General features: G+C 39.1%; 2 protein-coding genes across 6 annotated transcripts; one reads left to right on the top strand and one right to left on the bottom strand.

Moving 5' to 3' along the window:
- Positions 1-26,534: 26,534 nt before the first annotated feature.
- On the bottom strand, positions 26,535-54,055 carry FBXO15 (F-box protein 15). Of its 5 annotated transcripts, none has more exons than XM_053945113.1 (10): positions 53,805-54,055; positions 49,188-49,301; positions 47,182-47,286; positions 43,374-43,616; positions 42,905-43,114; positions 40,968-41,097; positions 38,574-38,656; positions 37,298-37,443; positions 31,665-31,789; positions 26,535-28,522 (listed from the first exon to the last, which is right to left on the bottom strand). In XM_053945113.1, exons 1-10 carry the CDS (start codon positions 53,870-53,872, stop codon positions 28,253-28,255), a joined length of 1,494 nt encoding a protein of 497 aa, XP_053801088.1. In that variant the 5' UTR covers positions 53,873-54,055; the 3' UTR covers positions 26,535-28,252. The 5 variants fall into 5 exon arrangements, with proteins under 5 accessions (XP_053801088.1, XP_053801109.1, XP_053801118.1 ...); XM_053945134.1 differs by lacking the exon at positions 53,805-54,055 and adding an exon at positions 52,811-53,005 and having other exon boundaries at positions 49,188-49,304; XM_053945143.1 differs by lacking the exon at positions 53,805-54,055 and adding an exon at positions 52,811-53,005.
- A 79-nt stretch (positions 54,056-54,134) lies between these two features.
- On the top strand, positions 54,135-64,006 carry TIMM21 (translocase of inner mitochondrial membrane 21). Its single transcript, XM_053945166.1, has 6 exons — positions 54,135-54,702; positions 55,858-55,920; positions 56,020-56,117; positions 57,413-57,486; positions 58,877-58,982; positions 59,075-64,006. Exons 1-6 carry the CDS (start codon positions 54,420-54,422, stop codon positions 59,165-59,167), a joined length of 717 nt encoding a protein of 238 aa, XP_053801141.1. The 5' UTR covers positions 54,135-54,419; the 3' UTR covers positions 59,168-64,006.
- The last annotated feature ends 8,083 nt before the right edge of the window (positions 64,007-72,089 follow it).

The following is a 72,089-nucleotide window of genomic DNA, read 5'->3' as shown; positions in this document are numbered from 1 at the left end:
CAGAGACCCTCAAAAGATCCCTACTGTGATGCAATTAAGCTTTGAGAAGTGCTCTAAATATGCAAAAAAAAATTGCAAGAATGTTTAGCACATATGCCTGAGTTTGGGGAAATATAATAAGTATGTATGAGTTACATAGATTTATGTATAACTTATATAGATTTCAACTATCTGTTAGGTAGGTCGGTTAGGGGCAGATACTCCCCTCACACCCAGTGCTGAAAATGAAAGTAATGCTGCCCTCTAATACTGAGATTACAGTGTTAAGAGTCTTATTCCCAACTTTCAGTGACAGTATGAAGAGTATGTTTTGACTCTCCTTTTTCAGAAGACTTTAATTGCCAGTTATGCATAGTGTCATTCCCAGCAGCACAGAGTTGTGGGTTCATGATAAACCAAAAGCCCTACAAACAGAAGTATCAATAGATATAGTCTGGTATTCCAACACTTTGACAAAAAAACTCCTGCAACTTGACATAATAATACCTGTATTACATATTTGAACAAAGCTGCCACAGCATGAGCCTGCTGTGAAAAGCAAAGAGCAATAACACAAGAGTCACCCAAAAAACAAGCAAAAAAAAAAAAAACAAACAAAAAAAGCTCTCTCTCAAGAGACCTAATACTGCTATAGTTAACAGAGGATTCTCACTGAAAAGGATCAGTAGAAATATGCAATTTAGGAAATTAATCCTCCATAAGGTTTCAGGTGGGGTTTTGGTTTCTCATATATCTTGTGAAGAAATAAGGCCTTGATTATGTGAGTTTATAATCACACACTAAGTAAATTATAAGGTACAAATTAAGCTTTACTGCTTAATAGATTAGAGATTTCCAATACAAAGGCCCAGGTCACTGCCGTCTTAAATCCAAAGCCAATGGGAAAAAAAAAAAAAAAAAAAAAAAAAAAAAATCAATTACAGTAACAGCTACCTTTCCTCCCAGTCTCTCAGAGAACCAGAGTCTACTAGCTAATTCACAGTATAAATACCCCCAGTGCTACACCCAGTTGCACCTGGCCTGCATTCCCAATTAAGGTTTGCCCCATCCTGTAGAGGCAGCAGCTGACCCACTGTGTTCATTACACACGCCCTGCCAGTTTTGAGATGAGTGCTACAGAAGAGACAAACACCATTGTGCTGATCCTTGCACTGAGGCCAAGGAGACTGGAATGGATACAGGGCCTAATGCAATTGCAAAATCATCAACAGCTTATCCACTGCATTAAACTCATGTAAACAGCCAGTGTACTAAAAGCTGTTTTAACTTTCCTCAAATTCTTTGTACAATTGATCCACAATCATCTGAGTGCTCACTGAAGCTTAGCATCCTACTTTTTTTCCATTGATTGCAAATGGCCTGTTTGGTTCTCTAATATGTGTTACAGGGAACATCGTGCTCAGTAGAAATGGCTGTTTGTTGGCAGTGTCTAGCTATCCTAGAAACTGTAATACAATCACACAGGCTATGCTGGTTCTGCATTTTCTTCCAAACCCTGGGGGAATATATAAATGAAGAGTTTAAACTGAGCCCATGCCAGGCATCTATGAGATAGCAGGAGAGCTTGAAAACCGATATGAAACAAGAACGATGAACTTCCTACAATTAAATCTCAAACTTGGAAACAATTGTTAAATCAGCTAGAAAACCTGATAAAGAAGCCATGAATGTAAAGGCCAAAGAGACAACTTCTCCTCCCAACAGTGGTAAGGCCAGAGGCAGAGAAGGGTCATTGTGGAGAAATATATGTCTGCCATCACCACCAATGCCTGTGCTTCATTTACTAGTTTCAAATACTTTTCAAATATTTTAGCAAAATCCTTTTTTCCTTAGAAGGCAAGAAAAATATTAGGTGCAAGTTAGTAATTCACCTCCTGATGAGGTGAATTATGCAGGTAAAAGCCAAAAAGTCCTTTGAATTAATTGCAATTTAATTGCAATTAATTTGCAAAGAAAAAAACAGGTCTGTATGATTTTGTTAGTGGTGATCAGGAGAAGAAACAAGGTAAATATCAGATCTGTCTGAATTAAAGTATTTTTTGAAACATTTAAACTATGTCCAAAAGAGAAATATAGAGTTAAAAAAAAAAACCCTCTGTAAACTACAGTAACAGTTTCAACACACATTTTAATACCCTTTCCAATGATATTACTTCCCGTAAATCAGTAAACAAGTAAGCAGCTGTGTAGCCTTCAGAGTAAGGTTTTTATTTGTTTTAAACAAAAAAAGATTCAGTAACCATCAATTCCTCTCAGATAAGAGGTTTCTTTATAGATAAGCCTTCAAAGATTCAAAGCAAAGAGTAGCCAGAATTCACAGCAACCGATGTTGTTCTTGGAAATATTTGAACTCAAATTACTTGAGGTAAAATTCGCATGTTACTTCAAATAAATAAACATAGCACCCTAGAATGACACTAATAACAAGAAAATTAAAAAAGCATGGTCTAAAAATTGGATTTAGACGGGTTTGGGGTAGTTAGAAAGTGCATTGTTACCTTGTATCTTCCCTACCAACTGCAGTGATCTGCAGAATAATGAATTCAAGTGAAAAATGTTCCATTTATCTTTTGACTAGTAAATGCACAGTTTTCTTGAGCTCATGCAAAAACATTTTCAAAGAAAATCCCAATAAAGTGGAACATACGTTAGTTGTTCTTATTTCTAGCAGAACAGCAACCTAAAATTCTGAGTTTAAATAAGCTTTAAAAACACAATGCTTTAAAACAATCTACCCATACTTCTCATGCTTCCTTCCTCCATCTCTCACAGCTTGTTTTGTAAGGTTAAGAAAACCCTACACTCAGAGAAGACAGAAAACTTGTAAATTTTTGCTAACCTGTAAGTGAGGCTATTTACAACTGCTTTCAAAAGATGCTAAGTGCCTGCCTTCTTCAAGGAAGATTTCTATTTCATTGTTTACTCCTAATGATACATGGGGCCCGCATCTGGCACTATAAAGATGCCACACTGCATCCACAACACCTTCCTGGAACCACTGAGCATAAAGATTTAGGTTCTCAGCCAGCCCTTCAGTGAAGAACATGCATGTAACTTCAGAAAATGAGCAGTGCATTAACCCTTTAACAAATAGCCTGTGTGCTTAGACATGGTGGGTACATGTTGCAAAATCAGATACCAGTTTACTATTATCATTTAAAAGTAGTAAACTCTTTTTATATATATGCATATAAGCATCCTTGCAGTGCAAAGAAAAAAAAATCACTGCAGTAGTGATATATTTATAGTACTTACTATTTAGAGTACACAATTTTGGAAGATTTCAATTCCAAAGAAATTCAGATTCCTGTTCACTTTCCTAAATTAAAGTATTTTTGCAATTCTTTTTTCCTCCAGAAACAGCATTAAATTCACTAACTCAACACAGTGTTCATTGTCTTGAAACTGCAGACATTGGGTACATTTGTATTTCAACCTTGCTCTACTTGCATATGGCACACAATTATGTACTACAATGAGAACGACAGAACACAAGCACAATATTCTACTGTGTGCAAACACTGAATAATACATTGTTTCACTGTTCATCCACTGTAATGATGCTTTTGAGGATGTTTATTCCTGTCTCTTTTCATCCATTCAGTGGTGTATGTATTGGTATCAGAGGACTTACAGGGGAGGCTTTAAATATCAGAGGAAATCAGGTCAGTGTCTTTCTCCTCAGAGCAGCCCTGAAATCAGAGGTGTTGAGAAGTATTGCTTGAGAGACTCAAAAAGAAATCTGCAACAGAAGGCACAGTGACAGTAGATCCTCCACAGACAGCTCCCTGACAACAAAACGAGCTATTAAATGAATAGAAACCAAATTCAGCTTTAGAAGTCCTACAGTGAAAATGGTTAGCAGGAGGGAGAATATTCTGTCAAATAATCATTGCAGGCTTGCTCTACCCTTCTGCTCTCCCTAAAAGCTCACTCTTTTAGCCACTGTCAAGGGAGAAAAATAGAAGAAAAAAAGACTTCTCAAAGACAGCCTGCTGAAAAAGACTTGGACTATAGTCAAACAATTCATTCCATGACCACAACCCTAATGTCTAAGCGCACATTATCTCATTTTCATTTTCTTATTACCAGAAATTATTACTTTTGGAATAAATGCTCTGCAGGAATACAAATTCTGCCTTTGGCTGATGCATTCTAAGGCATAGACTTGTGCCTTAAATATAATGACACAGCTTTATTAAAATGGTAACTTAGCTCAAAGAGTTCATTACAATTTAACAGGTATTATACTAAAAGTTGCATAAACAAGCAACTAGTACAGGGTACATTACTGCATGATAAAATATTGTGATGTATAAACATGATACTACTAATAAGATCAGGAAGTCTAGATATCAAAAAAATGGGTTTTGCCTTAAGCTGTTTAATAAAATAAAAAACCCATGCTACACTCTTTAGCTCAAGTCTACATAAGCTAATGGAAAAAAACCCCAAACAAACCAAACAGGAAAGGAATAAAATCAAGCAGCAGCAATGCAGTTTATGAAGGTCTGAGAGAAATGAGAAAGTATTTACAGGCTTTAAGTATTATAGGCTCTAAAATAAAAATTTGTGGGCTCTATGATCAGACTCAGACCAAAATCCAGCCCAAAGCAAGGTCTTGCAGGCAAGTCCTGCACTTCCACATTTATTGGTAAGAACAGCTGAGAGTCTCACCTAAAACTTTTTAAGTGGCAATTCTGTAATCCTTTTCCACCTCAGAAGGCAGTTTTGCCACTCTGTTAAAGAAACTTCAGAGCTATCTATGTGTCTGCTTACATACCCCTTTCACTCCAATGGTTCTCCTGCATTTGAGCAGCACTGGAGGACTCCAAACTCAGTAGAAATGCTGCCACCACAGTGACTACTTTACAAGGGCTGCAGGAGGTAACAATTTAGGATATGCAAGGCCATCAATTGATGTTTTACATTTAGCTCTAGTAGGCCGTTGTAGCTACATGCTGAGTCACAGCAGTTACTTTCCAAGCAAATACTTTCTTAATATTCCTACACTTTCAAAAGTAATAGTCTCTTTTTTTAATAATCTCGTAAAAGAAAAAGTGGCTTCTTCTTTCAAAAACTACTTCCAGCTGTGAGGATGTGCCATGAACTATAATTCACTAGGGTAGCCATAGCACATAAACCAGCCCATATATATTCTTTCCATTCTTATTTAAAAATTTATTACCAGTTTCTCTGTAGGTACCTTCCAACTTACTACCTGCTCTCCTGTTTCCCATAACTAAACCAAATTCACAAGACAGATATTTTGTGCTATGGAAAAAACCTCACCTTGCATGTAAGTAGAAAGAGAGCCTTCTCTTTGCAGCCCTGTAAGGGCCCATTGCAGTGGGCAATGATTTTTCTAATTCCTTTTAACTTATCTAAAGTGTAATATTCAATTCCAATGATAAAAATCTTAGTAGATATAGACCAAGTGTTGGTCCAAAAAATCCCACATCCTGGAAACTGTTATTTTGACCTTAATTTTTCAATCCAATCTTGAAAATTTTAGAAATATCTCCCCAAAGCATTCCACAACTGACCTCTCATGAAAGCCTGTGAGAAATTTGCATGTTGTGACTTTGGAATTAACAATGGATATAAATAGTACATTTCCATCACCTCTACATCTGCAGCATCCTGGCATGCCCAACTTGTTACTCAGAATGCCTTCACTTTTAATTAATTTTACTCTGTCACAAAGCAAGCCAAGACAACAGAAACTCAACTGGTCAAGTTCACAGAAGAAAAATATATGCACTTCTAAATAGCCACCATATTGATGGGCATGTAGAATATTTCTGTGTTTTAGAAATTTCAAATGAACTCCTATAACATAGGCTTCCACCTAATACAGAAAATAACAGAATATAGATGTTTAATGGAAATAAACCAGGGAATTTTGTCAGAGAGAGATCTTAAAAGTTCTGTCATGTCCTAATGATGAAAACTGGGGATCTTCTCCTCTCGTTAGCCATTCAGGTGCTGGGGGTGGGGCTTCCTCCAGCCATTGGAGGTGCAATTTAAAGAAGGCTCTAGGGAGCAGACAAACGGGAGCAGGCAAATAGGGGTGTGGCACAGCAGTTTGCATGGGCAGGGCAAGCAGGCAGGGTGGCAGTTATCCTCCTGCTACTGGGGTATTTATTTTGTGTTAGGGCTTTTTGTTTGTTTGTTTCTTTGTTTGTTTCTTTTTAGGTTTCTTTTTTTAACAGCAAAGGTCACCAAACAATCAAAAGCTATACCTAGTAAAAGTACCAATCCAAACAGAATCCCCCAAGAAGGACACATCTGTCCAGACCCCATCCTGTAAGGAGTGTTTGAGCCCGTCAGTAATACCATGGGATGGTACAAGGGATGCCTGCCTGTGGTGCAAACAGGTGAATGATCTCCTCTGTGTGGTGGCTGAGCTTAAGGAGGAAGTAGAAAGATGAAGGGGTATTAGGGAAAGTTAAAGGCAAATAGACTGGTGAAGTTTCACCCTTCCAATTCCTGAGAGAAGCCTATCAGGAGCCAGAGGACTCCCATACCTCCTACCATCAGGCAGAAGGAGGAGACCGAGTAGCTGTTGGGGAGGGGGATGCAACTAGGCTCTCCAGAAACCAGCCTAGGGGTGATAAGCCAGAGTCAGGGCCAGTTGAAGTGCATGTACACTAATGCACGCAGCATGGGTAACAAAGAAGAGGAGATGGAGGCCATGATACAGCAAGAAACTATGACATAATCGTCATCATGAAAACGTTGTGGGATGACTCACATAACTGGAATGTGGAAATGGATGGCTACAAGCTCTTCAGAAGAGACAGGAAAGGGAGAAAAGGTGGAGACATTGCTCTTTATATTAAGGAGAGTCTCAATGCCATGGAAATTGAGATTAATGATGATGAAGTCGAGTGCCTATGAGTAAGAATCATGCAGAAGGCCAATAAGGCTGATGTCCTGGTTAAAATCTCCTTTCAGGATCACTAGCCCTTGTTCTTGTAGGTGACTTTAACCTGCCAAATATCTCCTGCAAAGAAGAGACAGTCTAAGAGGTTCTTAGAGTATATGGAAGAGAGCTTCTTGTCACAGCTAGTGAACGGGCCCACCAGGGGAATCACTGTGCCAGACTTGCTGTTTGCAAACAGAGTTGGGCTGGTGGGAAATGTGGTGGTTGGAGGTCATCTGGCCTTCCAGAGGACAGAATTTGACCTATTCAGGAGACTCATTTGGAGAGTACCTTGGGAAGCAGCCCTCAAAAACAAAGGAGTGCAGGAAGGATGGGCATGCTTCAAAACAGAAGTCATTCGGCACAGCAAGAGACTGTCCCTATGTACCGAAAGATGAGCTGATGGGGAAAATGACTGGCCTGAATGGGAAAGGTGCTTCTGAAGAAGCTAAGGAAAAGAAAGAGGATGTATCACCTTTGGAAGGAAGGTCAGGTATATCAGGAAATGCTTAAGGGAGTTGCTAGGGCATGTAGGAAAAAAATTAGAGAGGCAAAAGCCCAGTTAGAACTCAATCTGGCCACTTCTGTGAAGGACAATATAAAAAATATTTTTATAAATACATTAATAGCAAAAGGGCAAGGACAGCCTCCATTCTCTATCAGAGACAGAGGGAAATTTACTAACTGAAGCTGAGGAACTGGCAGAGGTACTTAACACCTTCTTGGCCTCAATTTTCATCAGAAAGACAGGTTGTCCTCCTGGGCCAGTAGATAGTGTAAGGGAGCAGAATAGCCCCCCTATTATCCAGGAGGGAGCAGTCAGAGATCTGCTGAGCCACTTAGATGCTCACAAATCTATGGGACCAGATGGGATTCATCCTAGTGTGATGAGGGAGCTGGCAGATGAGCTTGCAAAGCCTCTCTCCGTCATTTACCAACAGTCCTGGCTCAGCGGGGAGGTCCCAGATGACTGGAAGCTGGCCAGTGCCACGCCCATCTATAAGAAGGGCCAGAAGGAGAATCCAGAAAACTACAGGCCTGTCAGCCTGACTTCAGTGCCCAGCAAGATGATGGAACACATAATCTTGAGTGCTATCACATGGTACCTACAGGATGGCTGGGTGTCATGATCTAGTTATTAAAGTTATTAGAAGAGCCTCTGCCTGAATTAAAGTGCAAAGAAGACCATATGCCAGTGAAAACAGTATGGGTTTTTATTTGATAGTAAATATGAGAGAAAGAGAGAAGAGAGAAAAAGCAAGAGGAAGTAACAGAAAATAAATTGGGGGGACAGAAATAGGGTGACACAGAACAAGGAAAATATCACCACTCCATGGATCCCAACAATATTCTGTTGATCCTCTCCAGCTGGTCTTCTTGGTGGTGAAGGTCCCCCCAGAAAGCATGGAATCCAATGGTTAATATACGCTCAGGCTAGGTAGGAAAATTCAGGCACCTCCCTGGGCAGAGGGAGTTTGCCATTGTCTCTTACAAAGACTCTGGGTTTATTGCATCACACGCAGACCTGTGGTGCAAAGCTTCAGGAAGAACTCTGACGGGAATTTTGGGGGGCCTTTGATGGATCATGACACCCCCTCAGTTGCCTCTCATGTGAATGTTCCATGAAAGTGGCTTTCCCGGGGTTGGGGGTTTCAGAGCTGGGCCAGTTTCTGTAAGGGAGGATGGGTCACTGCCTCTAAACAGAGGTTACACCTGAAACCTCCTCCCCAGATCCATGTTTCATGGAGGAGTCTATGTAAACCTGGCTTCTGTGGGCTGTGGTCTCCCCCACCCCAAACCCAGACAGGAGAGAGTTTTTGTAGCATTTGGCTCTCTTGTGGATGCATTCCTTTCCCTCGGCCTTGTTTGTTTCTCCCCAGGCCTGAGATGATTGATGAATGGATTTCTCTTTATCTAATCTCAGCAGCTTGATTTATGGTCCAAAGTTCTTCAAGGAGGTTTCTGTAGTTGTAGCTTCTTTATACAGTTTTTGCTATAGTGAGCAAAATTTTATATCCATGTTTAAGGCATGAACTATTTCAGTCTCTTACACCAGAGAATCAGACCCAGACAGCATGGGTTTAGGAGGGGCAGGTTGTGCTTGAACCAACCTCATCTCCTTTTATGATCAAGTGATCCTTTGGGTGGATGTGGGAAATGCTGCAGATGTTGTCTACCTGGACTCCAGCAAAGCCTTTGACACTGTCTCCCACAGCATACTCCTGTGAAAGCTGGCAGCCCACAGCTTGGACAGGTTCACTGGGTTAAGAACTGGCTGGATGGCTGGGCCCAGAGAGTGGTGGTGAACAGTGCTGCATCCAGTTGGAGGCCAGTCACCAGTGATGTCCCTCAGGGTCTGTGCTGGGGCCAGTTCTGTTTAATATCTTCATTGATGATCTGGATAAGAGGATTGAATCCACCATCAGTAAATTTGCAGATGACACCAAGATGGGAGCATGTGTTGATCTGTTGGAAGGTAGGAGGGCTCTGGAAAGGGATCTGGAATGGCTGGATGGATGGGCCAACATGAAGTTATCAAGTCCAAGTGCTGAGCCCTGCATTTTGGCTACAATAACCCTCTGCAGTTACAGGCTGGGGACGGTGTGGCTGGACAGTGCCCAGGCAGAAAGGGACCTGGGGGTGCTGATCGACAGCTGGCTGAACGTAAGCCAGCAGTGTGCCCTGGTGGCCAAGAAGGCCAACAGCTCCTGGCCTGGATCAGGAACAGTGTGGCCAGCAGGAGCACAGAGGTCATCCTTCCCCTGTACTCAGCACTGGTGAGGCTGCACCTTGAGTGCTGTGTCCAGTCTGGGCCCCTCAGTTTAGGAAGGACTTTGAGATGCTTCAGCACGTCCTGAGAACAGCAACAAGGCTGGTGAGGGGCTTGGAACACAAGTCCTATGAAGAATGGCTGAGGGAGCTGGGGTTGTTTAGCCTGGAGAAAAGGCAACTCAGAGATTACCTTACCACTCTCCACAACTGCCTGAAAGATGGATGTGGTCAGATGGGGGTTGGTCTCTTCTCCCACGCAACCACTGACAGAGAGGACACAGTGTTGAGCTGTGCCAGGGAAAGTTTAGATTAGACATCAGGAAAAAATTTCTTACTGAAAGAGTGATTGGGCAATGGAATCATCTACCCAGGGAGGTGGTGGAGTCACCATCCCTGGACATATTTAGAACAAGACTGGACATGGCACTCAGTGCCATGGTTTAGTTGATGAAGAGGTGTTAGGTCATAAGTTGAATTTGATCTCAAAGGTCTTTTGCAACCTAGTTCATTCTGTGATTGCCAAGAAAAAGACAAAGCTTGTCATGCTCTCATTATAAAGTATGAGAGATTATAATCAAAGTAACAAATAGTTAAAAGGCAGCTACAGTATATTGTTTTGAGCAAAACTTTATGTAAAACAGGAAGTCTGTAAGAAAGCCTAACTCTACTAATGTTCTCATTTAAAAAAATCAAAGTTCTCTCCACTTTCCTCAGAGTAAAGTTTACTATTTTCCTGAGGATACTTGGTGTTTATTTCCCACCCCAATTTTGTTAATGAACCATATCTAATAAGGCCAAAGTAAGCAATTGTAGCTTCTATATTATCACTGTGACTGGACTGTTGTTTATAGAACCTGATTCAGTAGGAATGTTGCAAATACTATGGCATTGCAGAGCCTGGTTGCAGTACAGCTTTTTTTGTTCAATCCCGGGTAAGTCTTATTTGTGAGATTTCACATCAGCTCTTCTGTAAACTGCAAAATCATCCTTCAAGTGAGATCAAATATGTTGTATTAGCAACCAAGTGAAAAAGCAAGAACATGGAAGCAGCAGCTCTCCCCACAGGAGACACTTTGAAATGTGCTATAACCACAGATTAGAAGAAGTAATAAACACCAAATTAGAAAGGGCAGCAATCTTCTGTTCTATTGCAGTGTTTTAATTGGGAAGGAGCGGAGGGAAGGAGGCAATATTGGGAAACAGGAGTGGTTTCAACACTCAAAGTTTTAATTTAATGTATCAGCACCACTTTAAAACACTTACACACTAATTACTGTATTTTCACTATAAACTAAGTATTATTGAAGGAAAAGGTCATGATGCCTAAATGATGAACCTGCTCAGAAATCAAAACTTCTAGAATTAGCACAGCATTTTTTGAGACTAAAACCCTGGTTTGCACTGGAAGATTTTGAGTCCTAAACTAAAAAAAATTATTATGCTTATCTTGCTCAAGACAAACTTTAAGCATACCTTCACTTCTTGCTCATACTTAGCAAGAACTTTTGTTTTTTCAACATCAAAGCTTCTGTCAGTCTTGGTGGTGTGAGCAAGGGAATACTATCAGAAGTTGAAACAACTGCAAAAAAAGTAGTTCCTACTAAAAACACTAAAGAAACTCCATTTGCATATAAATAAGACAATGCAGGAACACATATCAATATTGAGATCAAAATTCTAATTCTGCAAAGTTCTAATACTGCTGAAACAATAAGATCTGGCAGGAAAGGTCAGAGAGTTAATGAAATAATAGGGCCTCAGAATGGAAATAATAAATAATACACAGTTTTATACATTATTATGCAGCTTTGTACAATAAGGCACTTTGTAGAAGAACTGATCATGACACTACATGAGAAAGTCATAAGCCATCAATCTGGCATCAAAATGAGAGATTATGATTTATTTGGAGAATATTCAGATGTGAGCCACATAAGTGTTCTGGGAAATGTAGTATAAAATATCACCCAGCTGAAGTATTAATGCTGAGTTGAAAGTCATGGAAGTCACTCTGAAAATGTGAGTAATTGCCATAAAGAGGAAGATTGGCACAACCAATCATTGTAACTACTTTTAATATATTTGCATTCTAAAAGGCTCCGCACAAAATACTGGACTAAAATATGTATCTCTTATTGAGCATTTCCACAAGTTCACTCTTTTTCTTCAGCTATTATAACACAGGAATTACAGACAGAAGAAAACATCTGTAAATGCACCACTCCTGCAATTAGGTTCTAAAACCACAAGGTATGAAGAATTACAAAAAACTACGATTATAAGAATCTTAATACAAAGATTTTATTCCCTGCCTGTGCTAAAATACTCATTTTAATTGGAGACAACTGCTGGCAATGCAAATAGAGGGTCACAAATACAAACACTAAGAAAAGATCAGTTGCACTAATGTCATGTACACTGTACTAGACATCAATATCCTTTTTTTTCTCCTCTGTCATGGTTTGACACAGAAGTGAATTTTTTCAAGAAGTTGGGTCAAACCAATCAGTAGTCAAGTTTAAATATTAGCACCTAGAGTGACCACTGAAAGTATGGACACGCCTCTGAGAACACAGGGAGTTAAAAGCAAGAACTCCCAAGAAAACTCTCTCTTTAGTTCCAGTCGTCAGAGAGTGCAGTGCAGACCTCCCTTACCCAGCCACAGGCTGGGTGGGGGAGGGGAAGCCATGCAGCCTAGTCGAAGTAAGCGAGGAGTGAAGTGACTAGAACCGGGCCAACTCCTGCAGACAGAAGAGTAGGAAGAAACAGAGATGCCTCAGTTCCACCCCACCCCCCCCCCCACCAAAGGGAAAGAGACAGAGAGCCTGACGGCACCTAGAAATTTGCCAGCAGAGAAGAAAGAAAAAGGGGGGGAAGATGCCCAGTGTGAAAGTTAAGAGTTCTAGGCAGAGACTTCAGCCATCCGGGGAGTCTGAGACTTTTAACCCTTTTCTAAGAAATGAAGACTTTGTAAAATATTACTCCTCCTTGATTTCAAGTAGAAGAAAAACAGTCCAAAATCTAAGATGATAGAAGAAGAAATTTTTAAGTGAGAAAAGATGATAGAGTAGATTTTAGCTAAACTTTTCTTGTTAACCATAGACTAAACCAAATTCTCCTGCAACAGAGACTGCATTTTTAAAGAGATACAATCGTGAACCAAAGAGACCTGCTTCAGCAACTACCAGCACAAGAACAGAGAGAACAGAAAAAAGCTGAAGAGAGTGTAGTAATGCCCTCTGTCTTCAAAAAAAAGATAATCTCTGTTCTTGTACCCTCAGCCCCAGAGGGAAAATCGGGAGGGGCTGTAGTCCCAAAATGAAAACTAAACTATTGTCTCTTTTAGTCCTTGGCAAAGCATCCTTAAAGAAGCCCTATAAGCAGTCTGTCAATACAGAGTAGTGAGAGCACTGTGACATAGAAAAGAGAGTGTCACACTGGCAGATTTTCTCCAAGCGGTTACCATGTGTAACATGGTAACGAGGTGTCGTGGTTTGACATGGAAGTGAATTTTTTCCAGGAAGTTGGGTCAAACCAATCAGTGGTCAGGTTTGGATATTGGCACCTGGAGTGACCACTGAAAGTATGGACACGCCTCTGAGAACACAGGGGGTTAAAAGCAAGAACTCCCAGGAGAACTCTCTCTTTTGGTTCCAGTCGTCAGAGAGTGCAGACTCCCCCCCTGCCCAGCCTCAGGCTGGGTGGGGGAGGGGAAGCCACGCGGCCTTGTCCAGGTAGGCCGAGGGGCTGAGGGTCTGGAACCCAGCCAGCTCCTGTGGACGGAAGGGTGGAGAAAAGTGGAGATGTCTTTGCCCCCCCCCTCAAGAGGGAAAGAGACAGAGAGCCTGGCGGCACCTGGAAATCTGCCGGCAGAGGAGAAGGAGAAGGGGGGGGGAATGCCCAGCGTGGGAGGCGGAACGCCGGACTGAGATATCGGCTGTCCAGGGAGTCTGAACTTTTAACCCTTTCCAGGAAATGAAGGCTTTTTAAAAGTATTACTCCTCCTTGATTTGTAGTGGAAGAGAGATAGTCCGGGACCTGAGATGTTAGAAGAAGAAATATTTAGGTGGGAGGAGATGATGAAGTAGCTTTTAGCTGGACTTTTCTTATTAGCCATGGACTGAACCAAAATCTCCTGCAATAGAGACTGCATTTTAGGGGGATGCAGTGGTGACCCAGGGAGACCTGTTTCAGCTTCGAACAGCACAAGAATGGCGAGAAACGAAGAGAGCTGAAGAGGGAATGGTGATACCCTCTGTCTTCGGGAAGAAGATGAGTCCTGTTTTTGGACCCCTCGGCCCCAGGGGAAAATGGGGGGGACTGTAGTCCCAGGATGAGAAACTGAACTGTTGTATCTTTGGGTCTGTGGCAAAGCATTCTTAAAGGAGCCCTACGAGCAGTCTGTCCATGCATGGTGGTGAGAGCACTGTGACATGGAATGGAGAGTGTCACACTGGCAGATTTTTTCTTCCGGGCAGTGGCCATGTGTGACAGGGAAACACAGGGTGGCAGCTGTGTTTCCTGGGGGGTCTGTGGTGCAAGAGAGACTTCTCTCTCCCTTGATAGTTTAAGTATAGATTACCTGAAGGGTGGTAATTTGATCAAGAATCCCGGGTGATGTTTCATGGCTGGGTGTTTTTGGAATTGGGAGGAGGAGGGGTGGTTTAAAAGGTCTTCATCCTGGATTTAGTTTATGTGTTTTCTGTATTAGTAGTAGTTTAATAAAGTTTTTTTCCTTTGCTATTAAGCTTGGGCCTGCTCTGCTCTGTTCCTGATAACATCTCACAGCATTTATTTAGAAAAGGTGCATTTTCATGGGGACGCTGGCATTGCGCCAGTGTCAAACCATGACACCAGGAAGTAGCAACTGTGTTTCCTAGGGGGCCTATGGTGCAAGAGAGACTCCTCTCTCCCTGGATGGACTGAGTATTGATTATCTAAAAAGTAGCAACTTAATCAGTAATCCCCGGTAATTTCATAGTAGTTATTTCAAAAATTAAGTAAGAAAAAGAGTGTTTTAGAAAGTCTTCATCCTAGATTTAGTGTGTGTGTCTTTTATAGTAGTAGTAGTTTAATAAAGTTTTTTTTCCTTTGTTATTAAGCTTGAGCCTTCTCTGCTCTGTTCCTAATAACATCTCACAACAATTTTGTTAAGAAAGTGTATTTTCATAGAGGTGCTGGCATTACGCCAGTGTCAAACCATAACGTCCTCCAAGTTAGCAGCATATTCACTATGCTTTTAGAGGTAAAAAATTACTAAACACAGCTACCTATGCAAATAAAGCTTTCCAGAAAGTGGTAACGGGATATTATTAGTGTGAAATGAGAAGACAGTTCTTCTTCCCCTCTCTAGATTTTCCCAGGTAGGGAAAAGACTACAAAGTACACTGAGAAAGATGCACTATGCAGTCACATTCTAAAACATGATGACTGCATAAGAGACTTACATGATTAGATTATCTCCTTTAGAGCAGTAATTTTTGGGTGACAGATGACTGTATTTTCACTGAGTCATCCCCCTAACTCTGATGCAGCTTTTTGTTCTCTACAAATACACCTCTTCCCCGCTGGCCAAACGCAGTCTGTTTTGTGCTGCAGTTTTATCTTTATTCCCTGCAGTGCCTGACAATGGGGTTTTGAGACAATATTGTTTAAAATGTTTCATGTAGTGCAGATAATTATGAGTTTGCACGAGTCTGTGTTGCCCATATTTATCCATTTATTCAAACACATACCAAAACCAGTAGGGTGCACTAACAAGATCCAACTGAGTGTGTAAGAATGTTATTATACCTCCCCTAGAATAAACATCTACTGCTGTGAACAATTCAAAGTCTTTAAATGCCATCAGCATGCAAGAAAATAGAAAATTACAAATCAACGCATACCACAGATTTAAGTGTATTTTCCAGCTGCCAAAATAAATTACTCTCGTATGCACAACAGAGAACATCTGAAACAAATCAAGCCATGCAAGTGCCTGATTGAGTGAAGTATACAGCATGCAATGACTCCCTAACATTAGAACACCGAGTGTGTAATTTTTTTGGAAGCAGTGCAGCCAAACAACTATTGTAATTTAGTATTACTACTACTAATAATATTTACAATAATATTTATAATCTATTCTTCAGAGCATTTTCTCTAGCACCATAATGATTTATCATGTTTCCATCTTATCAGAAATCTGCTGCTGAAATGTACATCTTGCTTTTTATTTCAGAAAATCATTTATTTATTACTACCTGCTAGAATCATCTTTAAGCTATCACTGGCATTGCATACTACTTAAGGTTAATCTATTTACTGCAAGTTACATCCATTATGCCACTTTATTGGGCTTCAACATAAACTGGACTATTCTTGTCCATCATGTATAAGAAATATTGTGTAATTCTGTCATATTACAGTTGTGCCTCATTTAACCTCATCACATACATAATAGACTGTCCCTTGGCTACCTTCAGATGCAGCACATCAATTTCAGAATCAGTGAGGAGGACTTTCTAATAACTCAGAATGCTTACAATATTTCAGCCTTGGGGCTGTTTTTTTTAATCAAATTATTTAACATTTCATTGTGTGCTGTGCAGAATAGTCAGAAGCATACCCAAGCTAACACTTTGCTTCCAGTTCCTGAATTGTATCAACGCAGTCCTATAGAAACACATTAGCTCTGTGTTGCCATAGCTATACTTTTCCTTGAGCCTACACACAGTTCTACAAATCTACAGTAAGGAACCACTTTGCCAAAGGTTGCACTGCCAAAAGCTTAATACAAATTATGAGATTTTCTAAACCCTATAATAAAATTAAAACTTGGGATTACTCCCCCAAAACTTTGCCTTTTTGAGATTTTTAAGTGAAGAAGAACATTTTCTGAATCTATCCAGCTTCATGTGGTACAGAAAAGGGAGCAGTTCTGAGGGAGAACAAAAGCATTGTTATGATATCAAAGACAAATATCTAAGTCATTTGCAGAGCAGGGACAATGAAGAGTTTTAAAATCTATATAAATTGTTGTTTCACTGATGATGATCTGCTAGCAAAAGAAACACTTCAAAGCAATGTCTTGCTTCAAATTAGCTGAGCATTGCTCCAACCATAGTAAGGAAACAATAGGAAGTGAAATACAAATAACTTTCTGTGCAATCCTTAGAAGCAAAGTCCAACTCTGACCCCACTTAAACATTTTACAGTGGAACCACCCTGATTTTTCCACCCAAAGAAAGTTTCTTCATATATCCTGAAAAAAAATTAATGCAGCAGGATATAGAAACGCTGGAATTGACTCAGGTATAATGAAAATAAGGAGCCTGGAATAGAATTCACTAAGGAGATAGGAGCTGAGAGAGGGTAGATGGATTGCTGTTGAAAAAGCTGTTTAGAGCATGGTGCTAAGTAACACCAAGATCACAGATTCAATGCCTATACAGGCCATTCACTTAAAAGTTGGACTTGATGATCCATGTGAGTCCCTTCTAACTCAGTATATTCTGTGAAATCTGTGAAAACATTATTCAAGACAAAAATGCAGAATCCCCAGGGTCAACAATGACTATGAAGTAGAACTGCACACTCAGTAACTGGCTCTTCAATGAGTGACTCTAGGGCAGTGATAACCAAGCATGTATCACCAAATAATCCTGACCTACAAACTAAAGACTGTTCATCAGTGCAACTCTGGGGGAGAGCAGTTATGTAACCACATGGGGAGAGCAGATACCCAGAAAGGACATTTGCCTGACTAACCCTGGGTTTACTGCTGCAGTTTCAGGATACATTGACTGGAAAAAGGAAAATGGAAAAGGACATGAACGCTTCCTTTTGCTCAGCTAACCCAGCAAAATTGGAGCAGTAGTTCAGCTACTTTTAGAATTCCTCTCAGCATCCATTTCCAATCATTAAACTTCACTTCTCAGAAAAGTGTTTTTCAGAGAGACCTCACAAAATTACCCTCTCACAATAACCCAATTATGAACCATTACAAGGAGATGCATTTTGCCATTCATTATATTACATGACTGCAGTGCTTCCTATGTAATGCTACAAAGATAATGAAATTTCCCAATGAACACAAGGATACACCTTCTCAAAAAGTCAGTGAGGGAAATGTGAACACAGAACGTAAATTATATTGACTGAACTTCAGACATTTCAAATGTACGCTCACATGTTTAACTATGCTTATCACTTAAGTCCTGCTGGGATCAAACCCTTTTCCACAGATATTCTTCTGTCAATATTCTCACTGAAAAAACCCCCGGGACCTGGAGAAAAGCAGATGGTGAATTCAGTCACAAAAATCTAAACGAGGCATATGCATACATATTCAAAGATATTTTGTATAAAGCACCTTTCAAGTCACTGGTTAAAATTCAGTCAAAGAAATTCAACACAGATTTCTTTCATTATCAGGTAAGATATGCTACCTTATAAACATCAAGGCAGCAGAATAAGACAGGCCACATAACTGAAAAGTAGGCAACACAGGCATGAACTGCTTGCATGTCAAAACCCATTTCTCCCCACAGTTACCTGAAGAAATGTGAAAGTAATGAAACTGCAGGTTTCTACTACTGTGGGGTGGAATTTGTGGATGATGATGATGATGCCAACTTGCTGCATCATCCTTACTATCTCTAGAAGCAAAGCTGAAAGGACATGACTGGGAAGCTATTTGCCTATGTCTGAAAGTGACATTTCCAGAGTGAAGTTGCTGATGCAGCCTGCACCATTCTTGACCCACTTAGAGTATCTCTGCCTAAAGGGAGTACTTCCCACAACCTTACATTCTCTTAAAATGCAAACTAGGAAAAGCATCACCTATAACATCAACAGGAGTTTTCTAAATCTAATGCATAAAATTAACCGATTTTAGTGTCAATTACAAAATTCCTTTTAAGCTAAGTCATTAAACTCATTTACTTGCTCTCATTAAATTCCCCTTAATGCTAACGTTTTTTAGTGACAGGAACACACACACACAGACACACTGAGGCTCAGAGAAGTTTCTTGACTGTTACCATGCATGACCACAAGCCCCAGCCTGACCAGGTTATACACACCCTGTCAGAAATCCTCCTACAGTGGGGTTTTCCTGGGAGTAGCGGGTCTGAGAGGGAAAGCCCTTCCCGTGGTGCTGGGATGTCAGGCAAGGACACTTCCTGGGACTGAGTGCCTTCAACACTTCTCTCGAAGGAGTGATTTTTCTACTGGATACCCTTTAGTGACCCTTTAGGCAAAGCCAAGCCAGGCACCCCCAAGCCACAGGGGCTTGGTGAAGAGGGAGCGTGGTTGCTTTTGTGTACGTCCATGGCAGTCAGTGCCACAGAAGTTAAATTTAACTTCTTCACAAAAGCACCCCATCTTTTCTCTGCTCCCTATTTTATACCCTGTTCTTCTAGATGAGATAAATCTCACATGCCTGTGTGACTTCTCTTGCTGTCTCTCAAAGTTAGGGAGTATGATGTGAAAATGAGCATTAGTGAAAGTTTCAGGGGGAAAGTTCTGATTTATGATTTATGTTTTTTAGAGAATAGATGTCTAGAAAGTTCACTATGTCCCTGTTGCCAGATTGCAGCTACATATTAATGCTTCAGTTCACATATTCCTTACAAATGGCTGAAATCTGTTCTATAACCTGTCCAATTCTGCCAGTAATAAAAATATGCTACCCAAGTGACATACTCTGTATAAACTTTATTGTTTTATAAGTTTATATTACACTGCAATCTTCTGTCTCTCAGTTGCTGAAATCCACCAGGCAGCTACCATTGTTTTCACCAAGGACATCAGGAATTGCCCCCATGACTGCTTAAGATCCTTCCATGCTTGTGGGAAGAGATCAAACAAGATTTATGGTAGTCACTATGTGGCACGACAATTTGCCTGACACTGATGAGGCTAAAAAAGATAAGGCAGCTCCCAGCAACAAACCTGCCAAATAACTCAGCAGATAAATGAATCCCTCTATGATCCCCTCTATGAATACCAATAGGATTATGATATGATATGACCAAAGCAGAAATTGATGTGTGGGAAGAAACAGGTAAAGAAGCAAAAGCATTAGAACAAAATAAAATAGGTAAAGATTGAAATACAAAACGTTTTTCCACTTTCAGCTGCAGCCCTTATCCATATTGTTACACACAGTGACCCGTATCTTGCAGATTCCTGAAGCAGTCTCCAAGCTGCAAAGAGTAACATGTATTGGCTACATTTGTTGCACCAGTCCTATACCACATTCCCTGAATCCTTAACAGTGGCCCACAGCAAAGGAGACAGGTTGGTAGAAACACATTTAAATCACAGAAAGGCTTGTCAAAAAACTCCAGCAAGTTACTGCTCAGTAAACTACTCATGGGCAAACTTTACATTCTGAGAGATATGCTGGAAATAAAAGAAATTCACATCTCCAGAAGGATTACAGCAGACCAGTGGGTTCCATGGGCTATCCCAAATGGCTTTCTGCTTCTACCGGAACTCCAGCACTCTTTTGGTACTTGTCCCATGACAAGCTCTTTACTCTACCTTGGTCCAAGAAAGTTCATGTCCAAGGTTCAAAGGCCTTAGATTTATCACACCTGTTTCCATGAACCTTAGTGAATTCCCTGTTACTACAGTTGTTTGCTACCTTCATGGGAAAGAAAGAGGTACCTGAAGGAAGCCAAGGAGGGGGAAAGCATTCATTTTCCTCCAAGAGAGCAGAATTTTGGAACTTGAACTCTTCAGATGAAGTCTTAACATGCCACATGGGAAACACTGGTAGTGACCTATACCTAAAAGTTACTAGGTTTTGCCTACACTATAACCCCTTAGTAATAACAAAGGCCTTTGCTTTTTCATACCAAAATCTTAACAGGAAATAGCAGGAAATGAAACTAACAGGCAAGCATCTGCACGACAAAGTTATTCAATGGAAAGAGATTACAAACATGGCCAGACCATCTTATCTTAGACCACTTATTTGGGAGTCTTACAAAGCACCCTAACAGTAGAAAAAATGAATGCTTAAACTACAGGTGACATTGCACAGGTGCCAGCTGCTGCCTGTGACAGAAACAGTGAATGTCATGGGCCATTCTCTATGAGCAAGGCTTAGTGTGCACATTAGTGTATGTTACACATCACACTGAAACAAGAAAAAGGGAATGAAAAGATTAGACTGCTCTACATGAGACACGCTGGGAATGTCTAATGCTTGGTGCTTCCACTAGAAGAAAAAATCATTAAGGGAATAAAACAAGAATTATTTGCTACAATGATGTGTCATGGGCCTCTAGAGACTGAACAAAACAAAACAAAACAAACAAAAAAAAAAAAAAACCCAAAAAAAACCCGAACAAAAAAAAAAAAAAAAAAGATTAAAAAAAAGAGGGGGGTAGTTAGGAGACATAGACACCTTGTAGTTTAAAATCACATTGGGGTCTTGAAGAAAAACAACTTCCAAAACCTCAGTCCTTGGAAAAAGATTTGAATTGCAGATTTAAAGGAGGCAGAAAATTATTTACAGACAGAAAATGTTGTAATTACCTGTTCATCAGTTTTCACAGATACATAGACATGCTCTACCTAGGTAAGAATGTCTACATTATGAGAATTTAAGTTTAACAAGAGCTTGATAAAAATATTTTATAATTATTAATTGGGGGTAAATCAACTTCTTTTATTCTTTTCTTTAAAACAGAATAAATTAGTCTTTTGAAGAGGAATCTCAGAGAAAGCCATAGTAGCTGCTACAACATTTGGATGGTATGCAATGCTTTCAGTATACTAAGTCATAAATTTGAGGTAGTCTGGTAAGTTTCTATAGAGATTTTGGCTAAGAAAAGCAAGAATCAAGACTGTTTTTATGTGACTATCCAAGTATTAGTTGGAAAGAAGCCATTTGCTTAAATAGAATTTTCAACAGTCAAGACAAAACTATCAACACAAATCAAAAATTTAAAGCTTCTTCTTTTTACTGAATGTAATTCTGTCCAGTTTCACTGCAAGACAATTTATTTGAGCTCTCACAGAGATAGGCCATTATAAAGGACATCTACACTGGAAATCCTTACTGTTGGATTAGTAGGAATAAACATAAAGTGCTGAGCTAAGGCTCCAACCAAAACCCCAGTTTTAATAAATCCTGGAATAAATGTCCCATGTAACACAAATATGGATGTGCAGTCTGATTTGCAGATGGGGCTCTCTTTGGATTTCAAAATTTGCAGACATTTCCCTCTTTGCACTGTAATATTACAAAACACAATTTCCACAAAATTACTGCAGGTGCAAAATGAGGGACCAAGGCATAACAGAAGAAATAAAGGAGAGCTCTGTGACAGTAAATTTAAATTCCACATAAAAGTGCACTGAGTAGCTGAAATGGAAGGCCCCATGTACATTAGCAATTATGCTGTACTTGCAAACAGTGATTGTGAGGAGATGCCAGAAAAAAAGCCTCCGTCTCTCGAAAGTAATAAACTTTGTGGCAGTTTTTTTCCAGTTCTGCTTGCTGGCTAAGGGGAATTAGGCAATGTACATTACAATCAGTAATGGATACATTCGGAATTCCTGGTTTTTAGAAAGAATTCACTGCAGGCTGGCTCTTAACAAAACAGAGCTGCATAAAACAATGCAAACTTTTTAATATACTGTTCAACAATCAACAGTTTAACTACCACTTCAATCCAAAAGAAAACCCTAAACCAACCACAGACAGAGATCTCTAGCCACATGAAACTGGAGTCCCAATCCTTATGACTGGGACTTCAGTTATGATCCTTCAGAAACACTGAAGATTATGGGCAAGAATACTTGTGCTCCACAAATTCCTATATAGTTACAAAAAACAGTGAAAATTGAAGGCCAAAATAACTACCTTCTGCTCATGCTTTGAATATATAAGTTATAAACATGAAATGCTGAGTTTCTAAAAAAGATCATGCTATCAACTACTTCTACTACTTCCTAAAGACAGTGTTATTTCCAATTCCGTCTTTACAATGTGTCCTACAATACGTGAAAGCAGGTGCAAAACTTGAAATTAAAAAATTACTAATTTATTCTATTACACCATTACTTGTTCATTAAATGTCTTTTCAGGATGGATGAACACTAGTCTTAGAAAGCTTTGTCTTTCTCACACAAATATTCCATTAATTACTCTACAGTAGAATTAAAACTGAAATTTTAAGATCCTTATATACATGTGTCATTAAAACAAAACATGGTGGACATGTGGTATAGTTATTATGATGAGGTTTTTTTTCTCAAAAATATTGTTTTATTTATTATCTCATCCAGGTAGCAAACCCAGAATAAAATTTAGTTACATAGTACTTTACTTCTCTTTCAAGGTTTTTGTTAAATGTTTTCACTAGGTAAACAAGTGTACTTGCCTTTGCATATTTTTATCAGAAAAAGGCGAAGTTGCAAATCAAGGTGTTAAAAACAAATTAGAAAACAATTAAAAAGAACCACTAATAATCACAAGTAAGAATAACTTTATTCATTATTTCCAGATTTTTCCAAACACGGAGAGTTTTCAGTATACTTTCTACAGTTTTAGGGTTTTGTTTGGGTTTTTTTAATATATAATCTTTATTTTCAGATTCTTCTAAACAAGGGTTTTTCTGCCCTATTTCTAAGTATGTTGTTTGTTTGGTACAGAAGAGATATTGATGATTCTCAGCTCTGATATGCTAAGCATTTGCATTAGCTTGAGGGGTTTGGTGGTGGTATTTTTTCTTCACTGGTTAAAAATTTTCTAACCCCTGCAGATTAAACTGCTTTATAGTATTTCAGTGAATAAACAGGGCATAACTGAGCTATTACACATTTTTCTCTACCTTGCATTTTTTGAGTAACATTTCATCAAGACAGCTGAATTTAAGTTTATGACTGATTCAGGATGGAAATAATTGTTAAGACATATTCTAACTTGCCTATATGCAGAACCGAAGTAATTCTACCTACCAACAGATGATCAGTGTCTGACTCAGAAGTGCATTTCCCTTCAAAAGGTTAATCTCTCTTCAAAAGGAGATCCATAACTTAAACCCAGAAAGAATAACTCCCATTTCAGTTTTTTTCAATACATTTAAAAGCTTTATAGTTTTCAACTTCATTATAAACCCTTCTACAACTGAAGTGGCATTAACACGAAGTTTCAATACTCCTTTTTCACTAATATTTTAGAGGCACAGTATGAGAAAAAAATTTAAGCCATTTAAGAGTCTGAGTAAGAATAGAATAAGCACTGCTTTCACATTCAGAATAATGAATTTCTCACCACACTCAACTCCCTAGTTATCCTTGTTGCCACCATTTCCCCCTCTGATTTATGATGCTTGCAAGAGACAGGCTTTAACTTTTCATACTGATGGCCTTCCGACTCACTACACACAGAGATTAAAACCCATCACTTGTTCTCATTTGGACTTCATGAAACACCTTTTTTTTCTGTACAGTTTCTAATGCAATTATGTTTGAGCTCAAGTTCAGTTAGCACAACTTACTTAGACACAGCAGATCAGCTGAGCCATAGTAATATGCAACAAAGGCAGAAGAGCAAATGATTTTACCTAAATCTCCTAATTGTTTGAATACATTGAACGGTCTGGTAAATACAAGATAGGCTACTCTTGCCAGGCAGTAAATCATTCATTCAGATATACCTAACATATGAAACTTGACCACTTGCCTAGATTCTTAATCTGAAACAGGGTTAATCCATCTCAGCTGATGGCATCCTATTCATATACTTCTGCTAAACACTGAATCCCTAGTATCAGGTAGCCATGTACCTGGGAAAAAAAAAATAAAAAGAAGATAGTCCTTGTCTCAAAAATCAAGCACATGACAATGAGAACAGTTTCAAAAAAATCAAGACCATACCTAAACACCTAGTGGATGAATACAAATTAAAACATACTTGCTAAACAGGGAAAGAGACCAAACAGAGAAGAGCAAAGTCAATGAGTCATTCACATACATATGGAAAGCATACAGTTGCTTTCCATATTAAATCAGAGATACCAAAAAGCACATAGGACTGAAATGTATTATAAAAGCAATTGCAAAAAGAAGGGAAGAAAAACCAAAGAAACTGAGGGGCCAGTCTGAAGAAAAATACTGTGATTTCTTGCCTATGCTACAAAGACTGCAGAATCTATAGCTGCTATTAGCTTCCCACTATAGTAAGCCAACTGCAGCAAAGAGCAATGATTCCACAGTGGTACTGTTAAAATTAAAGACAATTGTTCAGATTATATAAACCAACAGTTCCAGCTTGTATCAATAGAAAAATCAGATTAAATGCCCAAAAATATTAATAAATTGCTCATTGAAGACATTTTACATTTAGAAATACCTCCTAAAAATATTTTTTTTAAAAAATAAAGAACACAGAATACAGAAACATTTAGGTACACAGCAGATATCTAGCAAAACAAGGATGGCAGGATTAACACTTAGATATAGTTCCATTAGATGACAACTCCTCTACTGTTACAATAACCTCATGAAAGCCCTTTCACTAAATCATTCTTTCACACTGATTCATTTTCAATGCAATTTAAACTCATTATGTTAAATGAGCACTATTATATCTGCACTAAAATAAAAATAAGTACTGTTTTTATGCTTGCCTACCATGTAAATCACCATCTAAAAACATCACAGTTCTGTCTTTTACAGAGTACTTAAACATACACATTTAGAAGTTGGTAGGGGCTGCTCTATTTTTAATTGGATGAGTTGGTACCTGAAGTGCACAAATACAAGTAAAATCTTTACCTTACAAGTGTTTATACTTCCTCTCACAGAAATTGTCTTACTATTTGTATAAAGTATAAAATTACAACACACATATTGTTCTGTTTTCAGTATGTAACACAAAATTATTAAAAGCAGCTGCAAGAAAAATCTTGAGGCATTAAAGGAAAAATGTGCTGTAAGGCTAATTGTCACAACCAATTGTGACATGACAAGATTTCAACTGGTGCCTCCATCTTTCCTGTTTGTTCTAACAGTTGTCTTTTATACAATAAGAGTCTTTTACTGTAGAGGGGTACATGCAACTCACTCTACCACCTTTTGCACCAGGTATATAAAAGGGTACTTGGAAGACTAGACGATGATTTTATCAAAGCATCAGGTTTTGGAACAGATGCATTTTTTCATGTAATGGGCCAGTGCAGTTTACCTAATGTAAACACTTTCCTTCTTGGAAATTCAGTCTATGTGCTTACTTATATAAAGAAAAGAAGATGCAAATTGAAGAAATGGAAGCTTGAGTTAAGGCATATGTAACTTACCAGGTTTGATCATACAGGTGGTAACTACTGAATTTACTTCTGTTCTGCAAGTTAAAAGCAACTGTCAGCTGAAATCAAAGGAGTGGCATAAATATGAAATCAAGTTTAGGTCCATCTGAGGCCTGTTTCAGGACACATCCTCCACATCTTCAGAAAGGACATAATTATAGCCAGTGAAGAAGAGCTCTGCAACAGTTGGGTCCATTTTTTAAGATCTTGGAACAGTTTGCTTGGGTTTGCTGAATATACATGTTTATGCACGGCAGAAGCCAGCAATAACCTGACAAAACTGCTCTGCCTTGTACCACCTTTTAGGTTGACAGTGCTGCTAAAGACTTACTCTCATCCTTATCAATTCAGTTAGTAAACTTTCAGACTACTAGATTAGCTTGTCAGAGGTAGGAACAGCATAGTCTCTTGTTCCACTTCCAACAATGATGCCAGAATTTTCTATAAAACATTCAGTTGTATAAAATAATCAAATTAATCAAATAAATATATAAATCAAATTAATTAGAAACTGAAAATGCTTATTAAAGGAAGTACTTTGCTTTTATTAAAAAAAACTCTTGACCCAGAAACATTGGAAATACAACAAAACTTCAGCTAGAATGAATAGTGACAGACCTTTTACGATTTGATGGCTGCTAGGTGCCCATTGTCTTTGGTAGCTTCACAGCAGGGAAGAGAACATACTTGCACATTTCAAAGGAACAATGTATACAGAATAATTCTACATTTTTGTTTACAAGCTTAGCAGTAAGGCAAATGACTAAGAAAACTTTGGGACTGAGCTACTATTTCCTTGCTAAAGCTGGTATCTCAAATACTAAATTTGGGCAAAACCAAAAATCTAGACTGGCCACTTGTCTGCGCAGATCACTTTTAGTGTCTGTCGTCCTAGCATTCATCACACCCAGTCCACATGTTAAAACCTTTATATCACTCCAAGGGATCCCTGTCCCCATCAGCAGCCAGTAAGAAAGAAGACAAAATGCAGCTGATCATTCTTGTTAGTCTGGCTAATGACCAAATGCAGAAACATTTCTGCTGCTTCTTTAGGTAAGGTTAACAAAGTGAACTAGAACTGTATCAACCTCAGCTTATGGTCCTTGAAACTTAAATTAAGAAGCAATTCTCTGGCTTTAATATCTATCTACCTCTGTAGCATAGAAGACAAGTGCTTACTTATGAACATTGTTTGCACAAACCAATTAATGTACGTAAACAAATAAAGAGAATTTATTTTTAAGGAAATCACTACCATAATAAAGTCAGAGCAGTCAATAATACAACTGTCCTTGCTAGGTAATGACACTGGACTCACAATATCATGGAATTTTTTTTACATTTTTTTTTTAATAAAGGAATTAGAAAATTTCATTCTAAAGTTACTCCAAGGAACTGGAAAGATCAGAGCACATATATTCAATTTTTATACAGATTCATTTTGTTAGATAAACAGTATCAGATATGCATTGTTTCCAAAACAACTGAATGTTACGTGCATTTAGTAAGAACGGACATCAGCTCAGGTTGGCTGATAATTGGGACATTTATTCATAGGCCAATATGTAAGGCAATTATCTAGTCTCAATCAGATAACATTAGAACATGGGAAAACGGAACAAATCGGAATTTAAAGAAATGTCATAAACAGATTTTACACAACTTTCTTAACAAATACCTTGACTGACACATTTTTCAGATCAGACTTCCCATCGAGCCTTTCAGTCTTTTACTAAAATATATTTTAGTGGAAAAAGCATTTAACAAAATGTGTTTAACAAAAATTGCCATTTACCAATTACTCTCCAACAAACCTGGAGGGAACAGCACACATGCTGTTTTATTACTAAGCATAAAAGTCAATGTTCTCAAAACCAGCATAGCTTATGTAAGGTAAGGCATCTTCACAGCTTGGCTCTCAAAAGAAGCAATTCCTTAACCATAGTAACAAGTGTCTATAAAGAAAAATCCTCCTAAAAATAATTTCAATATAGCCAGTGAGAAACAAACTAACCATGTAGTGTGTTCAACAGAGAAAAAAACCTCTCACTTATATCAATATGTCTCTTCGATTCCTCAATTGCCTATTGAAAAAAATTAGACAATTGCACTTGTTACTGGAAAACTCACAGGAACAGTCTTGCTTGTTGGTGTCAAGCATCAATGGTTTATTGTGGTTTTTGTTGTAGCAGGATTGTTTGGTTCTTAAAGCAAGGAAATTTGTGACCTAATTAGGTCAGTAGTTTGTTCCATACCAGCTATTTACCTTTTTGGTGCTTACATAAAGCACCAAACTGACTATAATATATTCCTTGGTTTCTTCCAACCATACAAACTCAACACAGACTTTACCCTCTGAATCTGCATAGTCTGCAGTATAGATATGACCCATGTAGTCATAAAGGCCGGATGACTTGGTAGACAATTCCATGTGGACTGGAGCACTAAAACACCAGAAGGGCCTTCCAGTTTCATCCAAGAGAGTCAAATCCATCACAAAGCAGTCCTACAAACACAAACAGAAGAGATTATTTCCCTATGTCATGGCACAGTAAATACATCTGTCCCTGATTTTAGAAGATCTATCAAGGGTTCAGGGAGTTTTGTATGAAGGCTAAAACCTCAAAATAAAATTGATAGTGCTTCACTGACCTACTGCAACAAATACTTACTTAGAGGTTTCCTAGAGAAATCAAAATTGCAACCCACACACATCAAATGCTGTGCTATAGTAGGTACCACTGCCAAACCAAATCAGGTATTACTTCTTTAACATTTTTAAGCCCTTAACATCTGTTTTTCTCAATTATTAGTTACTTTATCATTCAAATAATGATAGTCCTTTCAATATGAGAAAGCAACCTAAGTTTAAAGTCAGCTACTAAACTTGTGTGAATGCAGCAATGTTTGCAGAGATACTCATGGACCACCCAAGGCAGTGCACACACAATTACCCTTCCAAGCCAGCTGTAAACCGTACTTTTTGAAAGGTTCACAGCTTCAGTTCCCAAAAAGGTAATATTAATAATCTTGATGTAATTCTTCCTCTTACAAATTCTTGAAAATATTTCTTTACAAGATTACACAACTAGATAGTTTTAAAATGTTAATGCCAATTCCTTGGTCTTTGCAAACTGATGGTTTCACATATCCCTTGGAAGCAAAGGAGTCATGTCATTGTTAGGATCAGCTGTTCCTAATTCTCATGAGTTCTGAATCACTAAATGAGTCAAATTATCTTAATTATGTTGTATCTATGGTCCAAAAGCATAAACAAACCAACACCACATATTCCATGCCAAAAAATTTCATTTGGAATGCTTTATTTATCTGTACTACATAGTTGTGCTTCTGTTGCTCTAACACTGCTTTCACTATTACTTAACTTCAATCAAACAACACAATGGCAGATGGCACAAACATGAGGCAATATGATACACACAGTTTCCCTAAGCTTTTTACTGTAGACTATGCTGAAAATACAAAATTCAAACCAAACCTAATGATGGTGTAAGAAACTTATATGTGCTACAGAATCACTGGAAACAAGAAAGAATTACTATTTTCTGGTCTGATAACTTGCATATAGAAGGCCAATTATGAAAAGTAAGGTGGGGTGGTGTTGGGTGGTGGGGTCTTCCCATGCATTTCTGTCCTGGTTCTGGTCAGTATCAGGTTAAGTTTTACAGTAGAGAGCATGGCTAAGACAGGGAGGTTGTTTTATACCACCTCATTTCCAGGGGCAAGGAAAGGGCTTTCTTCTCCTTAGGGGTATCGTGCCATGGTCAGGTTGCACTCCATGGTGAGCATTTGCATGTGAATCACCCCACTCTCATGTACATTCTTGTTATTAATAGTGTTGCTGCTACTCTCCATTTTCTTATCTCATTGCAGCTTCCAGTAAACTGCTCTTATCTCAACCTTGTAACTTTTGTGCCTCCAGTTCTCCTTTCCAGCCCAACACAGGGGAGAGGAAAGGGAAAGCAAGCCAGTGAAGTGTGATTTGGAGTGGATACGGCGAGAATACTAAATTGGAGAATACCATTCCAAAGCCATGATAATTTCCAACTATCTGTACTTCAGCAATTAATTTTTTATTGAAAAACTCAGAAGTGCCAAGAAAGATTTAGGGTTTTTTGGTTTTCCTTAGAGTACTAAACAAAATTCAAATAAATTCAAAGTAATGGAATGTCCTACTTCTGTGGCTGATGTTGTCTGGCCTTCACATGCTTCAAGAATTTTAGAGACTTATGGTAAAAACCACACTGAATTCAACCCACAGCTATATGATGACATGATCCCTTGTCATCACAAAATGAGGGGTTTAAAAAAAAAATGTATTCTTTATTTTTGTCCTAGAAACAAATATTCAATATAATTTATGCTGTAAGCACATAGGAGAAAGACTAAAACTGAAAAAACTAAAGATTACAGCCATAGCTCTCTGTTTCCTCTGACAGATAACTTCCTAAATTCTTATGTACTACTCAGAATCTTTTTCATGGGAAGAAAAAAATAAAAGATTCTGCCAAGCAGCTGTTAATCCTATAGAATTGTAGAATGATTTGGGTTAGAGGGAACCTTTGTAAGTCATCTAATTCCAACTCCCCTGCCTCACTATGCTCAGTATAGAGAAAGAATTTTTAACTTTTTTTTCCCCCAACATCCAGTTTAAATCTACCCTCTTTCCGTTTAAAAACATTGTCCCTTGTTTTGTCACTACATGCCTTGGTAAAAAAAAGTCTCATCAAACAGTATTCCATTCCACATTTATAAAGGATTGGCAGAAACAACAGTTTTTTTAATTCTTTTTTTCAAAAGAAGTACCAAAATTAAAATCAAATGTTAAACGAGATGATTTTTCAGTAGTGCTTAAATTATATTCATCAGAATTTTCCCGACTTCTGAAACATTCATGCTGATAAAGTGCATTTAAAAATATGTGCCTACACCACTATTGCAAAAGCTACAGAACTACTCTGAAACTTTGTTTGAAATAATTATTTTAGGAATTTTATCCAATAGAATGCATGAGCATTCCTCTAAAAATGTGCTGACTGATGCACCTGACTGGAGCTAGGTGCTGACTGTGTGGATGTGGACTGTAGTTTCCTGTGTCCACTGGCATTTTAACATTCCTGAGCAGTTCCTAACTTTCACTGCATATTCAGCACAGAACTGCTGAGTACTTCCCCAGAGGTTCAAGGCTTATTGCTCGTGAAAAAGCCCCAACCAACAAAAACAAACAAACCAAAAGAAAAAAAAAAAAAAAAGCACAAAACAAAAAATAACACTCTCACACCAAACAAAAAAAAAAAAAAATCCTCAAAAAAAGTACATCTGCGGTACATTTTTTTGTCCAGCATTTCCAAGCGGGCTGGTCAGTCACAGCATCTCTGCTGAGTGGAAAGCACTGGAGTAATTACACACAGATAATGGGACTATCATGCAATCCAGACTCTATAAGAGAAAGGAGAGAACTCTTTTCCTCAAAATTCACTTTTTTTTTTTGAATATTGGAATAGAGGTTTTGTCCAGTTACAGACAGCTCCTACAAAAAAAAAAAAGTTTAAAAAATAGCATATTTAGGAAGCACAAACAATTCTGTTTTGAGGTAAGCACTTCCAGGAACAAAAAATATTTCTGACCTTTACATTGCCTTTAAACACATCTGTTTCCCAGCATATGCCAAGTGTCCCAATAATAGGCAAGTGCTTCCTATTATCCTTTAAGTTTACAACTCTGAGAGTCAGGTATCCATTTTCAATGTCACCTGAAAATATAAACAATATACAACATTACAACAGCATAAATCAAATTCAGCCCAAGTACACTGTAAATGTTCTCTTATCTTCTTTCTATGTCTTTTTCTTCCCACTCACCGATAAGAAACCCTTGTATACACCAACAGCTAAATATCAATCACTTTAGAGAGGAATTAAGTTGCAATTTGGAGCTTTGATTCTATGATCCACAGTAGAAACTGCAGATAAAAAATTCTTTTGTATTTTTTAGTATAAAAACAGGAATGCCACCTAAAGAATTACACAAGGATGCAAGGAGTAAATTTCACATTCAACATTTCAATTTTATGCCACCAGTGCCTCCACCACTTCTCATTCCCCAGAAGTCAAGCTCAACACTAACACACAAAATAAAACAATGAGATACCTCCCCAACCTTTTTTTTTTCCAAGTGATTTAAATCTCTCAGCTCTGACTGGAAACTCAAATAACCCAATACAAAGGGCAGATACAGATAACTATTCCTCCTTAGAAAGGATAATGCATGATTTAAATTGACATGCAGTATGATTTGATTTAAATCAAGTTTTTAAATGATGGATTTTTTCATTTTTTAAGTAGCTTTCCAAGGCCCCTGGGGTTTTTTTGGCAGAATTACTATGAATTGTGATTTTTTTATTACTACATATAACCATATTTCTTTGGAATCTCTTCCTCTCTTCTCAAAAGAGATTGATGTTTTTTTACATTTTTTCCCTTTACTATCAGAGAAGAAGAGTTAACCAAGGAATCCAACAGTCTAATTATAACTTGGGGTACATCATAGTGAACATGACTACAAAGAAAAGTGAAAATAAAAGCATCACATCATGACACAAGCAGATTTCTTGGTAGGACATCCCTTAAACAAGTTTCCTTGAACAAGAGCTACTCTCTCAAAAGAGCAAAACAAAAGCACTAGAGACCTCAGTACAAAAAAAAGAAATTATCTAACACTTGCAGGAGACAGATACAAAGGGAGAGAAGGATTCCCAGGAACATAATGCTTGTCAGGATCCAGTAGCAGGTCCTGGATGGTAAGGTAACAAGTGAAGGGTCTTGCAGAGATTTAAGATGCAAGGCGGAAGTGTTTTGCCTGTAATTCTCCTTCAATCAAGCCCAAGTAGCAGCATGAGGCTACAGACAGAAGAAGCAACAGCAGAAAGGCTGGCTGTGAGTTAAATGGCTGCATCCAGCATGCAGTGACAGCAAAACCTCTGCTTGGTGGTTACATGAAGCAGATAGTTGGCGACCGTGATGGAGAAAGAAAGCCCACACTTTTAACACAGAGGCCAAAAACTTCTCTGAATTGGTACTTAATAGAGCCAAGCAACTCCCAAGATACAGCTGGCCACAAACCATTGCTGGAAAGGCATCACTCACCAGTGGGGAATCCAAAGAATACTCATTCTGGAAAGGAAGCAGCCCAGCATATGACAGAGAAAAACAGCTGCAGGTTTTTCAGTACAGACACTGGAATAGGAGTATGAATACAGTGAAACCAACATTACTATGCCCAGGAAATATTTTGTAGGAAATACTTTGTATGGTTGAAGGAAATGCAATCCTCCAGACCATGATACCCACTGTCCTTGCAGTGAAGTGCAAAAGAAATCAATGAGGAAAACGTTAGCAGAATTAATTTCCAAGATCCAGCTCAAAGTAGAAAAAGGCCACAAATTGGCACCTGTCCAAATGGTTCAGTTCCAAAACCTCAGTAAATCAAATTCAATGACAAAATTTCATTCAAGGTAAAAATATCTTATTTAAATAGTTTACTGACTAATCACTGGAAGTCCACATCTAAGTTGAGCTTTTATACAAAAGGCTTGAAAACCTCAGTCAATAAGCATTTTTTCCAAAAGGACTACTTGGTTATCCACAATTCCAATCTGAATGGAAGTGGGTATTTCCCTTACTCATTCAAATCAAATTAAGTTTGAATGGAATAAAAATGGATTGAAAAAAGCATTCTGCTAATAAATTAATGATGCCCAGGATATCACTACAATTGCATGGCATTAATATGCCATTGCTAGATAGATCATCTGGCTATGATGTATTGCAGTTACTTCTTAACTTCAGCTAGAATGGAAATAAGATCAGGAACAGATCAGGAATCTGAAGGCTAATTATTCATGGGTTGGTTAATCCAGACTTCATATATGGTTTTTTTAATAGAAAAGCTCCATTTCAGTCCTCACATTCAGAAAGAAGGAAAAGTCTGCCTAGAAACAAGCAAGAAACTGATGGCTAAGTACTGGAAACTCCCCTTCCTCACCCCAGTCAGATGAGAAAATGAAATTAAAGGGCAGGACTAGCTAAGTTAAACACATGAAGAAAAACATCGAGGAAGCAAATTGGACAGGGCTTTCTTCAGCCTGAGCCAGCCTTTGTTTCATTGTCCCCTTATAATATCTCTAGCCCTTGATTTATTCAAGGCATGCGCAGCAGCAAAGCAGCAGAGTAAGTTATAGTGAACAAATATTTCCAAATAAAGGTAATACCAAAAAAGAGAACATATACCATGTAGACAAACCTCAGGAGAAAGAAACAAATAGACCAATAGTTCCAAAACACTTATTTTAGCTAAAAGCTAAGGAAGTTTCTTTTGCTAACCAAGCCTTTGTTGCAAGTTGTCATTTGATTGGTATTTTCAGAGGAAAAGCTGTGCTTAACACTAATTCTGGTGCCAACAACCAGCCTTACCACACTGAAATGGTTATTTAAATTTGCAAATCAATCTTCAAGGTCAAGCAAAACATTTCAAATGCCCAATACGAATTTTTACAAACAAATCTTAGAAGTTCTCTAAATACACAAAAATCAACCCTTACATTTTGCAAGCACAACACATCAGTTTACATCTACAAGAAATGACACTGAAAAGCTTAAACTACCATGTGGCTAAAAAACTGTGCTTAAAAAGTTGAAAATCTAGGTAAATACATTTCAAAAATATTTATTAAGAAGCTGGATTCATGGCTTCTGGGAGTCATATGGAAAGCCTGTCATAGCTTCCTGAAAACAAGGAAAGTTTTCTAAATATTTTCAATTCAGTTACAAAGTATTTAACATATTCACCCTACAGTACCTGTCAATGAGACCATATTATTAATCCTGTTCACATGAAAGGAAGCATAAAATAAAATGCTAAACCCCAACCAAAACAGTGGCAAAACAGCTAGTTACTGCAATGCAAGTATAATAACAGAAAAAAAAATCTGTAGCCATATACATTCCATCTGCTTGGTTTAATGAAGTGTGACAAACTTTTTTAATTTAAGAATTCTGCAAAACGAATTGAAAATGGAGTAGCAAAATGAAGCACAATATTAATAGATACTAACAAAAAGCAGACAAAAATTAATCTTGAACAAATAAATCAGTTATTCTGCAAAACACAAATGGGCATTCTCTGGTAACTGAGGAATGCCTAAAGCTTCCTAGTGAAAACCAATAAATAAGTAAAACAACAGTACTAGCTGACATGTGCCTCATGTATGTTGTGGAAACTGCCATGGGTGTGTCGCATCTATAATTTAAAATAAAACTAGACTGGGTAGAGAATTCTCAGAAATAGCAAGACTTCCCAGTATGTTGCAGGACTTCCATGCTTCAGAGTCCTCCCAGAGGATGGGACAAAGTGTATTATTAGAATGGACCCTAAAAACAAAACACTAACCATCAAACACAACCAGTTTGGATAAACCTGGCCACATTCAGCAACACCTTGCTCACCAGAATGAGAAAAATGAATAAAAAATCACAATGAAAAATGTGACAGCAGACAGCCATATGCTGCCTCACTACACCATTTTTGGAGGAAATCAAGCATTTTCTAAAAGGAATTATTGTGCAAGCACATGGAAGGGACTAGATGACAAATGAGCTTATTGTCTGCAGAACCATGGCTTCAGCTGTCTGATGCCCTTTGAGACCAAAGTGGCTGTCACACTACTGAAGGTCACAAAACCAAAGCAATTCAGAAAACACTTGTGAACTTAAAACAGATTCTGTAACTTGCAAAGCAAGATGGCATCACAGCTGTAGCTCATGGACATTTGTTTCAATATGCATAAACATCAGCTTAATCTTTTGTGGAAGTGGCTTCTAAGCAGCAAGAAAGTGATACCAAGAACGGAAGTATGCCACATAATACTTTTTCTTGTGCAACTATATCGCTAGGAGCATAACATTTTCATTTTAGAAGACCAAACTTGATATTCAGCTAAACAAGAAAAACCAACACAATTCCTCTGGCCAATTTTGAGAACGAAAAGAGTCCTCTTTACGTTCTTACGTTTTTTAAGAACGTAAAGAGGACTCTTGTACTACAGAACATTTCAGGTAAGATTTCTTGCTACATGCATAGACTTTCACTGAAGTTTTATCCTTCGAAGTATTCCTTTAATTCAAGCTTGGTGCTTTTCTAGAATCTGAAAACATGTATATTTCAGGTTCAAAGACTACAACGTTCCACACTGCACAAGGCTGCAGTCTAAATGACAGCTCTTGGAATCACCAAATACAAATGAGAAAAAACAAACCAAATCACGGGGAAATTTTGCAGCCCTGTAAAAGAACTCACGCCTGACAATAGCGCCCTCTACTGACAGAAAAACAATATGCTCTGAAATCCACACTGCTCAGGAACACCGGTATTAAAAAAAATACTGGGGAGCAATAATTAATTTACCGTACTTAATTCTAAATTAAATTAATGACAGTGTTTTATTTTAATATTTTAATCTGTCTCAGCTTACAGAAAGATAGCTGTGTAGTTTAGGAAGTTATGCTGAAGATATGTCAAAAGAGAGATCACCCATGTATTTTTGAAAACACCAGTACAATTATGAATTTGTGCTGTATGAGAACAACAGGGACGTTCAATCATGTCTCATGGAAAGAAGTGCTGAGAACAGAATGAAGCAGCAGTTAAAAACAATGACTGAAGTAGTTTTCCACACAATGAAAGGATGTCAAAACAGGCAACCTTAAGCTCAGCAAAATAAAAACTGTAAATCTTAAAGTTCACAGTAACTTCTACAAATGTATCTATATATTTAATCTGTCTGTGCAACCAAAGTATACTCGAGAATTCTACAGAAACAAGCTTCCAAAATGTATGAGGACAAACTGTCTCTCCTTTATAAAATACAAGTGAAAGAAACATCAACCTGCACCAAGAACAGTGCTGGTGCATTATTAATGTAGCACAGAACTAAAAGAAAAGACCCTGAAAATCTGCAGAATTTGTGTCCCAGGCCTGACACTGTGTCACTGCAACAGCGGGCAGACTTCTTACAGAGCAGGCTTAGGATGCCACACAAAGCACCATGCAGATATAAAGAAACCACACCACAGACAGAAAGATAGCTTACTCCTAAAAATCCATTAAAGTTTCACCCCTTAAAACAGAGAAAATAGATATAAGAAGGAAAGATGTAACAGCAGGGTTCAATTTTAAAACAGATGTTATGTTCCATCAACTTTACGTTTTCTGCAGAAGAGGCACTTGAATGATCCACACATGTACATGCAGTTTCTGCCATGCAGATCAAGATGCAGGCTGTAGTCATGCAGTCCATATTCTGAGTCACTATCATCCAGTACAGGTTTATTAGGTGGAGGAGCATATTGACTTGAAAAACAAAAGATAGAATTTAGCAAGGGGGGATGACTTAGTAAAGATATAACACATAGGCCTACATTGAGACTGTAATCTTAAGACAGTTTCAAAATCAAGTATCTCTAGTTCATCATGCTTCTTTTAAGATAATACAGTGTCTAATACTGCTGATCAGCTGTTCAGCCTAGCCAAAGGCAGAAAATATGGCAGTCAACTTTAAAAGGTACATCTGTTAAACTTCAAAACATGGACTTGTCTAGGAAAAAGAAAAAAGCATTAGCCTAACTACAAATCTAAAAGTCCCCTAACTCTAGAGACTTCTCTGAAACAGCAAATAATTGAAGTAATTTTGCCTGTGCCTAACTAAATAACTACTGCACACAAGTTACCTAAAGAGACCACATGCCAGAGGCAACTGAGCAATTTCTAGATAGGATTCAATTTGGTATTAAGGGAGATGGTGTTAAATCTTACATCGTGTGTGGGAAGAGCCACACTAAGTTATAGTGGGCATTTAAGACTACTGGTAGATACAACAATATCTGACGAGAAAGCTGAGTGGGAAATAAATTCCCCAAATACTATTCTAAAGCTAAAAAATTTCCTATTTTTAAACAGTTTACAATGTACAAACATGTTTTATACTATATACTGCAATACACACATATACGAACACTTCATAGGAACCCAGCTACTTTCTCAATAGGACTAAAAGATTACTGCAGGCACCTCACCAGTTTATCAGAGTTTCTCCAACTCTAACACAGCCAAAGATTACTTTCCTACTTCCAGGAATACCTCTCTCTTTTCCTTCTGTTTCAGATAGAAACAGGAAACAAGACGACTGCTTGGGAAAAGGGAGAAAGTGTGTGTAGTGTATTTCTAACTTTCTCAATACGGTAACTACTAGTACCCTTGTACAACTAAATTATCTCCTTAAGAGTATAACAATGGCAATATTTTAGTATAAAAATGCTTCTGCAGTTCTGTATTTAGTTACTGTAACTGTTGCTTATATTAAACAAGAACAGTTAATTACTGCCTAAATATAAACCTCTTACCCGCAGCCAATTTTAACTGTAAAACTCAAAGCTTTATTCAAAAGGTTATCTTTATTACCCACAAAGGAAAACCAAACTTACACAGTAGCAGAACCCAAAATGCTTCTCTCAAGAAGTTGATTATAATGAAGATTCGCCATAACAAAAGCCATTGCATTTTTCTCCTGAAAAGTTAATTAAAGTAGATATATTTTCATCTGGAAATTCTTTTTTTCATAAGGTCTTTCTGAGCATAAAAATTCATAGATAAATGCTGCTGCTTTTTACTCTGCCAATTGCTGTAATAATGTTAGTAATGACTTGCTTTAACACTTGGACTCCTAAAACCTTTACTTTCTTTTCACAAGAGTACAGAATATATATAAAAGGTTGCAGAGTTTTTGTATTATGGGGAAAGAGAGGGAAGCTAGCTATGCCAAGACAAAAATTACGAGAGCAATCCAAGAACTGTACTTCCCTAGCTTCCACTTACCACTTTAAAAAAGATACCTAAACAGAATCAAACGGCACTCACTCCCAACTACTGAAGCATCAAATTTATTTTCATGTGTAAGGAACATTTCCAAAGAGGGCTAACATCAGTGAGGAATACAGAATTATTCCATAGAAATTGTGAATTTCAAAGTAAAAATTGTGTCTTCACCAGATTATTTACTCCTGGGAAAGCATTAAGAACATAACCTTCTATAGTCAAAGAAAACATCAATGTGAAAACTAAATAGAGACAGAGGTACATATTTACTTTAAGAACATAGAATGCTAGGATGTCAGGTTTTTTCTTTAAATGCATTTTTTAAATCCTACATTTACAAAGACCTAACTCAATAGGAAAATTATTCACTGCCAGAAGTCTATTACTCTCCTGAAATATGGGCAACTACTGTTTTCATCTCTCTGGGTTACCAGAAAATGACATCCTCTATTCAACTTTTTGGCTTTCTAACTACTCTTCTATTTTCATAGTGCAAAATTACTGCTATAAGGGATTTAACTAGGGGGATCTATCAATCACATAATTTCTCGTCTTTCTCTATCCAAATACCAGGAGGCCCATGTAACCTGCCCTTAGTTTCTGTTATGCAGCTATGTGCAAAAAAACAAAACGTGTGGCATTTACAATTATTACACCCACTGACACTTAACTACCTTGTATTACTCTGCCCACACAGAGAATAAGAACTGCTGTTCAGAAAAGCAAACAGGGAAAATATACTAGAGTGACACACTCGATTCTTAACAACAATGTGGAACTTGGTTATGACTGAACCATTTCCAGGTGCTGAAAGAGTTGTCTTTCCCAGCATGAATGGGGCCAATACATATGCAAGACCACAGAGCCAACAATACAGGGACATCAGTCTACAAAACTTCTGAAGATACAAGAGAAATGGCTGTTCATTTAGCAGAGCTTTTCACAGATTGAAACAACCTGTAGCGGTTTTATCCCGGTCAGGTAGTCTCAAGTTTTCTAGGAAACAGACTTTCTTACCTTTAAGTAAGAGTGAAAGAAATAGTCCTTCTGCAGTTTTAAACATTGCCTCTGGTGATTGTGCACATTTGAGGCAGCATGTTTGCAGCTGGAAATCAGACACAACTTCAAGCAACTGATCACAGCCTCTCTGAGGAAAGTTCCTTGCCAGTGCCAAATAACCTAAGTCAATGTCAATAGCATGGCTGAAGGGAGGAAAAAAGTGCTGCCACCGCTGAATTCAGATCAAGAGCAGAACACCTAAGATAGGCTTCCACAGCACCCAGCCCTGCATAGCTACAGGCAGACAGAGGTCCCAGTGCAAAGACGCAGATTCCGTACAAAGATGCAGATTCTTTTTGCGTAGAAGTCTACTTCAGATGTTCTGCACTGCCCTCTAAAGACATTAATCTTTACCATCTCTACACTCACCTTAGAGAGGCTAACTGCTTAACTTAGACTCTTAATACCAAGAATTTAACACCCCCAAAAGGGCATGATTTACAGCATTCCTACTGCTGGAGCAGGATATGGCTACATGGCAATGTAGATTGAAGCCAAGTTGCTACATAGGAACTCATCACTTTGAGTGATATGGACAGGTAATGGCATGAATCACAGGAAGAAGCACTTCTCAAACCATTCCTTTGAAAATTACTCTAGGATATCAAAATTGAGCATGTGAAGACTGGAAAATAAGTAAAACTGAACACAGTATCTAACATGGAATGATACATAACTGATCTTTTAATTAGAAGTGGATTTTTTAATGTATATTAAAATAAATATCCTGTGACAGCTCTTTAGGATACAATAAATCATCCACTTACTGTTCCTACATGTGTTTTGTGGTTACTAGTTTAGACAAGATCTTTCAAAATCTAAAGGGGGGAAAAAAAAAGGAAGATTTAAAAAAAAAAAAAAAACCTCCCCAAACCCAAAGTACAAGTCAAAAAAAATTTTTCCTTCAAATAACAATAAAATACTGAAACAAAATGTTATCTTACCTTCCAAATTCCTACTAACAGTCCTGGACTCAGACTGAAGAGTTGGACAAGCTCATCAGCACCCACCACTACACTATTTTCAGTCAGGTTAGCAAGAGAGTACTCAGCAATCAAGGAAAATCGACGAGGACTTTGAAAAGAACATACAGAACAGAGCAAAAAGGTTATGTCTCCTTATTCATGTAAAAGTTCAGCCTGATTACATTTTTAACTCTGAAGTCTGACCAACAGCACATGATGAAAATGGTTTTGAAAGCATTTGGCATGCAGAGTTATAAACTATACCTCTGAACAACCACAGTGTACTAGCAGGATCTCAATCCCTAACAAGATAAGAAACAAAAAACACTATATGATCTTCTAAAACGCTCTTTACAAAAGAAGAACTTATGTGCTTGCCCAATTTTTCAAAATACAGAATTACTTTACAATTTGTTTTTGATACTAAATGGAATCACTGAACCTTTATCACTGTGAAGCAAAATTCAAAGGAAAGGATCAAATTGTACATATAATGAATTAAAAGTTTGTGTTATGGGAAGCTTTCCTTTTTTCAATTTTTTTTCTATATTTTACCTATCATTAAAGCCATTTAGGTCCAAAACACTCTTAAATATAAGCTCATGGACACTCTTATTAACTAATGACACATTAAAAAAAAGAGCAGACAGTAGAGTTTACATTACCTATTCAGAATGAAGAAAGAAGTCTTTCTAGAATCCTTTTGAGACTCAGGTTCTTATTATACTCAAAACAGTTTCTAGATTTCCACATGGTATCACTGTTGTATCACCTACAACTATACACTGAACACTGCCTCGGATGGGGCACCCACAACCTCCCTGGACAACCTGTTCCAGTGTCCCACCACCCTCACAATAAAAAATTTCATCCTAATCAACATCAGCCTTTTCCATCTTTAAGCCAATCAGGCCTGTCCCTGCACTTACAGTCTCTACAATGACATACGGAAATTGGTGAAAACATTCTGTAGTCACAATTTGTAAAAACCTGTAACTGTGAAATAAGTACATCAACTGCCTGCAAGCTTTCTCTTTTTGTTTTCTACACATGAATCATCATCTTGGTAAAACAACTACATTTCCTACATAATTTGACTGCAAGACTTGTTCAGCTAACTTTATACAAAAGCTTCTCTTGATTTATTTCTTTTTTAAGTAAATGCTTTTCTTCTGTTTGAGGAACATGGTGTTTTGTAGGTGAAGAATTTTCTCTTTTCAGAACTCTGTGGCTAGGGGCTTTGTTTAAGCAGCATGTAGCTGACACTGCACCTACTATACACAGAGGCCCAGATGTGTGCTAAACTCCTTGACAGCAAACAAATACCTCAAATAGACAATTTTCATTTAAATATATTTTTAGAATATAATGACAAAAAACATTGTACACATTTAAGTTAAAAAACAAGGGACATGCTGTGGACTGTGTGACTTTATATGCATATACTGAAGACTGCGTGCATAGTTAAACACCAAGTTCTCTAAATTCACACACACAGCTACCAGACAGAAAATAAATTTGAACAACATAAATTACTTGATTGTAGCCACATAAATACTGATGAACTTTTTCAAGCTAAATTTCTCACAATAAATTCTCCTAGATTTACATTTTTCTTTCATGCTCATTTGTGAATATACCTTAGATTCAGCTTTCCAAGTCAGGACTTATCAGTCAGCATATCACATGCCAATAGCTACATTAACCTATGAATTAATTTCATAGCTTCTAGATTATTCTATTTCTTGCTAAAAAGCTCTACCAAAGAAGAGAAGAACATAGAAAGAAATACTGCAGGGAGGCTTTCTAATGAAGAGTTAACTTACTGAGTCACACAAATGTCAGATAGGTCATACAGACACGTTATCAAACAGTTGCACCCAAAAAGTCGTCAAAAATCTTATGTTAAAACTCACCCATTCTTGTTGGGAGGTATGCTTTGGTCAGGAAGCAATGGTGTAACTCCAAACAGTTTTAGGGTTGACAGGACCTCTAAGCATGGCCAGTCTGTACCATGCCAAAGTACAGTAACAGATGTGTCCTTAAATGATAGGTTTGGCTTCTCTACTACATGTTCTTTTCCATTTTTGTCCTTTAGAACAATTATCCAATTCAATCCAGAGACTCTGTTATTTAGGAATTGAGAGGGAAGAGGGGTGTTTAAAAACAAATTCCCAAAGTGATAAAACTTAAACTATGCTTTCAACAGAATTTTAAAATTTCTACTAGCTGCTACTTATGTTCCTCAGTTTCAGTAATTTATAGATTATCATTGTATCTTCCCATTATGATATACATTTTATAGTTCTAATTCTATAACGCCCCAAGCCATTAATATTTTGTACATTGTTCTAAAGTAAATTTTTGTGACAAGGTATTGCTTACTTCATAGCTTCTTTGTTTTTACATGGAAGACCTGTATAAGGATCTAGAAATTTAGCAAGCCGCATTACTCTAGTTTTGAAGGCAGATGTTTGTTTGGAAATGTATTCTTTCTTCCAGTACCCAGGCTTTTTATCATGTAAAGCAGCACAGCCCAAAGAAGGAGTTTCTGTTTGTTTAGACTTCATTTTCCGAATTGTCCATTTTGGGTGCAAAGAGCTGGAATAGAGTTTCAGCCAAATTCCGCTGAAAATAAAAACAGAATAAAGAGGAATAAATTTCAAGAATAGTCACTTCATTTTTTATATGCACATCTCAGCTACCACTGAGCATAATTTTAGCACAAAAACAGTCTTGTCTGTCTTCCCAAAGATATGAGAGCCAGGATGAAACTCTGTGATAGCACCGTCATAGTCAGCAAAGTAAGTGAAAACTGATAAAGGTTAAGCAGAAAAATTTGAAAATTCCACCCCAAAACGATGCAAAATGATGCATCCTCCTCATAGAAAATCAGCTAGCGGAAAAAGTGGTTTAATACCTCCTATTCAACAGAGATAATCTGTACACTTCAAGTTTCTCAGATGCAGCTGAAAGTGGGGTGGAGGAAGACAATTTAGAATCACCTTTGTTTGGTGGTACCAATGTCATGTCAATCCCTTCTGCACTCTCTTTGGAAAAGCCCAGAGAACACATGACTTTCTGAAGTCAAAGAAGTATGTAACTCTAATGATGGATTCATCTCTTTCATGCCAGGAAAACTATGAGGTCACATTTCAGCCCCTCATACCCCAGTATGTCTAGGACAGTTCACAGAATATGGAGTACAGGAACCTACAAGAATTCAAACAATAATCTGTGAATACAGGTTGCCAATAAATTTTCTCATTCTGAAGTGCTAGACATATAGTGTACATAACTGCAGTGAGGAAAATTAATAGCAAGGGCAACAAACACTTAAAAGACATTTTCTACCACTTATTAGCAAGATTACCAATTATCACTTATCCTCAGGCAAACTTACTCTAGTGAGTATTGTATGGCATCTTCCCCTCTCCTCAAAGCATTCAAGGACTAGATCCATCCCACACTGCCTTCTACCCATCAAAACCATTCTCAATTCATCAGCTGCTGAGAATAACACCCCACATGCCGAGAGCCAGGGTCTGGTTATTGACGCAAACCTACTCAGGAATTTTGCAAAAACCTTCCTGCCCACTACTCTGCAGATACATACAGAATTCTCCACTGCCATTTTTTGAGATAAAGTGCCTAAAACAGACCAATAAGCTGCTGTGACTGGTAAAGGTGGGTTCACAGTCAACATGAGTTTTCAACCTTCCTTTCACCAAAAGCCAGGTAGGAAGGGTAACAAAAAGAGCAACCCCATAACTGAAACAAAGTTTTAAGATACTTCTATTTTAAGACCATAAAAGGCAGTCAAGTTACCAGATAGTATAAAGCATTTCTGATGGAGAAGGGAAATTCTTTTGTAACTCCAAAGCAGTTTAGAATTGTCCAGTGATGAAAAAAAGGAGAGATGTCCTTAACATAACATCACCAAGGGAATTTGAGCTGTGTATCATCCAACTGGTGTTCATCAGCCTAAGAAGTCCAGTAAAATAACCTCCTAAAAATTCTCCTGTTAACTAGAAACCCCTTCCCAAGAGAGACATCCTTTGATGGAGAGAGATAATCTGCATCTTACTGTATGATGCTGAAAAGACAGGGCTTAGTAGTAGGCATTTCCTGCATTTTGAAGTTGCAGATTCAAGCAATTTAGTTGACTGAACACAGACTAATGACAAATACCTACCATCCTCATCCTCACTCTTAGTAACATATTGCTTCTTCTTTTCCCAAAACAGTGATGTGCAAGCAAAGAAATCAGTTCAAGAACCTCAAAAATTCAGCTAGGGCAGGGAGACAGAGAAGAAGATGAAGGAGGACTTGGAATCACAAGTGTTTAGGAATGTATCACTGCCCTTTAATCCTCAACTTCCAAAGAATTCAGGACAGATAGATCAGAAAGACATCCAACAGAGAAGCACACGTTTGCCTCTTTCACAACAGAATATATGCCCTTTTTTCCTCAAATTGTTAATACTCAAGGCCTCTTACCAGACATTACTACAACAAGCCAAACAAACCTTTTACTGCTAACTCAAATGTCAGAATCAGACACATCACCATCAGCCATCACTTGACCACAATGCCAAAAAGACCCTGTGCTCTCACTTCCTCTTACACAAGCACATTCTGCTGGTGATCAGAACCCTCAAGTTTTCGCAGGCAGACCATATCTGTGAACTTCACACACTGCATGATAGGAAGGCTGGAATACCCCATGCTGGGGCATGGAGGATGCAGAAGTGGAAGGGGAGGGTCATAAACATTTCATTGTCTTTAACAGTTATATTGGAGACATCAGTGCCAAGAACTGCTCACTTGCAGGCATTATATGAACAGTCAAGACAAATCACTGCATTAGGCAGCACAGACATACCACAATGAAAGACTGATAGTCCTGTTGCATCAAGGACAGCACCCTGTACATCAAGGATAGCAGAAATATCCTAAAAAAAATACTCAGTCTAAAAACCAAGGTCAGATTTGTCATAGAAATATGCAGAGATTTTAATTAAAACTTCTGTTCATACACTGCAAGACTCAGGGTCTTGAGAAGGTCCATTAAAATCCATCAGGAAGAAATTACTTGGTCCCACTGAACCAGTCAGGCTCCTAGATAAGGGAAAGTAACTCTCCCCCAAATCCCATTTGTGCACATACACTAATCTCTGTTGAGATTAGAAAACGGAAACAGAGATTGTTGAGATGGAGACAGATTAATCATCTTCCCCTGGACAGCCACAGTGATTTTATCCTGCCTTACCACCCTGAAGTGGAAAACACATGCCAAGATTGGTACAACTATGCAATTTTTATATACCCTTACCTGCTGACAGCCTCAAAACCTAAATCTGGATTACAGATCTTCCCTTTAAATTCATCAGTTATAAAGGTATCAATGCCAAGGTAAACCAATTAATTCACCATACAAGTTTCAGTAAATAAGGGAGGAATAGATTCATACCAGGTACATCAACTTCCTATAGAGGAAGACATTTTCTCATTCAAACAACACTAATGCAGTAGAATCCTAGAAAGAAAAGGATGCCCAGGTTATTGCATACCAACCCGGGTCTCTCCTCTTTACCCTTTGACAAAATTATCATCGTACTGGTAGGAGCGATTTATGAACTCCATATAAGCAATCCTTATAAAAAAAGTGTCAGTATTTATCTTCGTCTCTTTTGTTCTCAATTAGAAATCACCAAACTTCACAAACAGAGCAACAGTTAAAAAACACTAGTGGATCATTTGATTGAATCAATCCCTCTGCAAAAACTTGATGAAAGAATTAAGTAAGGAGGACTTCAAAATTGTGAAAGCTATGACAATTCCATAAAGCTACTGGAGACACACCATTAAGAATCACCTGAACTGAAAAGTTTGTGCAGGTCCATGTGAATACAAACAAATATTTGCAAATTTTAAAACAAAAAAAAAGTGCTAACAGCAACATTTCAAAGCACTGGATTTCTTTTTTGCCTCATAACTCCCATTAAACAAGAGGCCCTGAACAGATAGAACTCCATGTAACACATACTGTGGGCTATGCAGGGAAATTCCAAAGAGTAAATGCCCATAGGTGCACACATCAGTGCTCTGGCATCAGAGAAACTATATTAGAAGGACCCATAATTAAGGCAAACACAATTACGGCACAACTGAGACCTTCCCTCTTCCTTACTTGTCATTGGCCAGTTCATAGAAGCGCTTATTCACACAACCAACAGCCAATAGGGACACAGCATCCAAATAGGAAAATATCTTCAGCAGCATTTCTGATGGCATGCTGGAAAAGAAAAGAAAAATGAACACTGTTAGACTTGCCTGCAAACACAGAAAAGACAGTGGCAGAGAATTTTAATTTAAAACCAGACAAAAACAGAAGAGGTGGAAACCAGCAGGTTGTAAATGGATGAATCAAAAATCATGTGAAGAGTTAAACTGTGGAGTTTGGGTTCTAATTTCACCCTCTGGTATGTGGTATTTGCTTAAAGTAATTCATCACAACTTATTCAAGTGGCACAGGACAATTACATGAAAAGTTATGGGTTTGCATTTTCATTAAACTTTGTTAACTATGTTTGACATGAAACTACCTCATTTTGCTTCAGTTTCTTACTGCTTGTACCATGATTTTAACCATAACCACCAGCATTTGCAAAACTGCAGATATATTCACTCTCCCTTTTGACTGCGGTGTCAGGTCTCAGGATGCACCAGACAGAAATGTCCTAGTCTAACAGCAAGATCATGCTCTACCTCATCAGAATCTTCAAACTGTACATGCTCAGGGGTCATGTCCTGTACAGGCTCAGTTTTCATTTATGTCAACAGAAAGATGTGAACTTCAAAGTAAGAGCTAAGTGATATCTTAAAAATGTCAGTGTCTCTGTGCATCTGGAAGGCTGCTTGAAAAGCAGGTGCCAGTCTAAGCACAGCAAGCAGAACATACCCTGGAGATCAGCCAATGTGATTTCTGCATTAACAGACAGGAACCTTGTACCATTTGAGCAGTACCTCATAACTGCACAGAGTTTAAGATACGTGCATTTTATACTCTAATTTCCTTGGGCATTGAGTATGGTCACAACAAAATCACCGCTGCAAATAAAAAGTGCTTTGAAAGTCAACACCACAGCTGTGCCTCTTGTCCTTTTACTACTGGGTTATTTGTAACACTTACTGATTTATAACACTATTTCAGAACCAGAGAGCTTTAAAGGGTAGCATGATAATGCCAATACCTCAATGTTTGTATTAAACTCAGAATCTTAGCTGCATTGACATAGAAGCAACATGCCAAAACTGACACTGTTATTATGTGAAATAACTCATACATTGTAAGCCCGAATCAGTTAGTACACTCATTCCAGAGATAATTTAGAAGTGATACATTAAAAAGATGCAGATTAGCTAAAATAATACGCTTGATCCAGAATTTTCAACTGTATTCTTTTTCCTTTAAAGGAAGCTGAAAGGATTTTTTTTCTCTCACCATTACATCAGTCTGACAGCACTGAGCTACTGAAGTAGCCATCCAATGCAAAACAGAGAAATCACTACCCAGGAAGCTATCAAATGTATAAAACAAGGAAAACTAATTACTTCTTCAGGTAACATAGTCTTAGATTTTTTTGTGTGTGAAAATGTAACTAATTTTCAAAGAGAAAACAACTCACCATTATATTGAAAGTGCCTTTTCACCGTCAAACAGGAAGAGAAACATTTACTTGCAGCAAATATGCAGGAGCCACTTATTCCTCCCCCCTCATCCCAATCCAGCATTCTCAGCCTCTCTATACACTAAGATCCATTTGATGACAACCAATAACCAAGAGAAACAGAAGTTTAATTCCAAACTGGCTTTCATTGAAGGAATGAAATAACAATTTTTATTCTCAAGGACCAACATTGCCCATGACTTGCACAGAAGTTGCTGAAGGCTTCACATGGCTCAGAAAATGTACATATTCCTTGTGAGCTTAGAAAAGAACACAAAGGAGAACCACGCCAGAAAACATTAGAAGGTGAACACAGGATCCGAAAGTAGGCCAGGAAAGCAAATCTTTTCAACTCAGAGTATATGACATAGAAATCTCCAAGATATGAATATAATTACTGCAAGCAGTAAAAAGACAGCTTACAGGGGGACTTCCACTCTTACTCCTAATGTAAAGACATACTCACCTCTCAATCCACACATTTGGTTTCAGTTTTATGGGAGGTGTCAAGTACAGACTTTTAATTCCAGCATTTACAGTTTCAGAACATTCCCCTGGCCTGGCAGCAAAGGTCCTTAACCTACTTGTAAGAAGGAAAAGCTGTTAAGAGTCATGTATTCACAAAATGAAGAAATACACATACTGTGCACACCTAGACACAACATTTCAACCGATGCAGGGAATACATCACATGCCAATCATTATTACTTGAACAATTTCACCTAAGTTAAAATACCTGGCATCAGGAAGATTCAGATTTAAACTCACAGCTGTCAATCCTACGATTGATCTCTCACAGCAGGCAAAGGGAATAGTGTTCCCCCAAATTAGTTTGAATCCAGTAGAGATCTACTACCCTCAGACAGCAGCACCACTGCTTGGCCACCACAACCAAGTTCCACTGAGGCCCCTGCAGCAAGTCAAACTCACTGATTAATCTTCTGTTTCACAACATTACTACAGAGACATTTTTGAGCCACCTAAATCTGCTAAGCTATGAAAAGACATCAGATTAAAACAATACCTTGAAACTTCCTCAGAAACTGTTGCGGTTCAAAAAGTATTTGTATACTTTCATACTATACTATGCTGTTTACTTGCATAAACAGCAGCAAAGGAGATTTAATCCATGAAACAGAAGGCAGCTAACAAGCTCCAAGGGATGTCCAGATTTTAGTCAGACAAATTACTTGTTGGTAGAATTGCTTTATTAAGGTTTAGTGCTTGACATGCTTCACTGATTTCAGACCTAGGGGGAGGTTAACAAAGCTTGGGAAGAAGGATGGCCACTACTAGTGGACATAAAGAATGCAGAATTTACAGGCCACAAGGATACCTGGAACAACTCCCACGATAAGGAAGAAACTATTAAAGCCAACTCAGCAATTGTGCTGAAATCAGCTCCAGCTTCCAGAAGTATGAGATTGTGATCAGTGACCCAAGAAACTCACTGACTCAAAAAAGATAAAGACTGATAATGACTCATTCTCTTGCTTCTCATGCAAAGTTATTAGCATGAGAAGCAAGAGAATCATTATCCAATAGAAGATAGAAAACTAATTAATAAGAGAATTATGTAACTTGTAGTCATTAAGAACTAATTCCTTCCTTAGCTAAAATGTATAAAATAGTAAAACGTTTTAATAGTTGGTGTGCTGGCTTTGTGGATTTGCCACCCAACATCCCCTTCTGTGCAGAACTGTAAAGATATCAAATACCTCAACCCTGTGTCTGGATTGGCCTCTTGCACACCACAGTGAAAAAAAATATTTTGGCAACAATTCCACATTACAATTTGAATAGAAAATAAAGAAATTTTGCATATTTCTAACAAAAATTCTTACAATCCAACCGCTCACACATTTTTTCAAGTTTTCTGACAGGAAGGACTTTGTAAGCTGCAATTGCAAACAAATACTACAATTAATCCACAGAGAAATATGGAGACACAGTTTCAACCTTAAACCAAATCCTTACACTTCATACCCACTGATGCCACCAAGCAGGCAGAGTTCCCCATTCACTGCATTATTGATGTTTTAAATTGCCAGCACATTTCCAACACCTGGCCAAACCAGCTCTGGGTTTCTAGGCAATCAATCCATATGGGGGGGGGGGGGGGCAGGGGGAATAGCTAATTTTAAACTATATGGGTACCATATATACCATATACATTTAATGCCTACTGATTTTGATTTAAGGTTGATTTATGCTCAAAGAAAAACAAAATCAAAATAAATTAACAGCTCTGGTCTACACTGTCAACGGTGCTATGTAAAAAAAAAAAAAAAAAAAAACACCAAAAAATAAAAAGACATTTTACTGAGAATTGCTATAAGCTTAACAAAAAGACAAGTGCATTTCGGCTTGGGTGTCAATCACTGATAGACCAACTAAGTTAACAACTACCAAAAAGTAGTCTTATAATAAATACAACCTGGGTATCAAACAAGGGTTTTATTCATGTACCATTACCATGAACTCTTAGATGCTGAGGCACTAACAAACTGCCATTAAAGGGATTTAGAGACACAAGTTGTGTTCAACAGCAGCGGAGCTATCATTTCTGTACGTTCCAGGGCAGCACATCCCAGGCTATTCTCCCCTGAATCCTTGCTGAAAGCAGAGTTTGGGCATACTCTATAGGGACACAACTTCACAGACTCCAGCCACAGGACTAATTCAGATAAGAAGCTGGATTCTGGATTTTAAAACACACTACCTTGGACAAGCATAACCTGCATAGCCTGTATACAGTCCTTCTTGCTTATTTGAACCACTCTCCTCCCTCTTCTTCACCCCAGGGAGAAATATCTGAGGAAAGAAATATTTTGCCCACACATGCCTTGAAAACTTTAATGTAACAGGTATTGTTTTTGTAAGCTTCAATTAAAAAAAAACTGCAGAACTTTTGCATCTTCCAAAACAAAAATATTTTCAAGGTGTGAAAAAACAAACAGCAAACCCAATCCATAAATTACTTTTCAAGTACTGTGTGTGCTAAGGTTTTAAATTAGCATTAACAGAATGCTTTTATATTGCATTGACACAGCTTGGGCAGATAAGCCTAAGATAAAAATCAATGACAGCTGTTAAACCCCCCCTTTAGAGACTTCTAGAACCACTGAGATGATCTTACTTAAGAGACACAACAAGTTCAGTTGCTTTTTCATTAGCTTTCAACCTGTGTGGCTCAGTTTTGTACCAGTATTTTCACTTTCACGCCCTATAATACTTGCAACGTGCCTTGGTTTTTTTTGATGGTCAGCAAACAATTGTCTTTCAGGTAAATTGCAAATAATGTACAAAAAGCTTTAAGTAGTGATAAAACCTGTCTCCTCCACTTGTTAAAGCACATCGGGGGACAAGCAAAATTAACAATAATGTTTTGACATGGGTTGGTTGGGTTTTGTTCCCTCAGCTAACAATTTCAGTCTTTTTAAAAGCTGGGTATTACCCCAATCCATTTGCAGGTTAAAAAAAAAAAGAAAAAGAAAAAAACAGCAGGGGAATGAAATTGCTCTGAAACCCAAGGTTGAAGAAATGGGTTAGCAGAAAAATCTGCTTTTTCAACTTTGCCTCTCAGACTGATGCTTTAAAATTTTGAAAGCTGAACCTGTACTGTAAGAATTAAGGTAATCACACCTTCCACAGTGAAGCCCTCCTGATTATTAGAAAGGCCTAACCACCCCGAACACACATAAAGTAGCCATTAAACTAACTTTGTGGATAGTCATTATAGCACCTCCTCCAATCTGAAGGACATAACCGAAGTTTAAGCTCTCTTTTCCAGGCAGAAAAAAAAAAAAAAAGTGTTAAACCTAGGCCTCCGTGCACCTGGCAACAGCAGCGTTTTCCCACTGCAAGGTGCCCATAGGGCCAGGGCTAGGGAGAGGAGAGCACCATGGTCACAGCCCTCGCCGTGAAGAGTCGAGAGCTAGAAACCAGAGCCGTGAAGCAGGTGAAATAAGTTTCCCAGAGAAGCAATGGGAGCTGAGGGAAAACAACAAAGCACCCTCCCCGGAAAAGGTGAAGGCCGAGCAGGCAGCCCCGGGCCGGCAGAGCCCCGCTCGGCGCGCCCACGGTTACCTGCCACGGCCCGTCGCCATGGCCGCTACAGCGGCGGCCTCGCACCGCCAGCGGGGAGGGAAGGGAAGGAACGAGCGCCGCCACCTCCCGTGGTACGCCCTGAGGCGGGGTGGGACGGCGGCAGCCCGAGGGAGGCGGTGCCCGGGAGGGCGGGCTCGGGGAAGGTGGGGCTGGAGCACGCCCGTGCGTGCGGGGCACTCGGGAAGCGTTAACGCCGCGGGGAGCGGTAGTGGTGCCTCCATGAGCATCCTGGCGCCTTCCCCCCACCGCACAGTGAGCTCAGAGCTCTCGGGCACTGTGCTCTCGTGTCTCAGAAACACAGAATTAATTAGGTTGGAAAATAGCTCTGAGATTACTTAGTCCAACCTATGACCAAAGACCACCATGTCAATTAGACCACAGTAGTAAATGCCAATTCCAGTCTTTCCTTAAATATCCCCAGGGTCGGTGGCTCCACCACCTCCCTGAGCAGCCCATTCCAATGTCTAATCGTCTTTTCTGTGAAGAAATTCTTCTTAATGTCCAACTTAAACCTCCCCTGGAACAACCTGAGGCCATTTCCTCTTGTTGGAAAAGAGGCTGACTCCCACCTAGCCACAGCTTGCTTTCGGGGATTTATACAGAGTGATAAAAGTCCCCTGAGCCTCCTTTTCTCCAAGCTAAACATCCCCACCTCCCTCAGCTGCTCCTCCTCAGACTTGTGCTCCAGACCCTTCACCAGCTCTGTTGCCCTTCTCTGGACCAGCTCTAGCAGCTCAGTATCTTTCTTAAATCGAAGGATTCAAAACTGAACATATTACTCAAGGTGTGGCCTCAACGGTGCCAAGTACAGTGGGACAATCAGCTCCCTAGTCCTGCTCACAACACTGGTTTTGATACAGGCCAGGAAGCCATTGGCTTTGGCCACCTGGCTCACGTTCAGCAGCTGTCACCAGCCCCCCACCCAGTTCTTTCTCCACCAGCACCTTTCCAGCCACTCTGTCCCCAGCCCTGCCTGAGGTTGTTGTGAGCAGGACCCGACACTCGGCCTTGTTGAACCTCATGCCGTCGATCTCGGCCCATCGTTTTAGCCTGCCCAGACCCCTCTAGCCGTCTCCATCCGTGGAAACGTCAACTGCATCGCTTTAACACATATATGTGTGCAAGACCAAGAAAAACATGTATGAAAACACAGCTTCAAAAGGGTGACCGGCACCGCAGGCGGGGCGAGCAGCGCCCGCCCCCTGAAACGAGTCGGGGGTCCCCGCCCGCGGAGGGCGGGCTGTGGCGGTGGCAGTGGCGGCGCTGGGCATGGCGGGCGCTGTAGTGACCTCGCTGGGAGCCGCTCCCGGCGGCGGGCGGGAGAGGGAGCCCGCTCAAACTACCGCTCCCAGGACCCGCCGCCGCCGCTCGCTGCTCCGCCGTCCCAAACATTTCCGCCGGGGCAGCGGCCAGCGGCGGCCGCCGGCGGTAAAGGTTCAGGTGGGCTCCTGAGCTGGAGCAGCGGCCGCTCGGGGCGGGAGGCTGCCCGGGCACTTCCCCGAGGGCTCCCCGGGAGAGCGGTGGCGAGCGGCACAAACTCCGTTCGGCTCGACTGCCCCAGCCGTGCCCCTGTGGGGCGGCGGGAGCCATGCCCGGCGTGCTGCCCCGGACACTGCCCGCCTCCCTCGCACGGGGCTGCCTGGGCCGCTGGCTGCTCGCCACTCGCGGGTGGGCGCTCCTGGGGGTCGGCACCGGGTCCTGCTCCTGCCTGAGGCGGCGGCACCAGCCCCCGCTGCTGCTCAGGGCCGCCCGTCAGAGCTTCGGGACGCAGGCGGGAGGGCTGAAAGCTGCAAAACCTGACGGTAGTAACAAAGATGTGTCCGTGCAGAGGGTGCTGAACGAGGAAACGCTGGTGTCGGCGGCTCAGAAAGGTAAGGCGGAGGATGCTGTGTGCTGCTCAGAAGGGCTGGAGACGGTTCCTTCTGCAGCTGAAGTTTTGTAGTTTCAAACATCAAGTATCTAGGAAAAAAAAAATCTCAACACATCAAGCCTGTTTCTTTTCCCATCGTGTTGTTTGGAGCAGATGTTATATTTCTGTGTATGCATTGCACAGTCAGAACAAGTTATGTGACTTCCTCTAAACAGCCTGTTCATCTAAATTGTCAGGCACAAGATGTAATAGCCTCTCATTTTCCTTTTCAGAAGGAAAGCCTATCACATGCAGCCTGTCTGTACGGCTGTTGAAATAAGTTCACCTCCAACAAAATTGTCAAAGCTCTACATGTGGTAGTTTCTTTATGGATTGCCTTCACTTTAGTTGGTCTCGCTCACTTTGAGTACTTTGAAATGACTTATGAAAAACACCTTCAACTGATTAGAAGACCGCAGGAGAAATCGTTCTTTAACATTTCCTCCATAACTTTTACTCCACTGAAATGCACGCTTTATCACTAAAAGATAGTGGTCCCTTTCCGAGTACTCAAATATATTGAAACAGAATCTTATATGACTTATTTTGCAGTATATACTGACACTTGAACTTTAGATCAAATTGGAAGATAAAAACTAATCAGACAAACAGCAGTTAATTATGTTTTTTTAAAATTATTTTGGTCTAATATTCCCCTTTTTATTGTTATATTGATTGCTAATTCATAAAATCAGTTATTTTCAATGTGTGCAACTTAAAAGCTTTCACTTTTTTTTTTACTTCTTTTCTTTGCATAAGGATTGTAGTGATTATGGGTTTAGGTGGTAGTGTGAATACTGCAGTGCTTTTTTAGTTCCTAAAAAATCTAGCTCTCATGCACCCAAAAAGTAGCAGTAATTGCTACTTTGGATCTTGAAAACATTTGGCAAACAGAAATAATAAGGTTTAACACAGAGATGTAAACATGCCCTGTAAAATATAATAGATGTTCCATGGTCTTTTTACAGCAATGAAGCATTATGGAAACTGTTACTGGAATTTTTTCTTCTGCTGAAATGTTATTTGAGCTACAGACTAACAGAAGAGCATTATGTAAGAAAGTCAAGTGTTATTATCCAAGGTTGTAACTTATGTGTTGTTTTCTGTTTCATTTCAGTGAAAGAAGCTGGAAGAGACTTTACCTATTTTATTGTGGTGCTTGTTGGAATTGGTGTTACAGGTTATTTTTTAAAATTACGTTCTTTATCGGAAGACACTTTTCATTAATTCCATCTGATTTGATAAGTTTTCATTCCATCTGATGTTGTTTCTGTTACAGGTGGTTTGTTCTATGTGATTTTTAAAGAACTATTCTCTTCTTCTAGTCCAAGTAAGATCTATGGAGATGCCTTGGAGAAATGCAGATCTCACCCTGAGGTTGGTTTTTGAGCTTTAGTCATAAGTTTGTGTCTCTTGGTAGTTACTGTCTCTCTTCAAGTCAAAACTCTGTGCAAGGAATCTCACAAGCTATGTGAAGACCCACTTGGTGCTTTAGCAGTTCTGCCAGTGCTTTTAGTTGGCATGGGGTGGGTCAGCTCCAGAGCTGACCATTAGTCCCAAGTCAGTGCAACCACTGAGCTTGTGTGAACTAGCCTGCTAGAAGCCAAGTGAGTGTGCCACAGCACAAAAACTGATGGAAATACAGTCTGCCCTTCAGAGCATGTGCTTGTGTCACATACAGAAAGTCTTAGGGACTTTTCTGAGTGCCTGCTGAATGTAGCACTTGAATTCTGCAGGTCAGAGAGGCAACTGGTCCCACTAAGCTCTGTTGATCTTACCTGTTGCCTTTTCTCAGCACACTTACTCTGTTGTGACACTTCACTTCACTATGGTTCTGTCATTCTGTGAAGCACTGTACTGATACCCAGGAATCTAAATTCTTTGTTTGGAGCACAGTTAGCATTCCTTTGGCTAACTGGAAAACAGGCGGAGAACAGTCATGGGATCCCACAGTCGTCATAGCTAGATATAAACAAAAATCAATGTGAAACTAGATTTTGGAAAAAACTACTTGAGACAAAACATCCTTCAATCAAGGTTGCCACAGATGCCTTTGAGGATAACCTAGAAATGAAGCGACAAGTTGTTGCTCAAATAAATATGAAGACTGCCTTGGAATAAGTTTGTAGAATTAAAACTCCTTTCCAGTACTTGCACAGTAAAACTTAACCTCCCCTTCTAACCAAATTTAAAGTAAGTTTAAGACTAAGTTGATCTACTCTGACTTTATAGATCTGAAAAAAAATTACTGAATTTCTTATTCCGTAGTGTTTTTTTGGATAATATGAAAGGGAATGCATTTGCATTTTAAACTTTGAAATATATTCTCTTGGAGGAGACATGAGCAAATATTTTGTGCTTTTTTTTTTCTTTTTATACAAAATGTCAGTTTACATGACTTCATCTCAGAGAACAATACAAATGGAAGATATCAATAGGATTTATTTTAGACATTTAATAAAAGACTGTAGAAAATAAAAAGGACTGGAATACAAAGGAGTTTTCCTTAAACTGTTTTTTTTTTCCATAAACACTTCTTCTCTTGACACGTTAAATTCTGCAGGGGCATTTTTTTAAAAGAAGATGCATTCACAGCAGAGGTATGAGCTGATACTGGAATACCTGTTTGTATGTGATCCCTTCTGACAGCTCAAACCTCTTTTCTCTTGTAGATAATTGGTGTTTTTGGTGACTCTATCAAAGGTTACGGAGAGGCAACAAGAAGAGGAAGACGACAGCATGTCAGGTACCCCTTGGTGTTTGCCCCATAAAGACATCAGTTTTTGCACAGCAAAGATATCTTTGAATCAGAAGTTAGTTCTAGAATGATGAACTGTATGTGACAAATCCTGTCACTTTTGACTGAACATAGAAGTTTTTTGCAGTACCTCTTGTGTGTTGTATACCACTAAGTACTGTGTACATACAATATAAAATTCCAATTCTGAGTGCCTCAAAACAAGCAGTGGTCATCATAGTAGACATAGAGCTCTCCAAAAAATAGGATGAGTCTGAAAAGAATAGTACAGAGGCCTAGGCTTGCCTGGGGGGAGCAGTAATCTGACAGAAGTTTACAGTCTGAAACTATACTGACATGATGCTTTTTGATACTTGAGGCAACACCTCTACTGTGTATTTAACAGAACATCTATCACCTAAAACTTTCACGAGTGTGTCTATTACTTTCCTTTTGAAAGAACCAACAAAATTATTTATTACAAAACATAAGTCCTCCGTGCTTAATTGGGTTATTTGGCAGGAATATATTCAATGAGGTATCATGTAGGATGAGACACATAAGCCCAGACACAGGTTGAACCATGAAACTGAGATTTTTTATTTTGTCTGAGGAAAGTGACTTTTACTGGTTGAAGCTTTATCTCTTCACCAGACTCTGTGAAATAATGTTTAAAGTGAAGCTGCTAAATGAAATTGATGTGCACAAACATTCTGAGCACATGTCTGTAAATAAGTAAATGTACTGTGAATCAGATTTTCTAGTATTTAATTTCCGTAATTTTGAATGTCTTGTGTTTTAAATAAATTTTTGAGCTGAGAACTATGTAAGATTGTAGAGTTTGTATCTGCAGTATAAAAATGATCTTAAATATTTGTCTCAAAAATCTACAGGGTTTTTTTCTGTATGAACACCTTGAATGTAAATTTACTGGAGTAAGGCTCTTAGTTCGTATTTGTTCTCTCTACCCCACCATGTCACTTTAAAGTGCCTAAAAAGACTCCGGAAGTCTTGGTGCATGGGGTCCCTTTCTAGATATCGGGCTCCAAATCTGGGTTTTTTTTAGAATAAATACAAGGAATTTCCATAGTCTTCAGCAATGGACTGCTTTTCAGTTTTGAGGGGAGGACTGGGGTGAGGACATTTAAGCATTTAATCTCTTAATCCTCAGCAGCTAATTAGCTCTTCTAACTCCACTAGTCCTTAGGCACTCACAGTAAAGCTTGAGAGGAGCAGTAGAGAAGGAACCCAAGGTAGCATAAGGACACCACCGGAGTACACTTTCTTACAAAATAAGTAAGCAACTCCTCTAAGTAAGTTTAAATTTGAAGATTTAACTAGCATATAATCTGTATTCTTGCTGGGTGGTTGGGTTTTTTTTTTGTGTTGCTGTTTTTAGTCACATTGAATACGTAAAGGACGGACTGAAACATATGCGTTTGAAGTTCTATATTGAGGGCACTGAATCAGGGAAACAGGGAACAGTCCATGTGGAAGTCAAAGAGGTATGTACAATTGCTTGATACACCTGACAAGCTTAGTCTTGAATTTAAACTACCAAAAAGAAAAAAACATTCTGAAATTTTTTTCTTTCCAGAATCTTGAAACAGGAAGATTCGAGGTTCGCTACATATTTGTGGATGTTGAGACCTATCCGAGAAGAACCATTGTTATAGAGGACAACAGATAGCCAACGATCAAAGCTGCTGCCTTATCTCACATTGGAAAATGTCGTTGTAGCCATATGTCTACATATGGATTGTGTGGTGTTGCCAATTGTGTCTCACAGCTGTGTTAAGGGAAGTAGCCTCTCAGGGCCTCCATTAAAGACTTTTGATAATAACAGGTATCTGATTTAAAGTGAAACCAATCAAATATAGCAGAACTATCATGGCAGATATTCTTGACATAGGAAAATAATGCCTCCTAATAAACAGTTTAATGCTGGATAATACTTCTGCACACCCAAAACCCAAGTTTTCCAAGGTTTTAGGTTTGGATGGGGAGTTTTTTTGTCTTCCTTGGCTTCGATTTCCCACTACCACTGCAATAAAGAAAGGGGTAGTTCAAGTGTAGACAGAACTCTACTGTTTTCTTTTTGGATACCTGTGTAAGTAAGAAGGTAAAATGTTAGTGATGCAAAAGATGTAGGGATGTAAGGGTAGGAATGGTGGAGGCAGACACCCGTGACAAGCAACTGAAGAAAAAGACTTCAGTATTGGTGTCTTCTAAATAAATTACCAGCAAGCAGAACATCACTACCATCTGCTCTTTCCAGTGTTTGCCAATCTGCTCCATATGGTTGTGGCAATGTAGGGGTTGGCCTTTTCTCCCAGGCAGCTAGTGACAGGACAAGAGGTCATGACCTCAAGCTGTGTCAGGGGGGATTTGGATTGGACATTACCTTCAAAATATTTTGAAAACCACAATATTCCATTTAAATGTCTCTCTTTCCCACCTTGTCTGCATCTACACATGATAAACACACACATGGTGTTTATCAGGGCATATCTTTGGTCCGTAAAGTGTTCCACATTATTTTCTTTCACTGCCTGCATCACCAAGCTAAGCAGATTTACCAGGATGCTTCTGTTTATTTCATGAATGGGAGGCACAGCTGCAAAGGACATCACTTCTCCTGTGTTGTGAAAAAGCTGAGAATATGCTTGATAAAATGAAGACAAAAAGTAGCAGAAGAAATCCACCTTTATTTGACCTTAGATGTATTAGTGTTCTTAATTTGAACAAATGACAAATACAAGGCTCAAATGCTTTCCAATCTCACTGGAGGAAAGCTTTTTGGAATTATTTTCTAGGAACATCTCATCTGTGAAGAAAAAAAATAACTTCATAGCTTGATTTATCAACTTTGTACTAGCTAGATACCTATCACCAGCAAGATTCTTTAATCCCCTTGAAACTTCAGGAGTATTTAAGCTTTGGGAACTTTCCATATTCCTGAGGCTGAAGTTCTCTTGGTCTTTATGGACTGGGCTGGCACCCATGCTTACAAAATTTTCTTAAATTCTGTTTTATGCAAATGCATATGGAGACACCTTAATCAAAATTAGGTGAAGATTAGTTGAATAAGACATCTGGAATAGAGAACATTGATCTCTTGTGCAATATCACCTTTCCTGGTGGTAGTTTGCACTGGAGGGGAACAACTGCATTCACTGAGTTTAAACATAATATTTTAGAACTCCCTTTTTGTAATTTTGAAGTGTGTTATCCTCTATTTTCCTTATGAAGCTGTCCCTGTTTCACTGGATCATTGCACTACCAGTAAGTCATTTAGATATCCTTTTCCATGGCAGGATGCTCAGTGTTCCATCCTCTCACTGGAGGATGTTAGGCTGGGGAGACAGCAAAGTAACTGAAAGGTTCACCTTCAGTTGTCAGCAAACACAAGCAGTAACCATTTCACTGTTTCCTTTTTAAAGATCTTGCTTCATTTTCTCTTGGGCGAACACAAAATTTACAGCATGTGCCAGTTACTTTCTCAAGTAAAAGTGTCATGTTAATAAAACATTAGGAAAAAAATCACTGCTAGCAAGCCAGAGCCAAAGGAATGACATTTTCATAGAAATCAAACACATTTTCCAGAGTTCAGTCTTGATTGTTGCAGAATTAATAAAAATACATGTTCTCAAAACCCCTCTCTCCTTTAGGAAATGAAAATATGCCACTCACCAGTGAAAGGTGGTTTTTCCAGAAACACTGTGTGGCAGAGTATTCCAAACGTGTTTTAGGTAGGTGTACAACTTGGTCTTAACTCTCCCATATCTACATTAATTTTTGTGGATGCCAAAACCTGTATATGCACCATAGGCAGCCAATATCCTTAGAGGTGTTTTGTGGGAATATTACTGTGTCATCTCTATGACCTGTGTTTGATTCTAGGTCCTTTGTATACTTGCTGTACAGTGACAGAAATATCTCTCCAGGAAATTAACTCAGTGGAAACTTTAAAATATAACAAAAGAGAAATTATTACTCTTTCAATAAGCTTCAATAAACAGAAGCTCTTGCAAAGAACTAGTTGTATGCAGGGAAGCAAAGGTGTTGTACATGACTGAGTTTAAAAATAACCTTGATACCTAAATATTTTCTGCATGGAATTCAAGTTACAACAACTGATTTAGGCAATAGAGTCATGATCTTAGAAATGGTTGCAAATAAATGCACATCTGGTACAAGAAACTTTAATAAACTCACTTAACCACAGAAGACAGTAATGTGAGTAAGGCAATTACTGTATCACATGCCAGCTGCAGAGATAAAAAGCCAATGAAAATGTGCTAGGACTTTCCACAAGTGATTTCAATTCACTTTGCTCTCAGTCTCATTCATTATCACAATGGATGCTATCCACCCTAATACTTGTGGGATTATTCCAAAATGTATATAGTCAGCAACCTAAAAGTGTTGTAGATATGCCCAAAAAACACTGAGGGCACATTTTGACTCCAAGCCCGCTTTTAGGATTCCCTGCAGCTTTTAAACTGACAGAAGTACATGAGGCAAGCGTAGAGATTGGGGAGAAAATTTAAGGGGAAAAAAGTTTGAAGGAGCAAGCTTAAAGGTGTCAGTAAGGGCTCATAACAGGTCTCTGTATATGGGATTGTAAAGTATGCTTGAAGATCTGGAATACAGTTGGCACTGGAAAAACAAAAATTTGAAAGCAAAAAGATCTTCCCCCTCTTTTATTGAGAGAGAAAAAATTGTTTAGTTCCTAGAGAGATGTTCACTTGCTCTTTATACGGAATAATAGAGCTCTGGTGGAAATTTTCCTTAGGCATCTGGGAATGTATATCATTATGATATACAGTGATTCCAAACAGTGCTATAAATAATTGAATAGCAGAAGTATTTGATAGTTTTTCTTAGTAAATTCTCAGGGTTTTTTATTCTGTATGTGTTATGTAAAATAATCTATAGGAATTATAGAAAAATGTGACTTAATACCGTCCCGTATTCAAAGTCAGTATATTTATATTTTTAATGATATATAGTTAAAAGTTGAAAATATAGAAAAATGTTTCACAATTTAAAGGAAGCAAAAACAAAAAATCTTTTTGGAATTCTTCTGGTTGTCCTGGGAGGAATATTTGATTCCCTTCATTTCATATAGGTTATTGTGGAACATTTGTAACTCAGCAAATAAAAACATTGAGCACAGATACCCATTTCAGTAAAACAGTTCAGTGTGGAAAGCCTCTGTTTGCCTCTCAGGGTTCAGTATCAATCTACTGCATTTCATTTTAATATCCATGTAAACAAATTCTATCAGTTCTGGAAAAAGCATAGTATGGGAGGGCTGCCCTCACCTGCTCCAGCCCACAGCCATGCTGCGGCAGATCAACCTTGGCCAGCACCCAGAGCTGCTCCCCCCACAGCAGGATGGGGGTAGAAATGAATACCAGCAGAAATGAGAAATCTTGAGGGTTGTGAGCAAGACAGGAAGATCACTTGCCAGTTAGTGTTGCAGGTGAACTAAACTTCAAAATGAGCTCAATTTACTGCCTTTTGCTGACCAGAGCAGCAGCGTGGGCAGCGTGCCGCAGTGGTGAGCACCCAGCAAGGCTGGCAGCAGTGGTGTCTCTAATTCCAGATCACGTACAGGCATCTGCCTCCACATCTTAAAACCTCCCGGTACTGTGCTGGGAAACCTTTGCAGGATAATCGTGTTTAGCCAACCTCTATTTAATTACAATTCCCCTTTATCAGAATCACAATTATCTTCTCCAGCATGAGTTGCTGTCTTCTATTACTGCCCACAATTAAATCTTTTAACCTTTTATCCATGTACATTTTTACCTTTATGGGAAGTGAGTTGTTTTTCAATTTCAATCCTAATTCTTCTTTTTTTCCATTAAAAACATAATCTCAGCCATAACAACATTTTATTACAGTTATACACATACTAAATCATGGCTATATTCCCTGAGATGTGATTTGCTTCATTAGTGCTACAACCTCCATAGAGGAGCTGGAAGTGACTTGCTATTTTGTACGCTGTGTGGGGCCATGTATTATCCTGTGTTTCAATAAAATGGAGACAAATCCCAGTGTTGGAGTGCAGGTTTGCAAAATGTCAGCAGTTGCTTTTTGGTGTGATACCTGGTGAGGTACAGATGCCCTCCCCTCCTCTCTGTGGCTGCAAAGCCACTACATTCAGGGGTCTGACACTGGTGTAGGGATAATGGTGGTGGAAAGGAAATAACCGAGACTTCTCAAGATTTAAAACAGCAGCTTTCTATCAACTGCCTTGGGCATAAAAGCCTAATAATAAGCCACAACTATTTTTCCCTGAAAACATCCATGAAAAATGTCCTGCTGTGCTAATTAATTTTTTTTTCACCTTATTTTCCTTGAATTTCTTTTTTAACACCTTTTTTTGTGGGGAGTCCTGCCAGCCTTTGCATATATTTCTCTTTTCCTTTAAAATACTGTGCTTAACTTCTGTGAATGCATGTCTTTTCTTTACCTATGCTTAATTTAGCAGAATAAAAGCTAATCTCTCTCAGCTTTTCATCATAAGACATTTTCTAGACCCTTCACCAGCTTCATTGTCCTTATACATATATAGCCCTAAAAACCACTATAAATACATAATGTGGAGCATATATGTTATAGAATATATATCATGTAGACAAAATAATGCCTATCTACATATATGTATATATTTGTGTTCTTGACTTCATCTTGAAAGCTTTTCAGGTAATATCAAAATAAACCAGCTTCTAGGGCCATTCCAAAACAGACACCTCCCATTACTGTCCAAGTCATGTTGCAGAGCTGGTCTCCAGGGATGTTCCTGAGAGCACTGTGATCCTCGTAAGCCACATGGAACAAACAAGTCTTGAATTCTGGGTGGTGAGTCTGATTGACACCTTCATTTTTAACTGATACCCAGCACTCCATCCAAACCTTCCATGACTGACAGCTAAGAAAGCTCCAGACATCTCTCAGTGGCAAGTACTTCAAGGTGAATTATGAAGAAATCAGATAAGCAAAAGGATGTGACTTGTGCCAAGATTAGAACCAGTCAATTCTAATCTCTTCTGTACTGAGTCAATCATGATGGCAGTTCCTTCTTGATAAGCTATCCTGCATTATAATGGTAAAGGCCAGTAAAATAGTCCTACTTTGCTGGTGGTTGTCAGCATTTGGGATGGAATTAGAAGTGGAAGTATATGAACATGGCTTTTGTGCTTTTGTGAAAACATCCATTTTCCATGTGGAAAGTATTAATCCTAAAGCAACCATCAATGTCACAGTCAGCCCCATCTACCCACAGGCTATAGCCATCATGCTGTGCTACTCACACAAGGGATGTGACATAGGGACTTCCTTTTCACGGAGGACAAGCTCCATGCTTCCTAAACAAGGTGTTCCTGCATAATGTCTCCAAAATAACTATCCACCACAGCATAAATATCAATGCATACACAAAATCAAAGGAAAACTAACACTCTAAAAAATGAAACGTCAAGAAAACAATATGTATTCCATTGACTGAAATCAATGTTTTTAGATTTAGCAGACTTCTATGAAAATTGAAGTGGACTGAAATCAATGCTTTTAGATTTAGCAGACTTCTGTGAACATTACCAGGCAAAGCTATAACCAGTGAGCAATCTTGTTGTGTGAGAGCATTCAATACTCTGCTGCGTGCCCATTTGGATGTGGTTATATTGCTATCCCTTGCCACAGAGTTCAGGAGCAGCCAGCACATACATATCCCTGTTGAGGTCATTGTGATGACTTTTATAAAGGGTTCTGCTGCTGTGCCAGCTGGTGTCCTGCTTGTGGGAGTCTCCAGCTTTCAAATGGCAGACATCTGATGACTTTCTAAAAATACATTCTTCTCAGTCTTGGAGCCTCAGGGATGGTTCTTGTCTCTAATTCATCTCTTCTCAGGGAATAGGAGGCTCTTTGCTGGAGGCCAACTGCAGGCTGATCTTTTAGACCTCTGCGTACCACACATGTCCCTCAAGCCATGCTTTCTGCAGCAACTCTGTGCAGATCTCACTAAGATTTTAAAGACGAGAAATAAGTCATTTTTGGAACTGCCTGTACATTACATTACCACAGCTTCATAGAGGGTTATATGCAAATCACACTTTCACGCTGAAATAATTTACTTAGTAGAAAGAAGAACATGTTAGTAATGATATAGATATTTTTTTCATCACACAAATAGGTAATGAGTACAGAGCTGGCACTCAAAAAATACTGATTCTATGATAGATTCTATCACCCTTCTCTTCTGTGGACCAGGAGTGAGTATTTTTGTCTTTTCTCTGCTATAATAATCACCTGTTCCAAATGTTGTGAGAATCAGGTAAGGAACTGAAATTGCAGACAGCCTTGACAGGTAAGCAGGAGCCCTCAGAACAAAGCAATGAGTTTGAGGAAACCAGAAAACTATTTTCACAAATCCTTGATTTTTAAACACATTTCAAGTCAGTACTTGAAACCATTTTTCTAGGAAGAAGATCGCATCACTTCTGTCTATTAAGGTGATGAGTAAATAAATTGTTTGATACTATGTCACAACATTAAGGAAACAAACACTATTAACCTTTCTCTCAGTCTGCTCCTCAAAAAAGTCCATTACTGTATAGAAAGTTTCATAGGAAACTGATAATATTAGCACTGATAATGAAGGGTCAAAGTGTCCAGTAGCCCAAGCCTGGTATTCCTGGACATCCTACATGCTGGCACTGCAATTAATCTCTAGTTTTAGTGAAAAAGTCTTCAGACTTGAAAAAGAACATGACCAGAAGCAGAAGCTCACTTTTAAACTCAGGTTGAAAAACAGCAAACCAAAGAATTTTATGCATAGCAGAACAAAGCCCATTACTTGGGGACAGTATGAAATTCTTTATGCATATGAAGAATACAATATATTTCTCTGAGCTGGATGCAGCTTTCTTATGATGCAAAGAGCGTGTGCTGTGAGTGGGAGCACATGCATTGCTCTACAATATAAACGGCCTAAAAGTCACAAAGTTGAGAGCAGATCTTGATTCTCACATAATAAAAGTAGGAGATGCTGCAGAACGGATTGAGCTTTCCTAACACTGAACTGGGAACTTCATCAGGAGATGATAAATAATAGTATCCTAAGCCTATTCGCCTTTTTTTTTTACTTCCTACAGCATTCCTTCTACAGTCTTTTGGGATTTTAAGAAACAGCAACAACCATCAGTAAGTCCTTTAGCTGCAGGGTGTGCAGGTCCCACAGCTTTTTCCATAATTTGTAGTTTAGCACCACCTTCCTAGACACCAGAGAATGGCAGCTTTGCACTGCCAGAACATTTGGCTTGAAAGCCTTGGAACAAAAAGGAAAGTGCAAAGAAAGGTGGTTATTTCCCTATCTGTTTTAACTACTAGACCTTTTTTAACAAGATAACATTCTCTGTCCTCAGCAATTTTTGCAGCCCATCAGTTTTCAGAAACCATCCCACAGACTAGTGCGCCCTGTAGCACTTCATTTATGGCCCTGTAGCTATGGCTCTGTGCTGTCACAATTTCAGGGCCCATCACCTTTGTTTCCAAGTCATGAAACCTGAAGTTTCTAATGTTAACTGTATTTTATGCTGAATATAGTGTATTTTAATGTTTAAAAATGAACTTGTGAGTGTTTGATATGAACTTGATGATTTCATTTCACATTAATAGGCAACAAATTTCAACCTCTTTTCTGCACTTCATGATAAATAGCTGTTAAAGAGAGAGTTTTGTTGTCTCACTGAAAAACAAACAGAATTGACAATGGTAGTCTGTAGCTTCATAGTCCAAAATATAAATATTTTCTTCCATAATCCCAGAAGAAGTCCATTTTTTGGTAAGAAAAATGGTAAAAGTAACAGACTTTTGGGTAAGGTGACTATGGGTAACTGACGTGCACTGGTGTCAAAGACAAACCCATACCTCAAAGAAAATGAATGCAAAGCATGTAGATTTTTTTTTTTAATTCATTTTTCAATTTTCCCTTTTTGTGTGTTCCCCAGCATGCCCTCACTTGCATGGGATGTATCCAGGATCAGCTACCCAAGAATAAGCTTAATCACAAAATTACCTTACAGTCACCCCCTGCAAAACCTTCTTCTAGGCTGATCTCTTTATCTTGTGACCCAGAAGCTGCAAATCCCACCATGACATGACCTGTTTTGCAAAATTCTCACATATTGATCCCTGAAAACAATCTAGAGTTCTGTGTGCTTGGTGCTTGGCTTGGTGCTTCCCATCAGCACTGTATGAGGAAGACCCAGGAGGTGCTCCCTAAGACGTGGTCACAAAATTCTGGGTGACACATCACCATCTTCCCCATGTTTCTTGGGACAGTCCAGTGGCTAAGCTGCTCAATGCCATGTTGGATACTGAAGCTCCATCCCCTCTTAAGCCTTTGCTTCCCTCTCTACTTTATTCACCAACTAGAAAACACTTTTATTGCTGGGGAGACCTCTTTGGCATTTTGTTCCTTCATTTCTTTGCCTAAGCAATAACTCTAGTGTAATTTGGCTGCAAATATAAAATAACCCCTCATTTTTTTGTCTTTGAGGGAAGCAAAAACCCCATGTTATTGCATATTATCCCTTCTAGGTATCCACCCTTCTATCACACACTTACTTTCCCAAAATTGGTACCTCAGTGGCAAATGATGGCAGTTTTAATTAAGGCAGTGATTGGAGAAATGGACACTCATTTAATATCTGCTGACTGTGGGCAACAACAAGAGAGAAAAGTAAATGATAAGAAAGGAGCCGCAGGTGTCAGCCTTTAAAAATTTTCCCTGAACTCCACATGTGAATCAGGTGAGGTTTCTGGAGGCTACCTCATGAAAATGCATATGAATTAGTCTTTTAAGGTGCATTAGTTTAATTTATTTACACTTTTATCTGGATATTCTCATTCAGAATTAAAAAAAAAAAAAAGTCCTAAAGTGGCCTTAATTTAATTTATTTAATTTTCAAGGAGAACTAAAGCAGATTGAATTAAGGAAACTGAAATTTTGGCTAGGAGTGTCCATGTAATACTTTTTAATGTAGTTTAATTATTGACTTTTTGATTCACATCTTTAATTTGTTTGGGCTGCATTTCCAGTGCAGCCCTGAGAAGCCAAACTCCAAATGCATTACTGAGAAGGATGTCATGATAGTCTGCAATGCTAAACAAATATATATTAATTTGTGTCCCAGTTAATTGATTCTACAAATATTTCCACAGATATTGCTACTCAGTAGAGGCAACTGCATGAACACATGCAACTGTGTGCTCATATGGCCCATATTTTTGATGCTTCTGTTAAAATTTGAATTTTACAATAATTGCACCTGGAGTTTGCATAGAAAATATGTTATATAAGAGTATTCTTTCAACTGTATATGATATTTACCTTTTCAGGAACTACTCATTTCTATGCAAACTTTCCCAGTGTAAACAGATTAGCTCCTATTCAGCAGAGGAACTGTTTTTAGTTGTCTGTAATTCCCTGGCTGTTCAGACCTTCTCAGACACCAATCATTATCTCTAAAACCCCTCTGAGATCCTCCAGTATCAGATCCAGACCAGCCACAGTGTAGGACAGGTAGCTTAGTCAAAAAGCCATGGGGAGGACTCAAGCATCATGGCATTTTCCAGTCATAATATTTATATCCCCAGTCCATGAAGTTGATTTTGGTAGGCTCTGGCTTCTCTGTGTAAAACATTAGCTCTGTAAGTGAGCCAGCAGGTATCTCAGAGATGTTGGCACTGGATGAAAAAGCCCTTTACAGCTGTGGTCCATCAAAAGTCACAGTCCTGGCAAGCACAGCCAACCAAGTAGGCAGCCACCCTGGGCTGGTAGAAAGTACTTCTTTCTTCCCATCTTCCTTCACACATAGCATTGCTGGCAGTGCCAGAAGCAATACAACAGCAGCCCCTGGGGACTGGAGTATCGTGAAAGAGGAGCCTGGAGAAGAATCTGTGGGCTGCCCATGAGTAGGAGTTATGGACTTCAGTCACTTTGATTTAATGTTTTCTTCAGTGTAGTCCATCTCTTCTCATGAATGACAGATGAGGAAGTCAAACTATTGTGAGCAGTGAGATATGTCTACCTCAAATGTACTGGCCTGCTGAAGACATTTGTTTGCCCAGCAGTTTTCCATCTTTCAGTTAAGTGAACTTCCCAATTCGCTTCTGAACATGGTATTTGCATGAAAATTATTCCATTAATGACACTCTCTTTGTCTCCAGCTGCTGCACTTCAAATTTGATGGCATTGTGTGTTGTCAGAAATTTGAACAGAACAAAAAGCAAACAGAGAGAACAGAAGGCACACAGAATTAGCAATTATTGTTTGATGAATACAAAGTGATTGCACCAGCTATAAAAGCTGAAAAAGTTGTGCTTACAGTTCTTTAACAACTTGGAAATAAATTTTACACAATGAGCATCTGTTACCAGTTGATTTTCCCCCACACTCTAAAAGCTTCAGTCAAGATAGTTTGCCCATTTCTGGGGTCAAAGCTGAAGAAAAAATGTGTCACTGCTTTTCTTCTGCCTGATGTAAAGTACCAAGACCTTCTACCAGCTCCAGCAGCCTCAGATTTGAAGTAGGGATTTGGATTTTCCTGCAGACAGTTTGTGGAGCAGAAATCTGCATTTTTATTCCCATGAAAATCCAGGCAAACCTTTCCAATAAATAAAAAAGTTATGATTGCACTTGTCTGCTTTGCACAGACCAAGGTCAAAGCCTCCTGCCTGTGGTTATTCCCCAGCACCCGGGACAGGGAAGCCACCAAATGCCTTGGGGCACTCAAGCCCAAGCACCCCAGGGTGACCATGCCCCATGCTGCTGGGTCATACCCATGAGGATGTCCTGCTGGGCAGCAGGAGATCCCCTGGAGGTTTGCAAATAGCCTTTCTCCAGCATCTCACCCTTTCCTACAGCATTTATAGCAAGCAACAGGGAATAGCTTTTCTGTGAATTGGAAGGCAATAAAAGTGCTGAACAGCTATAAAACAAATGTCAGGAAATGACATCAGAGAAGAGCCAGTTGCAGTAAGATGCTGGAGACATGCTCTTTGTCTCTCCTGGTCTGTCCCAACAAAATTATTAAATGTGGCTTTGGGTCATTCCTTCAAGCTGTAAAAAGCATTATAGTCATCTTATGACTTATGGTAAGCAGTGGCAGAGGGGCTATACTGTGACTGGTTTGGACTACACATTCATTTCAGAGTGATTCTAGGGATAGAACTAAAATGGCATAGTATTTCTAGGATATCTGAGTAAACCTGATTCTTGTCTTAGTGTCTGTTTTAGCTCTGTGGCATTCTGTGTCCACAGCTATTAGACACAACATAAAAATACTGCAAGATACAAAATAGTCCATTCCCTGAAGTGGAGTTGAGCAAAGATGTGAAGAACCCAATGGAATGTTATATCTTTTTGGGTGCAGTTATGGAAATGACACCTTTAAGGAATTCAAGGAGCCAGGTAAGTTCAGTCAGAGCTATGCACTGTGTCCTCCCCCAGTATGTGTCTACTGGTGGTGGACAGAAGAGCAACCTCCCTGCACCTAATGCTTGTTCTCAGTTTGCAAAACACCCAGCCTGGGGCAGCTCACTGCCACACAGTTTTGGAAAGCATTGCCTAGAGTGGGTGGGTCTCTGGTGTCGAAAATCAAAAAAAAAAAAAACCAACCCTTGGAAAGCATCTGAATGTTTATTGAGGGCAAGAGCCAGCAAAACACCAAGCTGACTGCAGCGCTCTGCCATTGCAGCTTCCAGCTGGGCACTGGGCCTCCCCTCTGTGCCTGGTGCTGTGGCAGTGGTCCTATCAGGACCACTTTATAGTGGCTGTCTGCTGGCACCGAGCACAGGAGCAGCTGGAACAGCTGCCTGCAGAGCGGGCACATCGCACTCTCTCTGGCCCAGTGCTGGATGCAGGCAGAGCAGAACCCATGGAAGCAGAAGGGCACACAGGCTGAGTCCTTGACATCTTCCAGGGAGAGGGGGCATTGATGGGCTCCTCCAGGCCTGCCTGTGGCAGCTGGCTCATGCTGCTTGCTCTTCCTTGCTCCTGCAGGTCTGGCTCAATGGTGCCCAATGCCAAGTCCTGCCAAGAGAATCATGCAGATTGCTGGACCTTTTTTGGTGCTGAGAAAAGAGGAGCAGAGAAAAGTCCAGAGAGCTGTGGGGGAAGCCCACATGGTTCTCCTCAGCAACTCCCCAGCTTTCAAGCTGCCTGGGGCTAGATGCCTGGGGAAAACTGTGGTGAGTTGTCGGGAGGGACCTGAGAGGAGAGATGGAGCCTCCAAGCCCCCAAAGCACCATGCTCTTCCCCAGACACCATCTGGATTAGCACAGGGCACGTGCTTTCAGGAGGTGGTCAGAAAATCTGGGCAATGTTTGGTGCTACTGCAATCCCTGGCACTCTTCGTGGTATGTCTGGTCCCGGGGCAGGCACCAAGGATTCTACACAGCCCTGCACAGCTGAGTACAGGAGCTAAAAGTGCTGGAAGTGGGTTTGAACCTCAGGGTCAATGTGTGATATGGGGCCAGTCTACTAAAGATAGACTGGAAAATAGGCAGCCCCACACTACAGTGGGGGAGCT

This window comes from Vidua chalybeata, chromosome 1, assembly GCF_026979565.1.
Source record: "Vidua chalybeata isolate OUT-0048 chromosome 1, bVidCha1 merged haplotype, whole genome shotgun sequence".
NCBI classification, from domain to species: Eukaryota; Metazoa; Chordata; class Aves; order Passeriformes; family Viduidae; genus Vidua; species Vidua chalybeata.
This window is presented reverse-complemented; position numbering and strand designations above follow the sequence as displayed.

What these genes read in the sequence shown, in the direction of transcription:
- TIMM21 (XM_053945166.1), top strand. Translation starts at nt 54,420, where the DNA reads ATGCCCGGCGTGCTGCCCCGGACACTGCCCGCCTCCCTCGCACGGGGC. An exon ending in GGTGTCGGCGGCTCAGAAAG is followed by an intron (nt 54,703 to 55,857) that starts GTAAGGCGGAGG and finishes GTTTCATTTCAG; the next exon opens with TGAAAGAAGCTGGAAGAGAC. An exon ending in TCCATGTGGAAGTCAAAGAG is followed by an intron (nt 58,983 to 59,074) that starts GTATGTACAATT and finishes TTTTCTTTCCAG; the next exon opens with AATCTTGAAACAGGAAGATT.
- FBXO15 (XM_053945113.1), bottom strand. Translation starts at nt 53,872, where the DNA reads ATGGGCCGAGATCGACGGCATGAGGTTCAACAAGGCCGAGTGTCGGGT. An exon ending in AAAAACAAAGAAGCTATGAA is followed by an intron (nt 43,115 to 43,373) that starts GTAAGCAATACC and finishes CCTAAATAACAG; the next exon opens with AGTCTCTGGATTGAATTGGA. An exon ending in ATTTTGGGTTCTGCTACTGT is followed by an intron (nt 37,444 to 38,573) that starts GTAAGTTTGGTT and finishes TTGTTTTTCAAG; the next exon opens with TCAATATGCTCCTCCACCTA.